We start from the raw sequence: 60,948 nt of genomic DNA, 5'->3' as shown, positions 1-60,948 counted from the left end.
GGCTTTTCCTGTTAAATATCTGTTCTGTGCTAGTGCCGCAAAAGCTAAGCACAAATTCTTTACAGTTTGAGACAGTCAAATGACCAAGAACACGGAATACTGATATAGTAAAATAATTCAAAGCGAACACTGTACAACAAAATGAAAACCAAGGCCTCGCACATCTGCGTGAAAATTTCTCTCACATTTGTTCTGAGAGTGGATTCATGCTTTTTCTAAAATCACACTCGCTCTATTTACAATGTCATGTAATAAAATGAGTAAATTTCATTGTTAAGCAGCTCATGAGGTACAAAAAAACATCCATTTGTAAAAAACGGTACAATTGTAAACGTCTGCAGTAGTTCGCCAGACAAGAGAACGGGAGATCGTATGTGAGACAGAGACTGTGAAGTCATATCTGATGTTTGACTGAAGAGGCCACGCGATACTTTAAAACAGTCTGAAACACCACCTAAAACATCAGCGCGCCCGAGGAGGAACAGCGCCGCGCATAAAGCTCCCTAACGTCACCCTACATGCTGAAGGACAGCGTGCAGAAGGGCAGCGTTTCACTCAGGCAGGCCGTGTGTGATCCTGAGAGTGACAGTGAACCGAAGAGAGGACGTACGGTTTGTGCGATGGCTCAGATCTGCGTCTGCAGCGGCTGGACGAGTGTGGACAGGGGTTTGGAGGAGCTGGAGTGGGATGAGTGCTGGGGTTTGATGCCTCGGCTCCTCATGTACTGGAGGAACTGATCCGGGATTTCTGCAAGAACGTCTTTGGCCAGACGGGCCATGCTGAGGATGTGATTCCCTCTGCGATCGATGTAGTCTCGGAAAGGAACGAACTGAGAAAGAATCAGAGAGAGGTTTAGGAGGAATATGCTTTTGACAACTTCATAAAATCAATTTGACTTGTCTTTTAGATGGTAAAAATGAGTATAAATCACATTTAAGAAGTGTGCTTAATTGCATTGTGCATTTATAGTCTAGTTCAAATATTAAAAAGTTTATTTTTAATAAACTGTCATTGCATATAATATTTGTGACCCTTGGAGAACAAAATCAGTCATAAGTAGCTCAGGTATATTTGTAGCAATAGCCAACAATACATTGTGTGGGTCAAAATGATCCATTTTTCTTTTATGCCAAAAATCATTAGGATATTTTGTACATTTCCTACTGTAAATATATCAAAATTAAATTTTTGATTATTAATATGCATTGGTAAGAGCTTCATTTGGACAGCCTTAAAGGCAATTTTCTAAATATTTAGATTTTTTTGCACCCTCAGATTCCAGATTTTCTTGAAGCTGAAAAATAAAAAAATTGTTGAAAATGTGTCCACCCTCAGGCCATCCAAGATTAGGATGAGTTTGCTTCTTCATCAGATTTGGAGAAATGTAGCATTGCATCACTTGCTCACCAACGGATGCTCTGCAGTGAATGGGTGCCGTCAGAATGAGAGTCCAAACAGCTGATAAAAACATCACAATAATCCATAAGTAATCCACACCACTCCAGTCCATCAGTTAACATCTTGAGAAGTAAAGTGTGTTTGTAATACAAAAATTAATCGAGACGTTTTAACTTCACACTATCACTTATTGCCAAAATATGAGTCCATAATCCATAATAAAGCTTCCTCCAGTGAAAAAAGTCCATCATCATCAATCTTTGTTTAGAACTGTTTTGGTTTGTTAAACGAACACACAACCTTTTGTCTTCACAAGACATTAACTGATGGACTGGAGTGGTGTGGATTATTGTGATGTTTTTATCAGCTGTTTGGACTCTCATTCTGACGGCACCCATTCACTGCAGAGCATCCATTGCTGAGACAGTGATGCAATGCTACATTTCTCCAAATCTGATGAAGAAACAAACTCATCTACATCTTGGATAGCCTGAGGTTGAGTACGTTTTCAGCAAATGTTCATTTTTGTGTGAACTATTCCTATAACAATGATGGTTATACCTTCAATAATATGATGATCAAAGCTAAACATTTATTCTCTACACTTGCCTGTTCACCCTTGCCTGTTCAGCATTTACTGTAAACAGTTTTCCCCTTTGCTTTTACCACACACACTGAGAGATGAGTCAAAAATATTGTCTGTGATCATCAATGCTACAGATGCTGTAGACATTAGGTTGGAAATCGCCTGGAATATTGCCTTAATATTTCTGTCAACATATATACAGGGCTAGAAAGCTCACCTGCACAATGTCTCTCTCCGCGAAGCGACCCCTGGATGATATCCTGACCTCATCTCCATCTAGTTCAATCATCTCTGTCAAATGGAAGAAAATGGCACAGAAAAAAAAATCATGTGGTACTCACATTTGGCTCAGACTGTCATATTTAAGTGTGCTATCATTGGATTTCATATGAGTTCAAATACACCCTTTAATGTTGCAGCTATGAAATGAGTTCAAAGAGCAAATCATGACTGCTGTGAGATAATGAGAACACAGGGAGCTGCATGTAAATGAGGTTTTATCTTCATTAAAGGGAAGGAAAATATCAACCTTTATTGCAAGCCCAGAAGAGACCAAGGTTTGCTTTTTAATGTGTAACATAAAAGCACAATTTAATGAAAAATTTGATTTTTTTGTGGTCTTGTCAAATAAAACAGAATAAAGTACTATGTTGACATAACCTATGCAGTTAAAGTTGTGAAAGTGAAAGTTAAGGTGCCTACACAATGAAAAAGCTCTATCAGTGAATTAGACAACAGTTACACACAATAGTTTTTGTTGATCTGATCACAAGCGGACATCCATTTAACCAAATGCATGTACTGAAAAAAAAAATTAAAAGCAATGTTCTCTTACCATTCCTGATTCTTGCACAAACCCACAGCGTTCAGCATAGTTTTGTAGCTATCAGAGCAGAACCAAAAGCTGCTGCTCTCTGTATTGTTTTCTGCTGTCTCCTTTCACGTTCATATGTAAACTGCATGAACTTATTTCACAATATTAGATTGAAAGAGCAGAAAAAGCCCATACATACACCCACCCATACACCCTTGCCTCAAAGAAATGAGGAAAGTGGTCAAAAGTGGACAGACGGGACTGATTAAAACACCAGGTGTGAATGGGAAGGTGTCTACCTCGTCTATTTGTGATCCGATCAACCAAATGCATCTTAATATCAGGTGTAAACAGGGCATAAATGTCAGAGATCTGATGCAAAAAAGGGTGGAAACCTTATTTTTGAAAACCCCTAACTAACTTTATAAGTGGGTTTATGAAAAAAACTTAAAATAAATTCTTTAAATTTTAGAATTTGGGTCTATAAACAAAACAACAGCCGCGTGACCATTACCCTTCAAATTGCGCAAATTGAAATTATGAATTGAAAATACGCTTAATGGAAACATCAATTTTGAAAAAACTCCCATATATTGCAAAAGAATTTATGCTCGCATGAGGTGGTTTTTCAGGCAATTAGAAAATGGAATACATCGCAAAACTGCAATGGAAACTGCAACGCGCTACGGCCACTCTAGTCAATGCTTGTGTTTATACCAGCCTTGCCATGGCATGTTTCAGAAGCGTCCCAGATGCGTCTCTCCGCACTGCTTTGCTGAAGATACACACACACATCTCCTTAGATTAAAAATAATGGCTAGTGCCCAGTGGCTGCAAAATATGTAAACTTGCCAACATCCGTCACCATGACTTATTGCACAACACTGGTTAATGGAAATCAATTTGATTCACAATAGGCTCCTCTTCAGGAACTCGAGCTGCGTCCGAAAATGCTAGGGGAACGCCTCCAGCATGAGCGGCTCTGATTATCCTGTGCAATCTATCCAATGGATGGGCGAGACGTCACGGACGGGGTGACATAATGACCAGCTGGTATAAGGAGGGTGAATGTGAGAGCGCCGAGGCTCTGCCCCCTCAGTTGCCCCAGTATGAGGAGCTGTTGGAGGTGATGAATCGTGCTATGGCCAAGTTAAAAATCGACTGGCCGGCCGAGGAGCAAGCTGAGCCGCAGACAAGCAGACTGGATGAATGCTTTCTGCAAGCAAAGCAATCACCTCCAACACGGAGCCTTGCTGTTCTTCCCTGATCTCCACACCGAGGTGTCGAGTTCGTGGGCAAGACCTTTTTCGGCCCGCATCTTCATCCCCTCTTCAGATTACTGTGGTAAAGTGGTGGGATTGAACGATTGCGGTTATAGAGCGATGCCTCGGGTGGAACAGATGCTCGTGAGCTATCTGTCCCCCGACGCTGCGACTTCTCTAAAGGCTCTGTCCTTGCCCTCCAAGCCGCTGTGTACATCTTCAGCGCTGGTAAGCTCGCTTCAGCTCGGAAACGTAGCGGAGCTGAGATGCTCGCCTCCCCTTTGGGGGTCTCTAGAGCAGCTAGTTCGGCCATCTCTCGAGAGACTGGTTCCCTTAGTAGACTATTTGGCAGCGTGGAAACTACTGCCAAATGTGTCTCGGTGGGTCCTGCATACTGTAGAGAGAGGCTACAGAATCCAGTTCGGTTCTCCTCTGCCTCAATTCAACGGGGTGGATCCCACTCTGGTGGGACCCGAGCAGGCTCTGGTAATGGAATGAGAAGTAGATACTCTCTTGAGGAAGGAAGCCATCGAGTCCGGGTTCTACAGCCGGTACTTCATAGTTCCAAAGAAGGATGGAGGGTTGCGTCACGATCGATCTAAAAAAAGACACATATTTCCATGTCTCCATCCTTCCCACTCACAGGAAGTTCCTGAGATTTGCTTTCAGGGGACGAAGCTTACCAATATCGGGTTCTTCCGGCTCAGAGAACCACCTATCCGGGCGTGGTGTGGGATTCGACCACGATGCAGGCACGTATGTCACCTGCTCGGATCGAGTCGATCCTCACTGCAGTCGCGAGAGTGAGAGAAGGCCCGTCACTGTAAAGCAGTTTCAGAGACTGCTGGGTCTGATGGCAGCTGTGTCCAACGTGATACCTCTTGGCCTGCTGTACATGAGACCCCTACAGTGATGGCTAAAGATCAGGGGGTTTTTCCTGTGTGGAAACCCGCTTCGCATGATCAAGGTCACACGGTGGTGCCTACGTGACATGTGGAGACAACCCTGGTTCTTGTCTCAGGGCCCGGTGCTGGGAGCTCCGTGTCGCCGCGTAATGCTAGTGATGTACACGTCCCTCACCGGTTGGGGTGCAGTCATGAGTGGCCACCCTGCCCGCGGTCTGTGGAGTGGTCGCCATCTCACTTGGCATATCAATTGTCTGGAGATGCTGGCCGTGTTTCGAGCTCTGAAACACTTTCTCCCGGACCTGAGAGATCACCATGTGTTGGTGCTCACCAACAACACAGCGGTGGTCTCTTATATCAACCACCAAGGAGGTCTGCGTTCTCGCCCCCTGTACAGGCTGGCGAACCAGATCCTTGTGTGGGCCCAAGGGAAGTTCCGCTCGCTGAGGGCAGTTTATATTCCTGGGCACCTCAATATGGGAGCAGACATCCTGTCGAGACAGGGGCCGAGGCCCAGGGAATGGATGCTTCACCCAGAGGTGGTGAAGCAGGTCTGGAGAGTGGTTGGCCAGGCTCAGATGGACTTCTTTGCGACTCAAGAAACAGCGCAATGTCCCCTCTGGTACTCTCTGACTTATCCGGCTCCAATGGGGCTGGATGCCATGGTACAGACATGGCCGAGGCTTTGTCTGTACGCTTTTCCCCCGATCGCTCTCCTCCCGGGAGTTCTGGCGAGAGTGCGCCGGGACGAGGTCAGTCTACTACTGGTAGCGCCGTTCTGGCCGGGCCGAGCTTGGTTCTCGGACCTGATTTCTTTCCTCGACGGCTCCCCATGGGAGATTCCCGTCAGGAGGGATCTCCTCTCACAGGCAGGGGGCACCATCTTTCACCTCCGCCCGGAGCTATGGAAGTTGTGGGTGTGGCCCCTGAGGGCCACCAAGGTTGTTGAGACTATCCTCCAATCCAGAGCTCCCTCAACGAGGAAACTGTATGCCTTGAAGTGGAAACTTTTCACTTCATGGTGCGGAAACCGCCAGCTCGACCCAGTCAACTGCCCGATTGGTACAGTTCCGGAGTTCCTGCAGGCCTGACTCTCCGCAGGGTTGACCCACTCCACCTCAAAGGTTTATGTGGTGGCGATATCGGCCAGTGGGCAGACACCCCCTGGTTACATGTTTCCTCCGCAGTGCGCTGAGGCTAAGGCCCCCAGTACGGTCTCATATTCCTCCTTGGGACCTGGCTGTGGTGCTCGAAGCTCTCTGTAGGCCTCCCTTCGAGCCTGTTGAGGAGATTTCTGATCGCCATCTCACTCTGAAGGTCACTTTCCTTCTGGCGATATCTTCTCTCAGGAGAGTTGGGGATCTTCAGGCCCTCTCAGTGGACTACTACTCACTACTCACCTACTCACTTGGACTTTGCGCCTGGCAAGGCCAAAGCCTTCCTATACCCTAGAACAGGGTATGTTCCGAAGGTCACCTCCTCGGCACCACGGCCAGTCATACTGCAGGCCTTCTGTCCTCCTCGCTTTCGGAAGCCTAACCAGCAAAAGCATAACTGTATGTGTCCAGTGCAAGCACATACATCCACAGAGCTGCCATGAGGAGAAGGGCGGACCAATTGCTAGTATGCTACGGTCCCCCTAAGAGGGGTCTGCCTGCTACAAAGCAGACCCTCAGTCTGTGGATTGTGGATGCCATTAACATTGCCTATGAGTCCTCTCAGCTCCCCGCAAATCTGTAATGGAAACCCAGCTAATGACAATGAATGACAAATTCACTTTAGTGAGAAGTACTTCAACACAATTTAAATGAATAAAATAAATAAATAAATATAAGATTTAAAACTTTTTTTCACTAAACAAATTTGCATGTTTAAATTTGTTCGACAAAGCACAAAACTGCCTCGATGCAATTGAGCCATATAATAAAGCAATTTGCTAAATAAATCTAATTTTGGTTTATTTTCCAATTATATCATCTTGTGAATAAATATTCTACCGTAAATAACCATAATATTGATAACAATATACAATTTTCTTTTGTAGATACACAGAAACTGATTTGTTAATATACATAGTGGGAGACGTTCCAAAAACATTCTCAAATGTTTACATATGTTAGCACAATTTGTCAATTGCTATGCTAATACTGCCCACAAAAAATGAGTGGTATTTACAGTAAAAGAGATGTTTGTGTAGATTTGTAAAATTGTAGTCATCATGGCAGTATTGCACCATTATCTGACTTGCACAATGCAGACATGAATGTGCACATGAACAACAGTGAGTGTAAATCATTCTCATTCACTCTGAACAAATATGCTACCAACAAACAAAATATGAAAACTACAGCAGATGAGGCAGTGATGACAGTTGAAACTAAGTAACTGGATCAGAATTTTCAGATGAAAGGAGAGGTCCAGGGTTATTTAAGAAATGAACTGATAAGCCAATGGAAATTTCAAATCTTTTACAGCACATACGCTACTAATGACGTTCTGGGAGACTGATTGGTCTCACTGGAACATGTGTGAAACAGGTTTCTCTTTTGATGTGATCTGGTTTGATGGTTCTCTGTTGGACTAGACTGATATCACATCACATCTTCAAACATCCCCAAAGACATACATATCACTCTCATCTTACCATCAAACTCAGCGGGCCCGACTCCAACGATGATAATTGACATGGGAAGACTGGAGGCCTTCAACAGAAGGGAACAGTTCATTAAAACAAGACCCACAGGAATACCCTCCTCATATAATTCAACATTTGTGACTCTCTCTGTGAAATCCAGGCTAAAGTCTCAAAATCTAACTATGAGATAACAAGCATCAAAGTTTGATTTCAACCATTAATTTCACTAATGGTTGATAAAGATATCAAGGTTACATTTTCACAGAATGTTCTTTACCTTATGAAGGATGCTTTTATGTAGAAAACAGTAAATCACAAAATATTACTTTAGCTGGGTTTTCACAGCCAGGGTCACATAACATGCGCAAAACAGACTTGTGATCGCAGTATTGCAATACAACATCTTATGTTCCGATCTATCATGGAGACACATGAGGCACTTTTCTCAAATAGGGTACAAACTGGTATTTATTTAATTTTTAAAAACAATGGCCAATTTTAAACAATTAAATGCCTGTGATCCCTGTAAAATGGTGATTTGAAAACAAATAATGAGCAAAAATGCAATATTTAGCTATGTCCCGCATTTTATGTTCAACTCTCTTACTGCATAATTTCTCCCCATTCCATTCCAGAAAGTGGCACCATTTTCTAAATTTTTGGAGAAATTATAGTGTTGAATGGATTTGTCAAGCTAAATCATTCAGCCCTGTTACTGGGTTATTTAAAATAAATAAATAAATAATACTCTTGCAAATGTTTTTTTTTTTTTTTTTAAATAATGTTTTATATTCATCAAAATCTACAAAGATATGGTCTCCTTCTGAATGAAGACTTAATTTTGTCTAAATATACAAACACTTTATGTACATGTTAATTGCAACCCTGTTACACATTCTGATGTATGCATACATTTTATGTGTACATTTATGCATTACTTTTATGTTTATTTAAAGTTTGAACTCTGTAATTGTTAAATCTGAAATATGAGGCCCATTCATTAAGCCCAGGAAACATGCCCTGCACGAGCATAGACGGCTCAGCTATCTGCACACTGACACATTATGAACGACTCCTGTCATGGTTCGAAGAGACTCTGCCCATCACAGTCTGCACAATATATCACATTTCAGCATCTCGGTTGACGTGTTTAAAGGAAAGACAAATGGACTCCATTTAAGACTTTTTTCCCCTTCTAATTATGTATTGTTCATATTGTAATAGTATCCACAATGAGGTATCAACAAACTTTGTGAGTGGGCGTAAATTCTTCTCTTTTATTGCAGCACAATGGTAGTCTAATTTTTCATCCAATAAACAGGTTTTCTAGTGATTAGAATGATAAATGCCTATTGTTTACAAAGCAAACAAACTTAGACTCTTAAAAATAAGGTTCCAGTGTGATAAAGTGATTTTTTAAAATACATTTTTTTGTATATTTTTAAACATTCTTTCAGGTAGATAATCAGGTATGATCCTCAAATGTCAGCCCTGTTACCATGATTTTGTAGTCAACGACTGTTAACTGTTTTGGAAAGATTGCAGTTTTACTGCCTTGAGCAGTAGACTTGTAATATCAAATTAAAAAGTAATCCATTTGTCTACTTCAAAATCATGGTAACAGGGCTGACATTTTAAGATAACACCTTATTGAAAACAACAATTATTCAGACAAAGAGTTGTGGAATGATGTCTTTTTATAAATTTATGGAATAGTTCATCACCTTAAAAGGGGGAAAATTTTGATGGTAACAAGAGGGGACACAATGTTGACATTATGTCAAAATCTTGCTGTTTATAAACAAAGTAATAGGCCTATCACATAGTAAAACTTGGTGTCAGCTATTTATTGCCATGTTTTATAAATATGTATATAAGGGACGCTTCTCTTTTCTATTCTTCCAAATGGTGTAAAGATTGCAGGGAACTGCGTTTTTTTAACTTACATTTACAATGGATTCTTTCGTCTGAGCCATGTCTGAGATGACCCCATCAGAGATGATGAGGAGGATGAAGTATTCAGAGCCATCCTTTACTAATGACGCATATCTGCAAAGAAATAAGCTGATCACTTCATGTGCTTGTAACGGACACAGGGGCTGAATCGCATTTCAAATCCAATCCATCCTAGTGTCACAAAGAAAAGTACATCTAAAATAGTCAAAAGTACCATGATGGTGTACTATTTCTGGTAGATTTTCCAAGTATGCCCCAACACATGCTTTTGCCTACAATTGGTTCTTGACGTACCATGATGCAAACATAACATTGTAAACATAACAAAATAAGAAACAAGATGAATGGTTTAACATTCTATTATATGCAATTTTACTGTAAAACAAAACCTGAAATATTTTTTTTTATAACTGTAAATTTTATCAGGATATTCTTAGCGCATGGCCTAAGTAACTAGTGTGAAGAATAGTCTATAAGTATGTTGAAATATAATTGGCCGCCTCACCTTGCTACATGATTAATGACAGGTGAGAAGTATGTTGGTCCATACAGACGAACAGATTTCAGACTCTGATAATACGCCTCTAGAACACCCTCTATCCCACTGCAATATGGGTTTTCTGGGTTCCCGTTCTGTAAGTACACATAAAAATGAACATATGCACATGTGATACACACGTTCACAAATACAAGCACCAGAGAGTAAGACACAAACATACTGTAAATGAATGTACTCACTTGTACTGAGCACTTGCAGTGCATGTCAAATTGTAAAATGTAAAATTACTTTATATATATATATATATAACTTTAATTTCTTATATATATATATATATATATATATATTAGGGCTGTCAATCAATTAAAATATTTAATCGTGATCATGATTGTCCTGAGTTAACTCACGATTAATCGCAACTTAATCGCACATTTTTATCTGTTCTAAATGTACCTTAAATTAATACTTTTCAAGTTTTTAATACTCTAATCCAGTGGTTTTTAAACCTGTCCTGGAAGCACCCCTGCCCTGCACATTTTGTATGTCTCCCTTATTAGACACACCCAAATCAGGTCTTGCAGTCTCTACTAATGAGCTGATGATTTGAATCAGGTGTGTTAGATGAGGGAGACATGCAAAATGTGCAGCGCAGGGGTGCCTCCAGGACAGGTTTGAACATCACTGCTCTATTCAACATGGGCATGGACAAACATGGATGTTTCATGCAATATATGTTTATTATTAGTGAAACCACAGTTAACATAGAGCATGGAGAGTAGACGTGTTTCAAAGGTCATAGATGTTTTTCAAAGAACTTGTTCATGTCTATTAGACACATGAAAAAAAGAACATAGAAATACCAGGTTCCTATTACTTCTTTCTTTGCACTGAGCAATTTACTTACACAAGCCTGTTTACATTATTTGCAGGACAGGGCAGCTCACTTCAAAATGTACATTTATTATTTATTATTACATTTGTTTGCCTCTCTGTGCCCACATACTGTATTTTGATGCAGCTAAATTCTCAATAAAACTGTTTTCACTGATATATTTTACTGTTTCTGTTGTCAGACAATAGAATGAATATGAAATAGTGACTGAAACGCAACCCATTAAGACTACATAACCAGCTCTCCCTTCCAAGATGTTAATCTGCACAAAAATCCTGATTTATAATCGAGCCATTGTCTGATAAAATCAAATAGGCTACACATAAGATAAAGACAATAGCTGTGCTGTGATTTCGGCTATACTTGCATATGAAATTAGAGAAGCAACATAATATCTGTTTTAACTGAAAGTACAGCTCCTCTCAGCCACTCACCGAACAAAGCATATTTGTTGCTATTTGTTTATTTTTTTAACGCAAATTAATCGTTTGATAAGGTTTGACCCCAACTTCTTCCCGTCATCGCAGCGTGGAAGGTTATCTATCATTGTGTGATGAGGGTACAGCGAACCAGTGTTGCCAGGGTAACAGCACAAGTGGGCTATTTTGAAAATACAGTCGCGGGAAAAAATTACAGAGCCCTGGGTTGCATTTTTTTGGGCTACTTTTATAATGTACCCCAAATTGTATATAGACAAATAAAAATAAAAATAGATCATTTTACTAATGTGTATTATACTTGGAATGTATCCCTGGCGACTTAAGAACGGAGAGGCGGTTGTAACATCACAAACAATGTGAGTTTCAGCCACAGCATACATGTTAAGGCTTTTAAACAGTATAAATAAACATGACAACAGCCACTATAGATTATATAAGATAATAAACACACGATTACGATAGGATATGTAGGATATGTATAGGGTTTGTATGTGATTTTCTTGTGATGAATGTGTAACTTACATCTGAAATGCTAATTTGTGCAGCGATATAAAAAGCTATAAATAGCATATTTTAACAACAGTAAACGACCAAATTCCACATGTGATCGCAAAAGGAAGTTATTACAAACACTTGATGGTGGTTTGAAGTGAGTTCTGAGTAAAAGTGTACTATTAATCTCATAAATTGTCTTATGAAGCATGATGCTAATATTAGCTCTAATGCACCTACAGAACAGGTCCAATTCTTCTTCATAATGCATTTTGTCATAATACTTCATGTAAGGTCGCAAGAAAATGTTTTGTTGTATTTATTTAGAAATACTTTTGATAATAGTTGGGTAAATGTATACTGGGATTGAAGTGATGTGGCTTGGTAAACGTTTTATTGCCAGTTTAAAGACTGATAATGGCTGAATTAAAACAAAAGAATAATGATAAAAGAATAATAAGAATTATGTCCCATACCTGGCGGAAGTGTGAAAGGTTCTGTTTCCTTAAACTAGTTTGTCATGCATTTCTTTTTCAACACATTTACAGGTAAATCCTAGTATTTTAAATTTGCGATTAATCATGATTAATCACAGTCCATGACTGACTTAATCAAAAAAAAATTATGCGTTAATATTTTTTAACGCAAATTAACCGTTTGATAAGGTTTGACCCCAACTTCTTCCCATCATCGCAGTGCGGAAGGTCATCTATCGTGGGCCGTTTCTCAAATGGAAGGCTGCATCCCCCGGAGGTCGCATTTGTAGGCTGCACACGTCATCAAGCCTGGTTTATTTCAGTTAACTGAGCATTACATTTGCGAGTCAAAAGCATATTACAACAATTTACACATGAATAATGGTCAAATTTATAACTATTAATATACTAAAATAAGATCTTTGTGACGTATGCAGCCTACAAATTGCGACCTCAGGAGGATGCAGCCTTCCGTTTGAGAAACGGCCATTGTGTGATGAGGGTACAGCACCAGTGTTGCCAGCGTCGCGGCACAAGTGCTATTTTGAAAATACAGTTGCGAGAAAAATTACAGAGCCGTGGGTTGCGGTTTTTGGGCTACTTTTATAATGTAATATAACAAAGCCCACTAGACAGTGACCATGTGCTGATTCTGAACGCGTCTCTCACTGACAAGGGAGTATACTTTAAAGGCTTGCGCACTCAACTGTTTGCGAAATGGAGCTTTGTGCTCGAGTATCCTACCTCTCTCATTCGGCACAAATCCAAATATTCCATAATATTTCCATATTTGCGATGTAACGTATCTGAATGTGAAACTATTATTTATTATGTAAATGATAGGCATGGTACTTCAGTCGCGTTCCAACGGTGACACAGAGGCGCGAACGCTGATGTTTGGCTCACTGTATTTTATTTTGATAAAGTACCAACTGTGCTGTCAAGTTAGCAATGCTGGAACTGATGTGTTGTGTGTGTGTGTGTGTGTGTGTGTGTGGCTCCGGCACGATCACTTCAACTGTTTCCTTGTACCAGCAGAATCAACTTTAAACACTTATTGTCTTATTAATAATGCATCACTGTATAAAGGTCTGCTTTTATTTGTGTACACTCAGAATAAAAAAAAAAGTTTAAAAAAAGAAAGAAAACAAAACAAATAGGATATTGGCTTTCTGCCATTTGAGTTTTCTTTCTGTGAACAAATTAAGCCTGTCACAAAAATGAACTGAAACTCAGCATATATAGGCTGTTACGTGTTGCACTTTAAAGTTTCACTGTGTAACGAGGGAGGCAACAATGGAGTAGGGAATCCAAATGCAGGTTTTATTCAAAGAGAGCATGGCCAAAACAGGCAGGGTCCAGAAATAGCAAACAGTAATATCCAAGGCAGAGGCAAAAGAGTAATCCACAAACAGGCAATGATCAGGCCAGCCAGCAAACAATCAAAACACAGGCAAGGCAAAACTAGGAAACTCAGAGAACAAGGAACACAAGGAAACTAGGAAATCATTCAAACATACAATCACCAGCGATGTGAGTGTGTGTGTGTGCCGTTCTTATAGTGCGAGACTGATAAGGTAATGAGAGACAGGTGGTTGCAATTGATTGGTTCTGATGAGTCCAAGCAAAGGATTATGGATTCAAAGGAGTCTAGAGTGAGTGGCATAGGTATGAGATGGAGTACCCTCTAGTGGAGCTCGTGAGCACTCCAGCTAGGGATCGTGACACACTGTAAAGTACATTTATTTTAATATATTGACTAATATACTAAAGCACATGTAAAGTAATATCATTTTAGGTCTAGTATTATTTCATATTACATTTAAAGTTCACATAATTTACTATGTTCATATGTACTACATTGCAATTTCCTCATTAAAATTTGTAATTACAAATATATTTAAATACATGACATTAAATTATATTTTAGTTTATCATAAATGCTTGTCAGCATATTGGAATGGAATTCATTATGAAAATATACATAAAGATGTACTTAACTACTACATAATTAGGTCAAAAAAGCACACTTCAGTTAATTGCATTTAATATGAATCCAAATTATAATACAATTTAAATGCAGTTACCGTACAATTAAGTGTCCAAAAACATTATATTCAGTTCGCAGTTAAGTACATTCTTTTAAAGTAGATTATTTATTTAATAGATTTTTTTTTTTTTTAAAGTTTGCATTTTCACAAGAGTAGAACTTTTTTTTTTTTTGTTAAAATACTCTTTTTTTATTATCCAACAGGATTTCATTTGATATAACACAACTTATTGATAGTAGATATTATTATGGATAGTACAACCCGACTTCCGGAAATGATTTGATTAAAATGAAAACTAAAAGACTTTCAAATCACATGAGCCAATATTTTATTAACAATAGAACATGGAGAAAATGAGAAATGTTACACTTTTATCCATTAAATGAGCTCATTTCAAATTTGATGCCTGCTACAGGTCTCAAAAAAGTTGGCATGGAGGCAACAAAGGGCTGAAAAAGCAAGAAAGTTTGAAAAGATTCAACTGGGAGAACATCTAGCAACTAATTAAGTTAATTGACATCCGGTCTGTAACATTATTAGCTATAAAAGGGATATCTTAGAGAGGCAGAGTCTCTCAGAAGTAAAGATGGACAGAGGCTCTCCAATCTGTGAAAGAGTGCATAAAAAAATTGTGGAATACTTTAAAAACAATGTTCCTCAATGTCAAATTGTAAAGGCTTTGCAAATCTCATCAACTACAGTGCATAACATTATCAAAAGATTCAGAGAAATTGGAGAAATCTCTGTGCATAAGGGACAAGGCCGAAGACCTTTGTTGGATGCTCGTGGTCTTCGGGCCCTCAGACGACACTGCATCTTTCATTGGCATGACTCTGTCATTGACATTACTAAATGGGCCCAGGAATACTTCCAGAAACCACTGTCGGAAAACACAGTCCGCCGTGCCATCTGCAGATGCCAACTAAAGGTCTATCATGCAAAAAGGAAGCCATATGTGAACATGGTCCAGAAGCGCTGTCGTTTCCTTTGGGCCAAGGCTCATTTAAAATGGACTGTTTCAAAGTGGAATAGTGTTCCATGGTCAGACGAGTACAAATCTGCCATTCTTGTTGGAAATCACGGATTCCGTGTCCTCCGGGCTAAAGAGGGGGGAGACCTTCCAGCGTGTTGTCAGCGCTAAGTTCAAAAGCCAGCATCTCTGATGGTATGGGGGTGCATAAGTGCATACAGTATGGGCAGCTTGCATGTTTTGGAAGGCACTATGAATGCTGAAAGGTATATAAAGGTTTTAGAGCAACATAGGCTCCCCTCCAGACGACGTCTATTTCAGCAGGACAATGCAAAACCACATACTGCAGCTATTACAACAGCATGGCTTTGTAGCAGAAGAGTCTGTGTGCTGAATTGGCCTGCCATTGACGCATCATTAAATGAAAAATACGTAAAAGACGACCACAAACTCTTCAGCAGCTGGAAACCTATATCAGGCAAGAATGGGACCAAATTCCAACACCAAAACTCCAGAAACTCATAACCTCAATGCCCAGACGTCATCAAACTGATTTGAAAAGAAGAGATGTTACACCATGGTAAACATGCCCCCATCTCAACTATTTTGAGACCCTTAGCAGGCATTGAATTTGAAATTAGCTCATTTTGTGCATAAAATTGTAAAATTTCACAGTTTAAACATTTGTTATGTTATCTATGTTCTATTGTGAATAAAATATTGGCTCATGTGATTTGAAATTCTTTTAGTTTTCATTTTATTCAAATTTAAAAAATGTCCCAACATTTCCGGAATTTGGGTTGTACATAATAATAAGTAGTAATCTATACTGCTACTAAATAGTAGTAGTAATTTATACTAATAGTAGATAGTATAGATAGTATAATTGTAAATGTTTACAGTGACCAATCACTGTCATAGCAAAATAACAACAACAAGAATCAGCCATCAAAAGTTTGATCTGGCCATCTGAGCTCATATCCCAGAAGCTTCCTGCAGTAAGAGACACGTTTAAAGAGCGCTATTCACCCAAGTAAAGATTTAATGCTCTGCTGAGTGCATATGGAGTCTCCCGCGTTCAGCCCTGAGGAGAAGTGTATGTGTGTGTGTGTGTGTGTGTTTGTGTGTGTGTGTGTGTGTATTTTAGCTGTGTGTGGGCAGCTGCAGCCGCAGGCAGTGCATCTGTTTGGTCCAATAAGAAGGATCTGTGTCTCACTGTATATGGGATTATGTGATAGATTCTCTGTGACGGTTTCGTGGGTGTGGAAGAGGAAAAAAAGAGAAAAAATAAAGAAAATAATTTCTGTCCTCTTTAGAAATGTGAGACAGCTGTGGGTAATCTCCATTTGCTAATGTCTATCAATCTTTTTCAGTCTCCTTTATGAACGGTCTCATCCATATTTATCAGTTAGTCACCCTGCAGAGCCCTTATTTGGTTACCAGTCGTGTAGTTGTAGTTGTGTGAAATCGAAACGGGAGCTCTTTGGCATTTAGTCCATGTTTGTTGGCTTTTGGGTCATTTATATGCTAATGCACTTCTACAAGTTAATAAAATGAACTTTTAATAGATGTACACATTCAAAATGTACAATCTCCTTCCTTAATTACAAAGGAAGAGGCTGGAATTTAAAGTAGTTTTATTGTGCTTGTCCTAAATAGCCAGGGCTAACTGCCTTTTGAATAAAAGGAAAGCACAGTTTATATATTCTAGCCAATATGAAATGCGTCAACACAGGGGAAAAAGGCTGCACTTAGACCATAAGTGTAGGCTCTAAGGGTCCTGCTGGAGGACAGGTTCAGAAGTGCGTCTGAAAGAGCTAGAGGTGGAGGAGTACAGCCATACCAGGTATCCCAGGCAGATGTGTACAGTCTATGGTTGGGGTTTGGTGGAGACTAGGATACTAGGATACCAGCATACCAACGTTAGAAACCATAGTCCACTGTTTTTCAATATACCTCCCTGAGGCACCAGGACTGAATATGAATCTATAATGAATCTCTGCATTAGACAGAACACTTGATTCAACTGACCGTTCGCAAAGAGCTTGATTGACAGGCGATCTGACCAATCATAACGCCGAATTCGCCATCTTGCCCGACAAACAAATCAGACAGGAGAGTAGATTGACTCCGGTAAACTTGAAAAATTGTGTGTATTGACATCTTTCTGTGGTTTAAATAAAATGTGTTATGTTCATTCTTGTTTATTTTGTGCTTTAAGTAAATAGGAAAAGACATTGGTTCACGTGTGCCACTTTCACTGAGGCAATACAGCAGTCTGTCACAAAACATTAAAGAGCCACAAAATGGTAGTTATTGTTTGAATTTCTTAAAAAGACAAAATTTGAAAGCTGCGACTCACACCAAAACTAACTGCTCTGTCTTGTCTGCCGGCGGTCCTGGTTTCCTCTTTCCTCCACAATGTATTTTTTACTACGTAAGTACGTGGTGTGTAGTGTAGAGTGTAGTGTAGAGAGGCATGGCTTGTCGACATAGCAACAGTAACTAAGGAGGGCGTTTTTTTGCGAATGGTCAGTTGGGTTTATTAGGTAAATGAGACACCTAAAATGTTCAGCACCTCAGGGGACCCTCAAAGAACAGACAAAATATTTATATGTGCAACAAAACACTGATAATGATTAAAACTAGCTCATTATAATGCCATTGTCGCATAGCATCATTAATTCCTCTTGCATTGCCTTGGAACAAAATTGGAACATTTTATGTTGCATTGCAAAAATCTAAAGTTTACTTATTCTGTTTCCAAAAGTGGTAAATACAAATATTGGAATACACTAAATAAGTTGAAAAGCACTGATTTACATAAAAAGAATAGCTGGGGTAATGGATAATTTCGATTGGGTTTTTCTTAAATCGTTTTCCTTACCCCTCTATAAGAATACCATTTAGGGTAATTCATTCATGACAACTCACAGGGTAGTTTAGACATTGTTAATGTATTTTGTCTTGGCAGACTAGGGGCCAGTTTTACTAACAGCTTGCGCAAGTGCAAACCGTCTTTTGCCATTAAAATAGTACTGTCAGGTTTTACTAAAGATGCACAGTGACGAATTAGCACTGAAAAGGCGTGGACACAGTTATTTTTGCACCTGACCTTACTGAATATGCATTTGTAGGAGTTTCCCTTTCAGACGCAAAATTTATGGGAGGACAGTATTCAAAAGAATCACACAACGAGATTTACTAACGTTTGCGCTTGTCAAATTACTGGCATTTGAGCCATTATTTAACACCCAAATAAAGCATGTCTTAAACTATTTTGCGTTTAAAATGGATGCAATTTGTTGTTACTAGGAGGAGGCACTGCAGAGATCAGAGAGCGTATTTCCACACGTATTAATTTATTTTGAATGCCAGAAAAAACACATTATCCGAACATATCGTTTGCAAAGCCATGTTATTTTTAATTTGATTCAGGAAATAAAAGACAATTTTGAACCCTAGGAGTCATGCAATACCAGGTCTATCAAAACTTCTTGCAACCTTTCATTTTTTTGCCTCCGGTTCTTTTCAACGTACTGTGGCTTCTTTATTTCTTTATTCTTTATTTGCGACTGCGCTAATTTGAGCTGCACTTGGTATATTGTGTTGGTCGATACGTAAATGAGAAGTTGTGTTTGTGTTCTTTAATTTGCGAGTTGTTAGTTAACCCCTCCCATCGGCACTGTTTTGGAATTGCACTCTCACGCTAATTTGCCCTGTTTAGTAAAACTGGCCCTAGATTTGCTATGCATGCTGCTGCTGCACAAAAAGGCATAAATAAGATCCTCTGTAGCAAATCTAGACATGTGGTGCTGGGGGAGGTGGTGGATTTCAGAGGAACTCTAAAAGGGCGCTGCAGGGAAATGTCTCAGGTCACGTATGTAACCATGGTTCCTCTTCAGGAACTCGAGCTGCGTCGGAGAACACTATGGGAACGCCTCCAGCGTTCTCCGACGCAGCTCGAGTTCCCGAAGAGGAAACGTCTCAGGTTACGTATGTAACCATGGTTCCTCTTCAGGAACTCGAGCTGCGTCGGAGAACGCTGGCAGAATTCCCATAGCGTTCTCTGACGCAGCTCGAGTTCCTGAAGAGGAACTTGCAAAGACTGAACCAGACTATATGAATGTTGACCAAGAAAGCTTAATGGGTGTAGCTAAATCTGCAGACTGGACCTGATATGTTGACAGGGCAAAAATCATGTAGCGTATTCCATCCTGAAATGACTTAAGCATAATCAGTTTAAGATTGTCAATGTACCACTCTCACTGATAAAAAAAAACAAAAAAAAACACGCAAGATCCTCAAAGAAAAGCATGCTGTTTGAGAACAAATTGTTTGAATATAAAAACCAAGCAACTACTTTTAGTTACTTAACAGTAAAATTTAAAAAGAAGTGTCCTCACCAGGGGGAATTCGTGAGACACGCGGCCATCAGGTGGCAGTTTTGCACCAAACCCCAGTGCAGGGAACAGCTTATCACTGTCGTAGTCCTGAATAATCTCCCCCACGGCTCTGAGGGCCAGTGCATACGCATTCAGATGATATGGGCTCATGTAGTGTAGAGAGGTAGGCTGGGAAGGGTTGCCTGCCATAAATAAAGCAGAAAATGCATGAATCAAAAAAGCATTTAAATACGAATGGAAATATTTCTTCATATTTTCTTCATATTTCTGTGAACAAACAAGATTTCATGCTGTATAGGTAACAATTCTAATGAAACTGTTTCATTTGTGTAACGTACCCATGATGAACTACTGACATTATTTCATCATTTGATGTCTTTGTTAAACCCAGTTATGCTGTGCAATTTCCCTCTTTAAAAATAATGATCAGTCTATGCATTATCTTTAAAAGAGTATTTTGACCACATGCTTACAACAAAACCCTTAAATTGGCTCTTTTTAGCTGAATAGTTAAATCCTGATATGGGGAAATAATCAATGATTATTAACAATTAATTGTAAACTATATATATATATGATTTAATTTTCACAGTTATTTAAAAATACTTTCAATTATCTTTTGGGGGAAGGAACTATTTAATTTTTAATTGAGTTGAATTTTTTTACATAGTATGTGTAAATTAAGTACAATTTCTCAGTACTTTATACACCTTGGTTAGTTACAATAAATAACAATTAGTAAATTTACATGAACACATAAAATAAGCCATTATCATAACATGTAAATGATGCTTTTTCTTTTGAAGAGCAGTGTTTCAGTGATGTAAGCTCACCGTTTGATGCAGTAAAATCAATGGCCACTGTGAAATTAATTTGAGTGCTGCAAGTAAACAGAGCAAAAACAATGATGTGAGCACATGTGAGACAGCTTATGAACATTAAATATATGATGTTTATTAAAGTATAATAAAGCTCTTCATTCAAATCCCCCAGTGAGCTGACTGTGTGAAACTGTGTCTCAGCTCAATTTAATCTGTGGGCAGAAATGAAGAAGTTATTCCCTCAGAGCAGCTCTGCGTTTATCTAATATTCTCTCTGCAGCTTCCTGGTTTTTCTGTATGTTCAACAGAATGCATATATTTAGAGAGATTTGCTAACTGTCTGTAAGAATGTGCCAAAGTAGTCTTTTTGCAGATCCTTCCAATTATTCTTCGGATATTTCCAGTGTTTGCTGGACTGTTTGAAGGCCAGGTCATGTGCCTGGGGTCTCTGTGTCTCTCAGAATAGAGTGCTCTATTTATAGCTCGGTTTATTACGGCATCATAATGCAGTGCGCTGTCTGTGAATATGTGTGTGTGTGACGTGGAGAGGAGGAGAGGGGAAGGAAGAGGGAAATATTCATGGATGGTGAGGCACAGCAATGTGTTTCCAGTCTCAATAGATGAGCTCAAATATGTTCATATGCATGGAAAACCCGGCTGACGTCACAGTTGCCAAAATATGTGAGATACTGAATTCTGGAGTTTCCAAAACGATGCATCTATTTCCAGCCTGATAACTAGATGTCATGGTTTTACAGTAATAGAAACTCTTTCACTAAAGTAATGTGACAGCATAGCCTACTAGTGTTTAAAACATTTATTATTGAGAACACCGTAGCGACCACCTAGACCACCACCCCAACAACTGCCTAGCAACCACATAGCAATGCCATAGCAACAACAGAAAACTGCCTAGGAACACCTTAGAAACTTAGCAACCACACAGAAAACTGCCTAGTGCCACAGCAAGCACCACTCTCATGTTCTTCAGAAAATGTAGAGAATGTCTAGTTTCCTTTCTGTTGGTCACTTTCGATGTTGTGTCAAAGTTCTGAAACTAGGGGTAACTTTTTGGAGCCCAAACACCTCTGACATTCAGAAAAGGCCAATGAAATTGGCAAGTGAAATTTGCATGCATGGCCACGCCCCAGATATCCGGGTATTTAAGGGGCCTACATGTTTCACTTAATAAGCTTTGTTCTTTGCAGCTGATGCAGTGTCTTTTGAAAGCAGCAGTCTCCTCTCACCCCCCACCATTGAATTCTACGACACAATCAACAGACTCTCCAAACCTCGAAATTCAGATAAGTGTAGAGAGATCCACTGGGTGTTTGACGGCAATCTATGAGAGCTAATTTCCTCTGTAAGAGCAAATTTCTCTAAAAGAGCAGACGTGGAGGATGTTTTATGTCTCCCTCAGATGGTCACAATCGCTGTCCTCAGCATTTTCAGCTGTCCTCATACTGAAACAGATGCTCGGCTGACCTCTTGTCCTTGGGCAGCTCAGTCTGAGGCCAATGCAAAAATGGCAGCCATGCTTGCTCAGGTGGCCAAGAGCATTGGGCTTTGAGTGGAATACTCCAACCTGCCCTGAGTGCTTGAGGCTTGATAATTGGTTCTTGGTGTCTGAGCATGACACATAGCCGTACCGTCTACTCCCATCCAGGGCATGTAAGTTTACTTCTTCTCTCGTGGCGAAGGCTTACAATGCCTCTGGACAAGCTGCATCAACATCATTGTCGAGGAATTAGCTCAACAGTTCTCAACAGTGAAAAAGCAGACGGAGGTTATTAAAAACATTATGTCTCAGAGCGGATGAAGGCCCACCCCTGAAGCAGCAGCCCCTGCCTGCTTGTTGCAGAGGGTAGCCCCCTGCGAAGGCTGCACAGGCCCTGCCAATACCCAGGTGCGCAATGGCTTTCTCGTGGGAAGGAGACACTGCCAACTCATCCACAGGCTACTAAGAACCCACTAAAGGCTTAGAAGCAGTCCTGAGACGGGAAACCGAGAGAAGGAGTCTGGACACTTGGTTGGCCCATAATGATGGCTTCTCAGACAGGCATAGCAGTACAAGGTCCTACCTTTCAGGTTGTCCCTGTCTCCTCGTGTCTTCTGGAAAGTTGCAGAGGCTGCCCTTGTCCCACTGAGGGAAGCAGGCATTTGCATCCTTGAAGACTGGCTAATATTAGCTGACTCACGAGAGTTGTTATGTGCACACAGGGACATGGTCTTGGAGCACCAAGCCCAATTGCGAGAGGGTCAACTTGGAGAAGAGTATACTCTCCCTTGTGCAGAGCATCTCTGTTCTCATTGTGGAGTTGGACTCAGTCACCATGACAGCATATCAACAGTCAGTGCTGAATTGCATGTATAAGTTTGAATACAAGACAGTGGTTCCTCTCAAATATTTCCAAAAGCTCCTGGGGCATTGGGCATCCTCAGTCGCTGTAACGTCAGTTGGGTTGAAGTATATGAGACCGCTTCAGCAGTGGCTTCATGATCGAATCACAAGATGGGCATGGTGCCGCAGCTCAAAACAAGTTCCCATCACGCCTTCGTGCCATCATACATTTAGCCCTTGGATGGACAACACAGGTAGAAATGTTTGCTATCACCAGCGGTGACAGACACAACAACTTAGGCTAGAGCCCTCTCTACTAAGCAGATATACAGTATGCCCTGAAGTGGCACCTCTTCATTGCTTTGTGCTCTAGGGAAGATCTAAGGAAATGTGGTATTGGATCAGTGCTTTCTTTCCACCAAGAGGGCCTGGACAGGCTATAAAGTGTCTGTATCTGCAATAGAAGCAAATGATGACATTGTGGATGGCAAATCAGTAGGAAGGCACAATATCATTTTAAGATTCCTTAGAAGTGCAAGGAGATTAAATCCTCCAACAGCGAATCTCATCCCTTCTTGGGATCTCTCGGTGGTCTTACAGGCCCTGTTGTCAGTTGAGCTTAGTGCCCTTTCTATAAAGATGGCCTTCCTGACTGTGCTCACCTTGTCAAGAAGGTGAGGGATCATCCTGCCCTCTCCGTTAATGAAATGTGCCTGGAGTTCAGGCCAGCAGATTCCCACATAGTCCTTAGACCCTGGCCCAACTATGTGCTGAAGGTTCCCACTACCCTGTTCAGGGATCAAATGGTAACCCGGCAAGCACTCCCTCCGGATGAGGGAGACCCAGCCTTGTCTTTGTTGTGCCCAGTGCATGCTTATTCACATATATCTTGATTGCACAAAGAGTTTAAGGCAATCCGAACAGTTCTTTGTCAGGCATATCAAGTCTGAGGTATTGGGAGTGAGGGCGCACTCAACCAGGTGCGTCACTGTTTCTTTGGCCTTAGTGAAAAGTGCCTCATTAGCAGACATATGTACAGCTGCAGGCTGGGCTACACCCAATACCACCAGATTTTATAATCTACACATGGCACCAGTTTCATCTACAGTTCTGCATACCAAAAATGAATCTAGATGTCTGGTAGGGTGTAGAACTTGCGTTCAGTGCCTTTTGGTTCTGGTAATGGATGCTGTTCAGGTCCAGTTTTTAGTTTACCTGGATGAGTGGTGAACACTGGGCTGCTGTTCTCCATCATTAGATGCATAGCATTCACAACAGCACATGGGACACTTATATACCCAGAAGTCTGAACGTGGCCAGGTGTGCAAATTTCACTCACTAATTTCAATGTCCTTTTTTGAATAAGTCAGAGGTTTCGGGTTCCCAAGAGCAACCCCTCAAAGTCTCTGTTCCCTCCATAGGGGAACAAGGATTACGCTAGTAGTAGAGATGTCAGTGCATACTGTTACACACACACATAAATATACATTTTAATTAGGAATAAACATGCATTTTCACTGTCAGTTATGGGTATTATTATATTTATAGCTTTCATCCAGTATAAAATTATGGAATGTAATTATGTAATAATTACATTTATCGTTATCATTGTTCAGAAGGATTGTAAAAGTGCACACACACACAAATACTGACCCTCCTTTGATGTAGTCCAGGAACGTAACCTCGACATCAATGAAGCAGGACAGCAGAGTGACCTGTCAACATGAAAGTTTGGTAACACTTCCTATGTAGAGTCCTAAAGGGCATCATCACACTTTCAATAAGCAATGCATACTTTAATCATAAATGTCATATCAATATTCATGCTCAGGGTGATGATGTAACTCTCTAGAGTCATGGCATCAGGGCAGACCAATGATGAGCTACATCAAAATATATGAATATTTATATGCACAGCTTATGAAGGCATTGTGCATTGCTTATGAAGATATAATGTAGGACCTTCTATAAGAAGTCTTACCAATAAGGATGTTTGTTTGTTAGAACAAACATGTATTGTTTTCATTTGCTCTTCTTTGGAACATTTTTTTTTTCATTAATTAAACTGGAGGATCTAGTTAAAAATTCACTCACGGTTCCTGAGTTTAGATATTTCTTCTTCTTTTTCTTTTTCTTGGGGTTCAGCACCTGCAGAAATACAGCAACGTCAGACACAGGATGTTGCAGAAATGTTGCTTAATCTCAGTTAATTTAATTTATTTTTTTTAAGTTTTGTCATTTCATTTCATTCTATTTCTTTTCTTTTATAGCTCTAACTATATTTTGCCATGATAGGTGAACATGGTGAATAAACTAAGAATGTGTGAATTTTGTGGCAAGAAATTCAACCACACTGAAGAAGATATTGATTGTGTCAAAAAACTAGATCATCAGAAGCTCTTGGTGGAGATGAACATTTGACTGCATTTCCTAGACCTCTCGCTGTTATCTAAGGTTCTTGTGCCGAGGCCAGTTTTGATAAGTGTTCTTGTCCCTTATGGGTTTGATTTATGCTTCAGTGATGTGGAGGTCATACAAAAGATGAAAAAAGATGAGATTTCACAGGATTGGGGGACAAAATGTCACAGAAAGGCCAGAAACATAATTTACACGAGACTGTCAACGCAGACACAGTTCCCAAAGAGTTATTGAATATGAGCTACATTTAATATCATATTAAATAGGATATTCATTTAGCTTAAACCTAATTAGGGAAACCCTTTTTTTTGCTTCATTGAACTGTTTGACAAATCAGATTTTCCAATGCTACATATAAAATAATAAGTAGCTTCAATACTTTTAGTTACTTCCCAGCTAGCCCTGTTCCTCAGGCCTCAACTACACACTCATGATGTAATGTAAATATCTGCATTAAAAGCTAGGATATTCCTAAAAGACATTTATGATATTTCAGGCAAGACTTGTGTGAAAAATACATGAGGAAAATGAGAGTGGCTCACCTCCCACACAGTAAACTGAGAGTGGCCTTTAGAGAGCTCCCTGTAGCTGGTGCTGAACTCACCGATGTAGTCATGACTGAAAACACACACACACACACAGTCTCATGCCTTATCTTGATGCATCTTATCTTCAGTATTACAGAAGGATTGGCTCTTTCTTACCCTCCATCTCTGTCCCAGTCATACACCTCGATTTTTATTGCTCTGCAAAAAAAGAAAAGAAAGTTTATTAATGGAATGCATGTAGTACTATATAGGTTAGTCAATTTTGATGTTATTTAAGTCAATTTCTTTAAAGATTAAGTAAATGTATAAATATTTTAAAGGGGTCATCGGATGCAAAATTCACTTTTAAATGTTGTTTGAACATAAATGTGTGTTGGCAGTGTGTGTACACATGATTGTCTCCTAAGCGATTGAGGTGTTTTGTTGTTGGATGTAATAATGAACACAGCAGTCGTCATTTACTCCAGACATCTGAGCCCCTGAAGATGCAGAGGAATACGTTTAATCTTGAAGGGAATGCTCCCACGATCTACCTAAATACCGTTCATGTTCGTGTTGTGGTCCTACTCGCCCCGCTCTGAGCGAAATTCGAACTCAATTTGGATTTGAGGGGCGGGGTCAGCAGAGCTCATTAGCATTTAAAGGGACATGCAACGAAATGGGTCGCTGTGAACAGAGCTGTTTTTGACAAGGTAAAAATGGTGTTGTTTTACACTACCACTGATACATTTTAACCAAAGTATGTTATAGACTTTTCATTAAGACTCTAAAGAATCATTTCAACTTGTGGAAAATAGGCATCCGATGACCCTTTTCAACATTCTATCAGACAAAGAATGTCTTCAAGTGTTGATGAATTACGCCATCTCAAGCTGAATTAATATATTTTGTATGCGTGTGTGCTTTCAGATTGGAAACAGGGTTGACAATTTTACAATTAAATTAGACATTTTAAGCTTGGTGGTCAAGGTAACGACACTACAAACTGTTTATTATTAGCAGAAACTTTATTTTTCTATTATGAATCGTTTAATAAACAAAATCTTTGTAACAGGGTTGACATTTTAAGATAATTGCCAACTGGCAAACATAAAAACAATACAGTAAAGTAATGAAAAAGATGCTGAATTCATCGGAAATTAAGTCATTCTGACTTTTTTTTTTCCAGTAGAGTAGTTTATTATTATTATTATTTTAATAAGAGGTAGTTATTATTGTAACAGGGTCGACACAAAAACATATACACTACTGCTCTGAAGTTTGGGGTCAGCAGGAGTTTTTTTAAATCACTTGTTAGTTTTTTTAATCATCTTAGTGCAACGAAGCAAATGATCTAACAAATTAAGAGATTGATGAGGAATCGGTATTTAAAAATATGTATATTTCAAAAAATGCTGTTCTTTTTCATTTTAGAATGAAATCAGTATATTAGAATGATTTCTGAAAGATCTAGAAGACTAGAGCAATGATGCTGAAAATTCAGCTTTGCAACACAGGAATAAAGTACATTTTAAGATATATTAAAATAGAAAACAGTTAATTTAAATTGTAATATGTCATAATATTACTGTTTTAGTGTATTTTTGCTTTAATAAATTCTAAGTTAAAACTCTAAGTTTCTTTAAAAAAACAAAACAATTATACTAAACAAACTAAAAATGAATGCTAATACACTTACCAAGTCAATATCCTGTTCAGTGTCTTTGAAGCACAGAGGTCTAAATTTGACCCACCTGTCATAGTCCCCGTTACACAGTGCTCTGACTGGGATCTTGAAGGCCTGCCATACAGGGTCCAGCGTGTTTTTCACCACCTCTGTCTTATGACAGATGGTAAATCTGAGAAACAGGACATGTCAAAGAGGAGGAACCACAACATGGGAGGTGAGAATCAGTCAGTGTGAAAGGGGTCTTAAATAGGTCACATCACACATGCTTCATTTACTGCGAGTCAAAGAGTGTCATAGGATACAAGACCAGGCTTGAAGACAAGACATTAAATGAGACATCCAATTTCAATCTCAAACATGACCACATTAGTTAAAACGTTCAATGCAACATTCAAAATATAAGAACTGATATAAAGAAAAAGAAATTGCACATCTCTCATACTAGAAGAAAAAAAAAACTTACGTTCCATCTTCATTGCTACGGTAAAAGACCAGGAAAGGGTCTGACTTTCCGAAGAAATCTTTTTTGTCCAGTTTGTTGCCACAAAACTGCATCAATACTGACTCCTGATTAAAACACACACATAAGCACCGATTGTATGATGATGTTCAGTAAAAAGTTACAAAGAGAAAAGAGGAGAAGAGCAGAGACAAAAAGAGATAAGACGACAAGAAGAGAATAAACTAGAGAAGAAGAAATAAGAAAGAGAGACAAGAAATGAAACAAGAAGAGACTAGATTAAATAAGAGATGAGACAAGGAAGAAGAAAAAAGAAAATACACTAACAAACAAGAATAAACAGATTATAAAAAAGAGACTTGATGAGAAGAAATGAGACATGAAAAGAAGACATGAAGGGAAGAGAATAAATGAAACTAGAGGAGACAAGACAAATGAGACCAGAAAAGAGGACAAGAAAGAAATACTAGATGAGAAGAAACAAGACATGAAGAGAATAAATAAGACAAGAAGATACAAAACAAATGAGACAATTAATGAAATAAAAAATAGATGAGAGGAAATGAGACAGGAACACTATACATGAGACAACACAAAACGTGAAGAGAATAAATGAGACAAGACAAACGAGAAAAGAAAAAGCAATAGATCATACAACAAGAGACAAAACAACATTATACATGAAGAGGAGAGGAGAGGGGAGAACAGATGAGATAAAAAGAGACAAGAAGAGGTAAGATGAGACTAGGAGAGAAGAAAAGATAAGTCAAAGTACCCTGCAATTTCCCAGTTCTTCAGCTTTCACAATAATAGTCCCACAGCTCTTCCCAGGAATGCCTCTAAAGTCAGATGGAACATTGTGTTTTACTAAAGACGCGCAGACAATATTGTTCTTGACAACTAGCACTTGAGGAACACACAACAGAACAATTCCAGAAAGGACATCCTTGACACTTAACCTTACCCTACTCCAGGAGGACTGATCCTGTTTTAAGTGAACTAAACAACAGAACCTTTGCTTTGGAGAAAAGCGCTTGTTAAAGGAGTAATTAGTAAATATGCTGACCGTGTTAAGCAAATGCATATGTTGTGAATGAGTGAACATTAATAAGCGATTGTCCCCTTTCGACAGTTATGAATGCATGTATCTGTGCTGCATAAATAAATGAGTGTTTGTAGAAGCAGACAGGCGAATGCATGAGTGTTTGCTGTGCTCTTATATAAGACTACACTCAAGAAGCCCAAGCCGGAATTGAATTTAAATTGTATGGACCCAACACTTCAGCATCCTGCACAAGTGCCTGACAAAGATGAACGATGAAAGATTTTGAAGATGATTTGATGAGAGAACAAACTTCTGCCTTACTTATGCGCTGCCTTGAGTGCTTGTTTCAATTCCACTAAGTAGTTGTGGGTTATGTTATAGAGGTTAGAGAAGCAGATCTCTGCTAACTGAAGACATGTCTTTAATCTGCTCTGGATCTACAGATGTGCTCTGAGGCACTCTTCTAAATTAACCTGAAATGTTCAGCCGTCTACCAGGAATTACTTACAATAAAAAATAAAGAGAGAGAGAGAGAGAGAGAGAGTATCAGTGTAGCTCAAAGCTACTTAAGCTAATCATATTTAAAAGCAGTTCAATCTTCAATCAAGCCACTCTTTTAATTAACCTGATATCACATGTGTGGCATCAATACATTCCATGTCAGGAACATAACAAAATTATAGCATTATATCACTTTTATATATGTCTAAGTTTGTTAACTTGTATAAGCACTGAAAATTGTAAATGCACAAATATCAAAAGGTTCTACTTCGTTCCTCCTGGAACTGGACTATGTTACTTATTTACCTAAGTATTCATACAATCTACACACACACACACTTGCATATGTAGGTTACAGGGATTCACGATAGGCAAAATGTTTTTTATATTGTACGCACACACAAAATGCTTACCAGATGATGTGCTTGTTTACAAATTTCACTCATATTTATGCATAGGCTACATTTTCTGGGTTGCTATATGCTGCAAGCTAACATAATTACATTGAATGCATTGAAAGTATTTAAGGGGAAATTTCTAAATTTAAATTACATTGAAACAACCTATGGAGACATAAATCTTTATTATTTGAATACGAATAATTAAGCGATAAAAAAACGTTTGAAACATTATAAGTGTTGCAATTCAAGTGGGTCTTAAATAACACACCTTTAAGTTGCTGTTTGAAGTTATTTTATGCAACTTTAAGTAGCTATATTAATTGACCCTATGCAGGGAGTTTGATTGACAGGTGATCTGGCCAATCATAATGCTGAATCTGCCATTTTTGTCTGACAAACAAACCAGACAGGAGAGCATGTAGACCAGTGGTTCTCAACCTTTTTTTCCACCGGGCCGCACTATGGTCCAAGTGCAAGTCTCACGGGCCGCACACGTCATTTACATATTAGGTCATCAATACAAACAAACCAGATTTATAATATGATTTATAGCCTAAATATTATGATATCTAAACGATTACATTTATTGAAATAAATAAATAAATAATTCTACTCACCACTGATAAAACACCTGATGCTGTCGGGAGCTGACCAATTTTGTGAAATTCTGCTCGAAAGGAGTAACAGCACAATGAAGTTGCGATTGTAAGTTGCAGTCTGTAAGACGCGCACGGAAGCGTGACTTGACACGCGGCATTGCAGAAATGTAGCCTTGATCCAAATATGGAAAGCACTTTCGAATTTAATTAATCTGAGGTTCTCTCGAGAGATGTTTTGCCACATTTCTGTAATTAAGGATCATTACTGCGTAGTAGCTTATGGGTGTTTCTTTTTGCAATCCGTGATCGCGTACAGTTGCTAATGTGTGCAATCGCTTTCTTATGTGCACTGTTTTATCGAAATCGATCAAGTTCAGCACAGCCCGCGAATGCCCCCCCCTTGCGCTGTTTTATCGGTTTCACTTTCGCTTTCGAAATCAATCACGTTCGGCCCGCGAATGCCCCACCTTGGAGCCGGCCCTGATTCAGCATGGTGGGCCGCATTTGGATTCGTGGCCATGAGTTGATAACCACTGATGTAGACTAATGTCAGTTTTTATATTAATCATATTTACTTAACGCATGAAATAAACATGAATGAGCATCAGAAGGTGTTTTATTCCAACTGCGTCAACACACAATTTTTAATTTAAGTCCAGCTAAATTAATCTACTCTCCTGTCCGATTTGTTTGTCAGACAAAATGGCGGATTCGGTGTTATGATTGGTCAGATCGCCTGTCAATCAAGCACCCCTGCGAAGGGTCATTAAAGAGATAGTACATCCATAAACTAAAAGGTTTGTCATCATTGTTGTTCCAAATCTATAAGATGTTGGTTAATCTTCAAAACACAAATGAGCTTCTGCACATTTGAAGCGCTCTTCATGGTTTGTGAATAAAAGGCTAAATTAAATCTGTTCATCATGTAAAGTGATTGTGTTTATTCAGAAGTCTTTAAGGATTACTTTTACCATGTCTTTTACTCGATAAATAGAAATCCCTCAGGAATCATTAAAAATATCTTCACTTGTGTTGCAAAGATGGATTTGGAATGATATGAGGCTGAGTAAATGAGTAAATGATTCAATTTTGGGGTGAGCTAACCCTTTAACTGCTTGGAATGGACACAGAGATGTGCCACTGTAAATGTGGCTGTCAGAAATGGACACATGCTATAAAATGAAATTAATTCATATGAATTTCCATGAGCGATTCAGTGTAGCACTTACACTGTAAATGCGTCTAAATGTATTTCTGTCATCACAACTCACGGAGGGATTGGCATGGTAATGTACATGAGTGTTAATGTATTTGGTCTTGGCGTAATAGATCTGCTACGCTGCTGCTGAAATACATCCACAACATGCTGCTGTGAGCATGTAAGAAATACTGCTGCTGCAAATATAACATACATGAAATAACCCCCATATAGCATACATGAATCACCTCGTAGCAGATCTATACAGGTGGAGCTGGGGAAGGTGGAGGGTTTCTGAAGCATGCTACAAACTGCTACAGCAAGCACTAGTCATATATTTGAATGTTGAGCAGCGAGCTCATTTGCAACCGATACAGGAGAGAACCAATCAGCTGTGCCATGTGATAATGATGTCATTAGGTCAGATTGAGTTAGACCTATCAGACTGTGCCATCTAGAGTTTCATGCCAGAACTCTGTATTTATTTGCTGCAGTACATGACTAAATGAATGTTCAGAGAGGTCTGAGTGAATGAATGAGTGCAGGCAGCTCTGGTTATATAACACTCATCATTCCATATTACCACCCAATGCGTCACCAACAGCACACACACAAACATCCATACACACATCATATACCGGGAAATATGTATATACTGTATAATACATAAATGTCTTGTGATGTGACAAATTACTATAAGTCAAATATTCCATTCAGTCTCTCACTTAACGGCCCATGAAAAAAGCATAATTATAATACAATTTGAAATATGCCGTTTTGATTTTGATACTATTCAGCTATTTCAACACAGTCAGTTCCACTAAAGCTTATTTAATGCTCATTAAACCTGAAATCTCTATTTTCCGGGGGCGTCACACTGTAAGACTGATTAAACGAACATGAAAGTAGTTTCAACTAGAGCTCTCCCTTCTCATAACATACAAGTCTGAATTCCGACTAATTTTTAAGGATCCCCTAAAAGAGATTGCTTAATTGGTTTGCTGCACCACAAATGTTGTCATTTAGAAAAATGAGTTGTACATTTAATAAATTAATTTGATTCTAGAATGGGGCTCTGTTCTAAAAAACATATTTCTCACATAATTAGATTGGCCTTTTTTTTTTTTTTTCAGTTTAGCCAAATGACACAATGCAGTATATATGCAGAAAAATTATTATCAATATGTCCTTCTTTGAGTACAGTAAAATTGAACTCAACTGCCCATATAAACAAAGATAAATCCAAAATGAAAACATTAGGTGAGAATTGAAATCATATTTCAACACAGTGTTTCAGAGAAGAATGACGCTCAAACGCAGCACTTACACAAGCGATCTTTCCATACGACTACCCTGAGAGCCCACCAACTCTCCGAGAGTACAGTACATCTGGCCGAGGAAATCCTGTAAACACACACAGACAGCAGGAATGGAAGCATTATTCACATTTTATGATTTTGAGGCATTTGAGTTCAAGATAAGTTGCTTGTTATCTCAGTATACATTCAAGTCAACATGAAATCAAAATGGGTACCTATTTATCATGAAATATATAGTATGTTAGTGGTTAATATTATATTTATAATATTAGAAATGCTTAGTTACATTAGCAGAAAAGTTGTTTTGGTGCAGAATTTTGAAGAAACACACTTCTTGTTTGTAATAATGTACATAAATTATTAATTCACAATACGATCAGGAATATGTATTAAATTCCAACAGATAAAATCAAGTCACAATCAAGCTCTGCTCAGAAATATGTCACATTATGGAAGTTAAACAGGTTGTGAATGTTTCCTGGCTTTGAAATAATATTTGTTCTCCAATGGGAACGTTTTGCTTGTTCAAATGAACACTTAAACGCACATTTCATTTTCAATGTAAAGTTCATGTTTGATGTTTATGTTCAATCTTCCATGTCAATACATTTTTTAGATGTCAGCCTTTAAGATGTCATGTAGACCATGCAAATCTGTAATAATTAATGAATTTGTGGTGCATATTTAGATTTTTTTTTTTTTTTTCAATTCTAAAATTATGCATTTTGGTTAATAACATTCTGTGGTGGACATCAAGCATGCTCCGCACACTGTCTTAAACAAACAAACACATAAATAAATACATTTTTATTTTTATTGTATATATTGAAATGGTTTGCTTTACTTCATATTAGATTTTCAAGAGCCTGTGATAATTTGATTCTAGAATGCATTTTAAAAGTGAATGTTGGAAGGTGTACAAAAAAACTGTTAACTGTTTTAATATGACTTATGTGGGGAAATAAAGAAAAAAAAAATGAAATCTGAATAAAAAATGAAATGAAATTGCCTGAAAAACATGGATGAGAACAAGACCTTATTTTAGATCAGATCTTGATAGGCTGTGTGAGGGCAAAATGTGTGGCAAAAAGGTTTTGCAGATGGAAAGGCAGGACTGAAAAACGCAGACATTCTCCTGAGAGCGTTGATCAGAATGACTGTGTCCAGCATCTCTGAACATCAATGCCACAGGTGCATTCTGAGATATAGAGTGACCCATGGTTCTGACCCCACAAAATGCTAGGATAAATCATGATAAAACCCTCAGTGATGAGGGTCAAACAAGGTGTCTGTAGGGCCACAAACACACAAGTAAAACTTGTGACTAAGAAGTCTTCTAATTCTACCCCCCCCCCCCACACACACACACACACAGTGTCCATCACCTTTACATTTACAGGAAAACACTTACATGTTTGGACAGGTTTTCACTCTTTGAGTCGAGGTCATACCTAGAAATAAAAGGAAAATTCTGTGAATGACACTGAGTGAAATGCTTGTAGAAATGATGTGTAATTTCTGTGGCTCAAAATAAAGTGCTGCAGGAATGAGTCCTTAAATCTGGAAACATGTTAGTATTTTTGCACTTCCAGTTTCATTATTTTTTGAATGGGTTTTTGGTTAAATGCCTGAAATAAGGTCTGAAATAAGCTCAAGATATTTTCAAGTTTTTTTTTTTTAAATATATATAATATAATATAATATCTTAATTTTCTAAGGCATAATAATAACCCACTCATGTTAAAGCCTTTACTTGTCTTGAAAAAGGCAGTTGCTAGCAAACGGCTAAATGGGACTATAGAGGCCATCATCACACCAAACAGAAAAACTCATCAAATTACTAGCCTGTTTACACTTCTCAGTTATATTTATACTCACACTCTAACAAATTATTCTAACTCATATTTTCCAACTTGAACATTTCGAATAAGGATTAAGAGTTGGCACAAACTTAGTGATTATGATGACCAAAATTCTTTCTAATAGACTAAAAATATTATGTTGGCATTACTGGAATTGCATTAGCATGGTTCATATAGTGACCACCATCTATTCGTAGCAGCCAGTGGCGGTTTTAGGCATGGGCGAACGGGGCATTTTTTCATGACACGTGGGGGGCGGCACAAGCACTTGAAAAAAAATAAATCATCTGCGCCGCTAAGCGGTTTTCTATTATCTATCATATTATCTATCATATAACTGTGCGGGGAATTGGCGCCCCTGCTTGTTGAGAAGGTACCGAGCACAGAAGCTGTGTGAGAAGTGGAAAGGGGAGGGGGGTGCGGCCGCGGGGGACAGTTCACCTCTCCCAAATTAGTGGGACAAGTGGGCTAAAGTCAGTCACACCCAGGGGCGCGGGAAGTGGGGGTGCTGAGGGTGCTGTAGCACCCCCTTTTTTTTTTTTTTTTGTGGGCAACTGTTTAATTGTTGGGAATATAAAAAAAAAAAAATCGGAGTGTCTATTTAAGTGCAAATAGCTATGTTGCTGGCAGAGGCTATTTACATTAACTCCACCCACAAATGTATGATTGGGATAGTCAAATATGCAAAAGACGGTTACTAGTTGTCAGATTCAGTGGTGCAGATGGTAAAGTTTGCAATACACTTCTTTTGACACGATCGACCAGGGTTCGAATCTGCCTTTTGGCGAACTTTTTTTCTCGCTTTTTAAATTTCAAATCACATCAGAAAAGCATTTATTTTTTAATAAAAATGAAGGAAATAATCAAAGAGTTGAACATAAAGTATCGGGTAGGGTTAGGGTAGGTGTAGAGAGGGCTTTTGTCCCAATAAGGTGGCATCCATTTAATAATTAGAAATAAAATTAAAAAATTACACTCAATAAGTTATTGCATACTATTTTATACTGTATTACAATGCAGAAGTGCAGATAATTACCACTATTTTTGCAATAAGTAATGTTTTTCTCTAATAATGTTTTTCGCCATGTTTTTATTTTATTTTAACATAGAATAAATAGAATCTAAAGCTATCTGCACTGTGTAAATAACATATCACTAAAGAATACTGCTATTTTCACTTTGTGGTTTAGTCTTGACTTCTGGTCGTGAGTGACAGTGTTGGGGGATGGGAAATCTGTTGATTGTCGAGTGCCAAATAAACACAGTGTTTATTATGTATATAGAGTATATTCTGATAACTTATACTGTTTTGTGCAGAATTGTGTTTTTCATGTTGAAGGATTTGTGCAATTGAGAAATATAAGCTTGTCTTACAGTTATATTGTTATAGTAAAACTGTTTGTGCAAAATTTTTTAGCCAAAAAACCTACTATTTTTTTTCTTGGATGGGGGGGGGCGCTCAGAGGGGGTCTCGCCCGGGGAGTAATTCAATGTAGAACCGCCACTGGTAGCAGCGAATGAAGAGGTATCATATCGATCACAAGTGCAGTATGGAGTACCACAAGGTTCAGTATTAGGACCATTGCTTTTCACCCTGTACATGTTACCCTTGGGAGATATCATCAGGAAACATGGAGTTAGTGTTTACTGTTACACACTCTCATGGCAATCTGTAACTATTTTACATGTTGGCATATTGTCATAACTGTTTTACATTTCCATAAAATCTCGTCATACATTTTCATACAATCCACTTACACCCTACTGAGGGTTAGTTTCAGGGATGGTGTTAGGGTGGACCTTTATGCTCTTTTTCTTAAAATTGTGCATTTTTGTATAGGTGAATATTGTATTTTGAATAGGTGTATTCAAGTCATTACATGTAGAAAGTGTTTCATGTATGTTTGAATAACTATATAGGACAAACGAATGACATAATTCACCAGTTAGCAAGCACCGGTAATGACTGTTTCCCAGACAGTCCCACTGTATTCAATTGTTATAGCTGGCTTTGTGAAATAGGACAGAAGAAAGTATTTCACCACTTTAAAAAAATGCAGGCACACTTTACCTTTAAGTCATGTTATTACTTCTTGTTTTCTGTGCAGCTTTCACTCTAGGAGCTAAAATATGTCAGTGATTCTGTTTTCTTGTGACATTCTGAATGAACACGAGCCTGTTGTTCACCGGCAGCTTAAATGAAACCTCAGTGGGTGGCAACAACCTACATGTTTGAGGAAAAATCTGTCATGTTGGGATACATGTTATTTTCCTCTCAGCATGAATCTACACTCTTGGCTGTCTCTCTCTTTGTCTGTGTGTCTATTTCTTCCTCCTGCTGTGCAAAATGAGCAGCGTCAGCACATGTGCAGATATTTCCAGCCACCGCAGGGGAGACCGCTAAGATCAAGACACGCTTTTACCTGACCGAACATTCATGTTCAAATCTCCTCGGCAATAAGAGCATGTCAGTATACTACATGTTTTACTTTGGTTGTGCTGCAGTGTTGTATGTGTGTAACTCTAAGCCAATAATCTACCACTAAACACAATCTGAGGGGTTTGGTTTTGGCTTGTGCTGGCTCTTGCCATGGATTATTTATGTTCAGTACATTGAAAAATTTGTGTGTCACCAACAAATTTATAAATTGTGGTTACATACTGTATGTGTCAATTATTATTAAATGATGTCATTGTAGGTAGGTTACTGTATGTGGTTGCTACGGTATTCTGAGGGGGTTGGTGTTTTGCAGCGGTGTTGCTGGTAACATTTAGGTTCTAAAAACATTGTGGGAACATTGATTTTAAATGTTTCTAAACAGTTGAAATGCCCAGTTTTCTTGTTGTGTTTAGAATGTTATTTAAAGGTTAAAAAAAAAACATTTTTGGGATGTTCAAGTACAAATAACAAATAAAAACGTTCCAAGAATTGTGTTCTAAGAACGTCTAAGAACAACACTGGACGGTTGTTAGATTGTTCTGGGTTGTTGCTAAACAGTTGCTAGATGGCTGCTAGTATGCTGCAGGTCGTGAGCTGTAGTTCCAACCACACAAGTTTGCGTTACTGTTCGCGAATGTTTGTTGGAGCTACCATCAGCACTTGCGATCAGAGTTGGCACACAATGCTTTGGGAAACGGACTTCACGTTGGTCGTTAGGGTGTTCTGGGTGGTTGCTAGGATGTCGCAAAGGTGTTCTAGATGGTTGCTATTGTGTTCTGTGTAGCGGCTGTTTGCTTATACCACCCAGGTCTTCATAATATGGTTTGACTTGATCTGAAAAATTTCTAATCGAAATCTCCATGGTTACTAAACAGATGATTCTAAAGTTAGAATTTATATACAGCTCCAGATCTCACAAAAAGAGACACAAAAGAGCAATCTGGGTAAGAAGGGACCAGGTGTAAAACTGACAGGTGTACACACACACACTCATAAATGGATGTGACATATCCATCAAAATGTCATATCCTGAATACGATAATATCAGGACAGGGAGATGATGACATGAGCGACCAACACACACACATACACACGTCACTGATGTTCTATTCAGCCCGTGTTAATAAACACTCATGCGTAATGTGCATCATGTGCCTCTAGATGATTTGTAGTGGTATGTATGGAGCGGGCCGCTCTAGTGGAGGATCGGCAGTGTGTGTTTGACCGTGTGCGTGTGTGTGTGTGATGTAGGTGAATAATGCATAAATGTAATTTCTGGGATACTGCTGTATAAAATGTGCTTCACTGAGCGGAAGCAAGCCAAAACCCTGCAGGCTGTGTGTGTGTGTGTGAGACAGAGTATGTGTGAAATCATACAAAACTGCATTAAAAGGTCTCCCATGTTCCTTGGGAAAACAGCACTTCTGTATGTGTTGTCTCTGTATGTCAAATTGTTTACAGTCAACACAGAGATCGTTAAATATGAAAATCTGTGTTCTCATGTTTTCAATTATTGACACACGAGTGAATGATGTGATACTCAGATTTTTGTCTCTGAAGCGTTTTTTTTTTCTTTTTTCAAAACAAACAAACAAAAAGACAATGAACTAATACACCTCTGCTATGATGGACACATTTGCAATTGCTGATTTAAAATAAATTTTGATCATTTTTGTGGGGTGTAGATGTGTAGAGTTGTTTAAGTGTCATGTGATTTTATTAATTCTTAAAAAGAAAGATGACGTAAAAATACTATTATTATTATTATTATTATTTGAAAAAGTTTAAAAATAAAAGTCAGCATTGTCTAACCAACATTCAGAAGATGATTGGCCTGTGGTCCTGTGTCATTTTTATTTTTTATGGCAAGATGAGATGCAAGATTCATTCAGGTTGTTAAATGTTTGTTATTATATTTAGAAAAAAAACCTTCACCTTTTACATTGAAAAAATAATATGTGTACATTGACATGTATTCAACACTGTAAAAATGATCCAAATACCATTTCAGCCATTCTACTTCAAAATTTCAGGTTCAAATCAATGTTATTTTTTACCATTTCTTTGTAATTATTTGTGAAATTTACTAGACATTTATGAGGGAAAATTGCAAAGCAAATCATACACCTTTTTCAGTAAAGATGTAGGCTATGTTACTGCATTTTAGTTAGACGTTACACCACTTGACATTTAGAGACATTGAATTACTTTTGCATGCTGATTGTACTTACAGGTCAAAGCGCAAATTTTGTCTCTCTTCAAAGAAGTAATCGAGGATGAATTTGTGCACAAAGTCTGGATTCAGCGTGTTATCGATGACTTCTGTCCTGCCAAACTAAACAATAAAGGGCATAAAAGGCACATTACCAGCATGAACAAACACAATATAAATTAAAAATACAGATCTGAAAATACAAATTCAGAAAACACTATACCTCTCTCCACTCTCTGTTTGCCACAGTCTGAGTGTACAGCACACAAACTACACAGACACAAATATAAAAGATGCATGAAAACTGCCTTGAGACATAAAATGCCACCTTGCTGGAAAGAAGAGTGAAAATATAGCAGCCCTGGTTTGTTAATTCAGCAAATTAAGAAATCAAATATGCACAAAAAGCAAAGAAAGATGTGTGGAGCTCTTGAGAATACAATTATTGGCTCATTTGTCTCGCATGCAGTGAGAGGAGTGTGTCATTAACACACACACAGACACGCGCTCAGAAGTCTCGCCAATTCATATCGCAAGCGACGGCAGGCGGCTGAAATAATTCCGTTTCTGAACATCTGTTTGGCTGCCCGGGGGCCTTCCTCTAAACAAGAGCCAATACCTGCCATCAGACCGTGTCTAAAAATATGCCTAATTAAAAAAAGACCATCATCGTCCGCCGAGCGTGCTTAATCTCCACCTTTATATCGGGTTCGGACCCCAGAGCCTCGTAGAGTTTACAGTGTGTGACTTTATGACCACCTGTACTCATATCTGTCCTGGGAGACGAGTGTGTGTGTGTATGTGTGTGAGAGAGAGAGAGATAAATCTGCCTCAGCTGTCTGCATGCACTGAGAAACTCTTCTAGCTTTCATTCTGTCAGCTGGGTGTGTAGACGCATATGGTGACCTGGACACTTTCCAAAAATACACCTACACAATAATATGCAGTCAAATTTGCATACAGTACACGACTACATACTGCCATAGAAAAGCTATTGTTTGTTGTCATAGAAATTAGGAGTGGGGCTCAACCAGTCTAGGACCAAGCAAACTCAGCCACAACGCCATTCGAGAATGCTATTTCACAACAATGCAGAGCGCTGTGAAAAAGTATTTGCCCCCGTTCTGATACTAAATAATTCATACTAAATAGATCTTCAAATGAAATACAACATAAAAAACAAAGGCAAACTGAGTAAACGCTTACAGTTTTATGTCTATATTGAAAAAATAAAAATAAATAGCTTATTGCTCCCCTTAAATAAGCCCATTTCCGCCACTGAATAAAAAATAAAAAAGGTAATTGCGAATTCTGACTTTTTTCTTAGAATTGTGTGATATAAAGACAATTGAGAGCTTAAAAGTCATAACTGCATGATAGAAACCTGAAATTCTGAGAAATAAAGTCGCAATTGCGATATATAAACTCCAATTCTGACTTTTTTCTCAGAATTGTGATATAAACTCACTTTTACTACAACCCGAATTCCTGAAATGTTGGGACATTTTTTAAATTTGAATAAAATGAAAACTAAAAGAATTTCAAATCACATGAGCCAATATTTCATTCACAATAGAACATAAGATAACAACAAATATTTAAACAGAAATTTTACAGTTTTATGCACAAAATGAGCTCATTTCAAATTTGATGCCTGCTACAGGTCTCAAAATAGTTGAGACGGGGGCATGTTTACCATTGTGTAGTATCTCCTCTTATTTTCAAAACAGTTTGAAGATGTCTGGGCATCGAGGTTATGAGTTTCTGGAGGTTTGGTGTTGGAATTTGGTCCCATTCTTGCCTCATAATAGGTTTCCAGCTGCTGAAGAGTCTGTGGTCGTCTATGATGTATTTTTCATTTAATGATGCACCAAATGTTCTCTATAGGTGAAAGATCTGGACTTCAGGCACTCTTCTACTACAAAGCCATGCTGTTGTAATAGCTGAAGTATGTGGTTTTGCATTGTCCTGCTGAAATACAGCCTTGCCTGAAATAGACGTTGTCTGGAGGGGAGCATATGTTGCTCTAAAATCTTTATATACCTTTCAGCATTCATAGTGACTTCCAAAAAATGCAAGCTGCCCATACCGTATGCACTTATGCACCCCATACCATCAGAGATGCTGGCTTTTGAACTGAACGCTGATAACACGCTGGAAGGTCTCCATCCTCTTTAGCACCGGAGGACACAGCGTCCGTGATTTCCAACAAGAATGTCAAATTTGGACTCGTCTGACCATAGAACACTTTTCCACTTTGAAACACTTTAGCTTTAGTTGTCATCTGCAGATGGCACGACGGATTGTGTTTACTGACAGTGGTTTCTGGAAGTATTCCTGGGTCAATTTAGTAATGTCAATGACAGAATCATGCCGATGAGTGATGCACTGCCGTCTGAGGGCCCGAAGTTCTTAGGCCTTGACCCTTAAGCACAGAGATTTCTCCAGTTTCTCTGAATCTTTTGATGATGTTATGCACTGTAGATGATGAGATTTGCAAAGCCTTTGCAATTTGACGTTGAGGAACGTTGTTTTTAAAGTATTCCAATCTTTTTACGCACTCTTTCACAGATTGGAGAGGCTCTGCCCATCTTCTGAGAGACTCTGCCTCTCTAAGACATCGCTTTTATAGCTAATCATGTTACAGACCTGATGTCAATTAACGTAATTAGTTGCTAAATGTTCTCCCAGCTGAATCTTTTCAAAATGTCTTGCTTTTTCAGCCCTTTGTTGCCCCCATGCCAACTTTTTTGAGACCTGTAGTAGGCATCAAATTTGAAATGAGCTCATTTAGTGGATAAAAAACATTTGCTATGTTCTCTATGTTCTATTGTGAATAAAATATTGGCTCATGTGATTTGAAAGACTTTTAGTTTTCATTTTATTCAAATTAAAAAAAACATCCCAACATTTCCGGAATTCGGGTTGTAGTTACAAAGTCATAATTGTAAGAATAGGATAGGATATGGTTTGTATGTGATTTTCTTGAGAGAATGTGTACATCTGAAATGCTAATTTGTGCAGCGATATAAAAGGCTATAAATAGCATATTTTAACAAGTAAACGACCAAATTCCACATGTGATCACAAAATGAAGTTATTACAAACACTCGATGGTGGTTTGAAGTGAGTTCTGAGTAAAAGTGTACTATTAATCTCATAAATTGTCATGATTAACGTGATTAAATTTTGTAATCGATTGACAGCACTAATATATATATATATATATATATATATACATACATTTTTAGCATAATTCAGTTTTGGCATAATTCAGATGAGTCGTCTGGGTTTTCCATTGTTGCCATTTTTTGCTGGTAGCTTTCGGATAGTGGAGTCATGAACAGTGATTGGTATGGATCCATCAGCGTTGTCCTTGGGTCTTGTGTGACATCCTGGATGAGTTGGCGCTGTGCTCTTGGAGGAATTTTGGGAAGGTTCACTTCTGTTCAGAGTTTTTTAATTTATTTATTTATTTAAATTTGGAGATAATGGCTCTAACCATGGATCATTGGAGTCCAAGAATTTCTTTTAGTTTTGGTATAGTGTGTTATTGGGTGAGACCTTTTAACCAGCTTCATGCTGTTGAAAAAGTTCTATTTAAGCACTGATTTCATTGAACAGGTCTGCCAGTAATCAGGCCTGGTCTATTTCATCTGAACCCCATTATTAATACAGTTCCATAAATTTGGGAAGTAACTACAGGGTCAAAAACATTTGCACATAGGCCTATATATTACTGTAGATAACTTAAAAACCACTTATTGGTAGTGTACATTAAGTCAAAATTTCATTGTTCGTTTTAATTTGACAGGTTTGTACAGAATGAAGAACATGTTCAGAGTTGTTGTAGATTTTTCAAGAAACAATGATTTTCAATGAATGAATGATTTCACACAAACACAAACAATCCCTAGCCCTTCATAAGATTCCAGGGCCTTCATCATCAATTTCATCCTCATCATCATGAGCAGTGCTGCAGGAGAGTCTTCTTATATGGAGCGGCACATGTGCTGAGTCTGAGCTGTGCTGACGTGATGGGGCCAGTCACGCAGTGCTACAACTCCTCCCTACATTCACCGGCCAAAAGACGCTGGAATCAGGGACTCCAGACGGCTAAATATAGACTCATCGCTCACTGCCTGTGTGCCGCGGCCACAGCGCTTGATGTCGTATTATAGGCTCTATATTTGGTGTTTAGGGGAAGAATAATTTCTCGTTGCACCGACATACTAATTAAAGCCTATATGTATCATCTGCATTTCATAATAATAAATAAGTCTCATTTACAGTTCAATTGAGATCTATTTAATATCTCAGTTAACTCTTCAATGGTGTGTAATGTGTATGTAACTACTAAGCATTAATGACAAAAGTAAAGTATACCTTGGTTTCGGAATTCAAAATGCTTGAAAACTTGTCCTGGGGAGTGACACTAAACGGTTAATGCTCTATCGTGTTTGAAAATAACTTACTTTGGGACTCATGCTGTACCAGGTGAGCTACCGAGCAAGTTTACTACAAAAGTAAAGCTGGTTATGTGATGCAAACGTCAAAATATATTAATTTACAACAGCACTATGGTAAAAGTGTTTTGAGGTGATAACATAGTATTGTCCAAGAAACTGTGTGAAAATACATATCCCTGTAATAGTTCCCAGTAATCGTAATTTGTGTGAAAAGGAATACAAGTTTCTGCTCTATTTTTAGTTTCAGCTGTAAAAAAAACAGACTTCAGTCTTTTGTTAAAAGTGACCCATATCCAATATTTGCATTTAGACTACACACATGGCGAAACAGCCCAATTGCTAATCAAAAATAGCCCAATCACATTTTTTTCTGTTGTGTTCCCCTCCATCAGGGGTCCACTCCATCCAAATCACACTCCAGGGGAGGTGGGGGGATCACTTTAACCCACGGCAATAGTGTAAAAACCGCAGACTTGGCAACACTCCCCACCTGAGTTGACATCATTCGCCACTGTTGTTTTTCAATGACGATACGACTTGCATTGATAGGGGAATATGTGCTTTTTTCTTTTGTGGGTCATATCCGAATTGGTGCCTCATGGGATTAGGTCACTTGAACTTCATTCAAAGCATGTCATAATTACCTAGATGACAACACGTGACGTACTCTGAGCTGTCCAAGCCTTTCATACTCGGAGGTAAATGGGGTTCTGAACTCTGGCCCTCGAGGTCAACTTTCCTGCAGAGTTTAGCTCCAATCAAACACACCTGAACAAATCAAGGTCCTCAGTTGGCTAAACTCTACAGTAAAGTGGACCTCGAGGGCCAGGGATGAGAACCCCTGGCTGCGGTCAGGTGGTACAGCATGGTCCAAGTCGTAGCTCTCAGAAAATTCCGAGCTTACAAGTTGTAATTATCGTATCATTGTAATGCAAGCACGTGAATGCTTTGGCGTTGATAGTGTCAGCATGAAGCTTTTGAAAGCTTTCGGAAGTCAGCATGATTATGACATCACAACTATGAGCAAATTACCATAAAAGCACCCACTTTTACATACCGACACTTACTGTTGATGATCGTGAACTACAGCAGTACACAGAGCTTAGCCAATCAGCACAGAGCTCATTTGCATTAGAATTCTTAAAGGCACAGAAACAAAATGTTTGTTTAATTCAAAGGGTGAGAAGAGAGAATAGAAAATGGTAATTAGGAAAAAAAAACTAAATTAAAGGGATAGTTGTCATTAATTACTCTCCGTCATGTCGTTCCAAACTCGTAAGACTTTCGTTCAACTTCAGAAAACAAATTAAGATATTTTTGATGAAATCTGAGAGCTTTCTGATCCTGCATAGACAGCAAGGATCCTAACACGATCAAGGCTCAGAAACGTAGCAAGGACATCGTTAAAATAGTCCATGTGAAATCAATGGTTCAACCTTATTTTACGAAGCTACGAGGATACTTTTTGTGCGCAAAAGAAAACAGAAGATGAAGTGTTAACGGGTTTGGAACAACACGAGGGTGAGTAATTAATGACAGAATTTTCATTTTTGGGTAAACTATCCCTTTAAATCTGATAGTAGTATAAAAAAAACTTACATTATAAGTTGACTTCAGGGGGGGAAATGTAATATTATAAAGGTGTAGAATATGACCCCTTTAAACGAAGGCAGAAACATATATACTTTCCAAACAATACAACTGGCCCAGTTTTAAGAGGAAAATAGAATTTTTTTAACAGAAAAATAATCAAAACAAAATCTTTTAGAGCATATAATGTGTCTCTGTGTGTGCGTGTCAGAAACAGTCAGTGTAATCAGCCATACAGCAGAATGAACAATGCAGGGCCTGCAGTCAAACGCATCTGTATGTTCATTAAAGCTGTGAATGTTAGCCGAACACAACATCTGGATTACACAATGCAATCTCAACCCACGTGAACACACAACACGTGAAGATGCAAACAAGAAATGCAAATGCAAATATTTTACTCTCCTGCATATGAGAGAATATGCACATACAGCAGGGTTTCATGCAAAATCAAGCTTTCTAATAAAACAACATAATAATTAAGGCAGGCAGGTAAGATATTGCACACTAATGACGCTCCCTACGGCGATGGGTGCTCTGCTGATGAGCAGTAACTGCATCATGATTTCAGCCCAGACTGCTCTAAGCAATGTGATTTCAGATGTGCTAGTGTTGTCAGATAAACCGATCTTTGTGCCTACGTCTCAATGCGTGACAGAGTAAACAAATAAGCTTTTATAATGTGATATGGTATAACACCAAAAGCTTACTTGGATCAGATTTTGAGAAGGTGTCTCTGTCCAAGAGGTTTCTGTAGATAAAGAAAGAAATGAAGAAATAGACGTTAATAAAGACACCTTCAAAAAGCTGTCTGAATCAGGAGAGAAATCTGCACAGATCAAGCACCGTTTACAAGCCAAAACAGCGCTAAACAAATATGAGACAAATAAAACAAATAAACTAAATTTAAAGTTTATGGCTTAATGGTGGATTTGTATTTTTACAAACACACAGCTTTTGGTGGGAATATCTCAGTGGTTTTAATTCTACATCTATTAAATGGTGTCAGCCATTCTGAACATTCAGGTAAGGCAGGGTATATTGTCAACTATCCCAAGATGCAATATACATCATTGTGATTCAATGCATCGCAGTGCCGTAATTGATTCGTGATTGAAACTGCACCAAGCGCATGAGAGAGACTAAGTGTCTCACGAGAGAGAGTGAATCTGTGCTATCATTTTCAATCTCTCTTGCAGGGATCACTTTGTACCGTGTCTCACAGAAGCACTGACTGAGAAATTTCGTTTTCACAGATTGGTCTTATTTAGATTTAGTTCTTTATTAATGGAACTGCAGGAAATTATATGAATGAACAAAAATGAATACAATGAATGCAATAAATAAATATAAATAGCAACAGAGTGCCTGAAGAATCAGTGTAACATTGTGAGAAAAAGAAATGTAATATTGCTCTGTCGGTAAATCACTGAAGGAAATCTCCGGCTCACACACACTGAGCTCTTCTGATTGTGCAAAGGGAAGTGGATCATTATATCAATAACAGTAAAACCTTAGTATGCCCCTGCAATGGCAAAAACAAATGACACACTCTAAACTTTCATATACCATATTTCAAAACTTATGAAAACATAATTCTTTAATTATGATTCCACTTGCTGGTATATGGACACAACCAACGTTCTTCATAACATGATTAGGTGAAGTCACCAATTAAAATATATTACATAAGAACATATAGCCTACAGTATATATTCATATATAGGCAAACTGAATACATAACCAGTAACATGTAGCCCTAAATAAGCACATACTTCATAATCTTAACTTAATATATGTAACACATAACACCAACTGAATATATATATATATATATATTATAACAAATAACCCATAAACCCAACTTAATGAACACCCCATAAATATAACTGAATATGCAACACATAACCTGCAAACATTAATTATTAACCCATATGAATGCATAACCAATTAGCCATAGGCCCAGCTGAACATATAATTATGTATTTATATAATAGTAATAATTAGCCCAAATTAATGTATTTTTAATGTAATGTACCCAGAGGCACATTACATTACAATAATATATAACCAATTAGCCACAGGCTCAACTAAATATTTCATACAACCAAACTCACTATACAACCAATAACCAAAGAGACCAACTCAATATAACCCATAATACATAAATTAAAAGTTTAAATAAATACAGTATAACCAATAACACAAAATATATGAATATGTTACCATGCATCCCATAACTCAATATTCCAAACATAAATAAGCAAAAAACAATGACCATAAATCATAACCAATAAAATATAACTCCAATGGATATATGTCACGTGTGTGTTCCTGTTTGCCCTTATTTGGTTTTTCCTGTTTCCTGTCCTCGTTTAGTTTGATTTGATTCCAGGTATGTCCCTTTAGTCCCCTCATTATGTTTATTATAAAAGCCTTGGTTTTCCCCATGTCTCCATGTTCCCCTGTGTTTGTGCTTCATTAAAAGAAGGTTTGATTGTGCTCCTCGACTCCTGCGTTCTCCTTGCTCCAGCGTAGATGTGACAATATATAACCAGCTCTTGATATACAGTATAATGGATATATAACTCTACCTGGATATATAACCCATAACATATTGGCCAAAATGCATACATATCCAAATAACCTATGCCCCCAAATTAATATATAACCAATAATAACTGCAAATAAAAACATAAGACAATAGTTATAATTAGGGGTGTCAACGTTAACGCGTTAACGCATGCGATTAATCAAAAAAATGTAATGCGTTAATATTTTTTTAGCACAAATTAATCGTTTGATAAGGTTTGACCCCAACTTCTTCTAGTCATCGCAGCGCGGAAGGTTATCTATCATTGTGTGATGAGGGTACAGCACCAGTGTTACCAGGGTAACGGCACACGTGGGCTATTTTGAAAATACAGTCGCGGGAAAAATTACAGAGCCGTGAGTTGCGTTTTTTTGGGCTACTTTTATAATGTACTGTGGCCACCCAAAGTGTATATAGACAAATAAGAATTAAAATAGATCCTTTTACTAATGTGTATTATACTTGGAATGTATCCCTGGTAACTTAAGAACGGAGAAGCGGTTGTAAAAAGGAACTTTTTTGTAAGCCGAACCTCTTTCACCTAATATATTTATTTTAAGTATATTTACTGTACAAAAAGTAGTCAGATTATATTAACCAAAAACGTGTAAAGTAATGGATTACATTACTAACTACAGTATGCTGGCACAGATATATGGATATTACATATATATACTTTTTTTTTTTTTTTGTTTGTTTGTTTGTTTGTTTGTTTTGTTTATATCGACGGGTGAGAACCAGAAATGCGTAAGTGACTTTTTTGGTGAAATGGAGATATATATATATATATATATATATTATATATATATCTTAATGAGCTCTTTCTACTGGCAAAAGTAGCCTACTATCATCCATGAGTGTACAAATTTTTATTATAAACAACTGAAATCAGTACACAAAGTCAGATCAAACTATGGTAAAATTTTTGTTTTGGCTCTCCTGTAAAGTTGGTGAAATGTCACTTACGCCTTTCTCGTTCTCACCCCTCGATATGTACTATATGATACAGTGTGCTCTATGCATCTTCCAGGTTATACTCGAGGACTAAACACGAATTTCTCCTCCCTATGCCGTAGATCAGTGTGCCACCTGAAAAAGTCAGAGCCATTACAGCGCAGAGGTAGCTAGAGTACAGGAAACGCTCCAGAATGAGAATCCTCATTAAACATTTACACGGCCGTTCCCCACGAAACAGCACATTCCCATTAGAAATCCCAGCACAGCGGAACCCTCCGCCCACATCCACAAACAAGCCCACCGACACTCCCTGTCCTCTTCTGATTTTAATTCATCTTTATCCCTGCTCCTCTTCCAAACTCTTTCCGTATTCATATTTAGATCATGCTGCTGAAACACAGAGGAATAATTCATGAGGAATGTAATTAAAGCATGAAGTGTGATAAAGTTTAGTGGCACTAATGAGGACGTGTCCTCCGGGGGGCTTAAATACGGAAAGTCCGAGTCAAAACTCTCAAAACTGTCTGAAGATCACAGCAAATAGTGCCATCAAGACCGACATTATAACAGTACTGAAAAAAGATGAAATCAATATTGATTCTAAATTGCACATTTCATCATATCTGCTAAGGAGGACTGAAGAAAGCGGTGGCTTTTAAATATGTTTAATAAAGTAAACACTCGATATATGATATGATATCATTCTGTGTTTGCAGGGTAAAAAGGATTTCAGAGATGTGTTGCGTTAGGGCAGCAAAAAAGTTAGATTAAAAAAAAATACAGAAAAATAACGAATCATAAGAAATATTATGTAAATGGGATTTTTTTTTTCTCTCTTCACAAAATTAATAAACCATAAAAAATACAGTAAGTATGTTTTAGGCATTAGAGGATGGGATTTTTCTGCCTCCTTTTTAACAGAAAAAAACAATTTAAACTACTTTTTTACTAATTGTTTTATTATTATTTTTTACTTTTAAGTATGTAGTGTATGTATATTGATTTTCAAAAAATTATAAAGCAAACAAAATGTACTACTTTTTAAAAAAAAATTCCACGTGTTTCTTCTTGTTACCAGGTTTTTACAGTAGCATTTATCTACTATTTAACATTTTTCATGTTTATTTATTGAGTTTGAATTAGACACACAGTATTCATATCCTGCCTAATTCATTCTTAATGAAATGAAATGTTTTCAACTCTAAAATGGTTTACAGCTGATTGCATTTATGATTTTGACTGACAGATGAAGTCAACCTGTCGTTTTTAAAGACCAGAGAAAGCATTCTTCTTCTGCGGTGTGTATTGACACGACCTCCGACACGGAGGGTCCCGCTTCAATATGCTCAGACGAAACGGTCAATCAGTCGATACAAGTGCTCTCTGCCGCTGGACTGTCAAAAGCTTCACGGCAGAATCCAGAAATAGCTTTTTTTTTCAGCTTATTAAGGCCTAACTCAGCTGTTAGTATTTTATGCACATCTGGATGCTGAAACTGCATTGTTTATTCCAATTTAAAGATTAATAATAAAAATAGCTTTCAGGTAATTGAGTGTGGTAAATTGTTCTAGGATGTAAAACATCACATTTCATGTTGTTGGTCATTTCAAAACAAGAAAGTAAAAATGCGACAGTAAAAACTGTTTAATGTAAGTAAAAACAATACATTTTGTATGTACTGTACTGAAATTAATTTTATTGTTAAAATGATGGTCTTAATAAGAATTTATTAAGAATAATAAAACAATTCTGTACAGTGCTGTAAAAAACTGGCATCCTATAACAAATAAATTATGAATTACCCTAATATGTATGGCAAAATAATACAAATGGTCCACAAAATGGTCATATTGAAATGCAAATAAATAAATGGTGTTTTTCTGGAAAGTGCAGCATGTTTTAACAGTAAATTTTAGCACCGATTGCATTATTATTTTGTTTCAATATAAATTATGATATGCCTTATACTTTCTGTTGAAAATATATAATTTAACAATACATATCTTTTCATTGAAAAAAAAAAAGTTCAAATATGTTTTAATAAGTAGCTATAAAAAGTATAATGTCTGAAATATCACTACTGTATTTTACAGGAAATCTGTCAAACACAGCTGGGCAACCTTTAAAGAGATGTATTTAAAAATTCAAGAAATGTAAGCAAATCAGCACTTGATAAAAGTCATGCATGACTAATAATAAATCTTTAGGAGCAGAAATAGAGTTCTGAGTGTGATTTTTATGCAGCAGACGAACCTGTCCCCTCTGAAAATAACACACATGATCAGCTCATATATTCTCTCTCAGCACTCATCTCAGGTGTGAATAGAGATGCCTTTTAATAATGAACAATGAATAGACTGAATTACTCTAGGAGTTTTTACATATCAATGCGTGTCCATTGTGAGCGTTGAACAAAGCATCTGATTTAAATTCTGAGGTCAAAAGGAAGTTAAAGAGATACACTCCAGGACTCTCAAGACATCAGTGCTTCATGGATGCAACTATTATGCAATACTGAAGAACTGTCTGACGGAATGCATCATAAATCTACTATGCATTCTATAACATATGGATGGAATCCTTTTTGTAGACTATTATGCATTCAAAATCCGTACAATACACCTTGGCCAGCTGCATGTTATTGTAGCTAAATAATAACCACGTCGTAACTAGTCAAAAATACACTGTAATGCAGAAAAAGATGCATAATATATGAATAACTCCCGATTTCGAGTGTCCTCTGTTTTCATGTATTTTGATGCAGCATACACTCATATGAATACAATCATAATGAAAAATCAGAAGTTCTAACCTTTATAGTGCATTATATGCTATATGTATACAGGCTTAGTGAAACGTGATAACATTTCTGAACGATTAATCTATAGCCTATTATAAATCACTCAAAGGATGACTGACGCATATAAGATTCCTATTCATATCAGCACGAGATGATTATTTTGCAATCAAACGCTGCAAAATGTATAAATCAAACACTAATAATGCACTTTAGAAACGCAGAGCCTTGCAAGAAACACAAGCAAGAACGGGCATAAAAAGTAATTCAAAACGCAATGCATTATGAAAAATGCTGATACAGCCCTCAGATTATCATTGCGTTTGAACCTGCACGCGCTGAGTGTTTGGCATCATCACAGAAGAGCGTCACTCACCTGCACGACACGGTGATCTCAACTTTCGTGGCGGGAATCACCGCCGCGAGCGGCTCGAAATCCGCGAGACTCGCCATGTTCACCAAGCCGCTCATCACTGTGGACATGCTGCCGCCGTCGGAGGAGCGCTGCCGCGGACAGACACCGCGAGCATCCCTCGCTCCGTGGATCTGGAGCTGTGTGTGTGTGTGTGTGTGTGTGTAAGGGAGTCACAACGCTTCACGCACGACGTCACAGGCGCGCGAGCAATCCAGAATTCCTGCGCGTCAGTGAGCGCCGAGGTGCGTGACAGCAAGACGCGTGAACCCTCCATACAAGCGTGTTTGCATGTACTTACTATTATAATAAACACCTTAATCCTCCTAACCCTAACCATATAGTAAGTATATAGTTAATTAATATTACTCAGTACTTAAATGCAGTGTTGGGCTAGTTACTCAAAGAATGTAATATATTACTCATTACTAGTTACTCCTTTCAAAAGTAATATTGTTACTTTACTTATTACTTTCTGGCAACAGTAATTAGTTACACTACTAGTTACATTACTTTTCCTTCACGCCCCGAAGTTGTAACTGTGTAGCCTATCTTCCAGATAAAATTCTTCTAGAATGTTACTAACAACATATTTCTGTCTCATCATTTGACCAAAATCCACATCGGATCGCAGTCACAAGTTCTCACAAACACTCAATATTGATTGATAGTGACATTCAAGTAGAAGTGTTGCATTCATCTCATTAATTGTCATGTGTAGCTTGAAGTAATTTTTCCGTTACCCATATGCCATTAAATTTCGTTATGCATTTTATCAAATCACATGAGTTTGTAAAAAACTGTTAAATTTTCCAAAATTATTTTTAATTATATTAATATAATGTACCACATGCTGATCAGAGGGATGCAACGCCAGAGTAAAGTAAAGTCACAACTTACACAACAGATCTTTTTTCCTGACAAAATCAATATAATGCAATATTTCTATCTGCTGAATGTAAGCTTTTCCATATTCCAAGCTCGCTTGCTGCACCGGAGACATCACATGCATGTGCGCGTCGTGCAAATTATGAAAATAAATCTAGGAATTAGATGATTGTTAGATTTGAAATCAGCGGGGTTGAGGCATAAAAAGTAACTATGTAACTAAGCTGTTTTACGGAAAGCAACTGTAATATTATTACTGAAATCTTATTAATAATTAGTTACACTACTAGTTACTGCAAAAAGTAATATTATTACAGTAACTAAATTACTAGTAACTAGTTACTGCCCAACGCTGCTTAAATGTAGCTAGTTATAATTACACTGTAAAAAGGACACCTCAAAATAAAGTATAACCCGTGTTTGTATTGTACAACCCGAGTTCCGGAAATGTTGGGACGTTTTTTTAAAAAACTAATAAACAATAGAACATAGAGAACATAGCAAATGTTTAAACAGAGAAACTTTAAACTTTCATACACTAAATGAGCTAATTTCAAATTTGATGCCTGCTACAGGTCTCAAAAAAGTTGGCATGGGGGCAACAAAGGGCTGAAAAAGTAATACATTTTGAAAAGATTCAGCTGGAAGAACATCTAGCAACTAATTAAGTTAATTGGCATCAGGTCTGTAACATGATTAACTATAAAAGGGATATCTTAGAGAGGCAGAGTCTCTCCAGAAGTAAAGATGGGCAGAGGCTCTCCAATATGTGAAAAAGTGCATAAAAAGATTGTGAAATACTTTAAAAACAACACTCCTCAATGTCAAATTGCAAAGGATTTGCAAATCTCATCATCTACAGTGCATAACATCATCAAAAGATTCAGAGAAACTGGAGAAATCTCTGCATAAGGGACAAGGCCGAAGACCTTTGTTGGATGCCTGTGGTCTTCAGGCCCTCAGACGACACTGCATTACTCATCGGCATAATTCTGTCATTGATATTACTAAATGGGCCCAGGAATACTTCCAGAAAAAGGAAGCCATATGTGAACATGGTCCAGAAGCGCCGTCGTGTCCTGTGGGCCAAGGCTCATTTAAAATGGACTGTTTCAAAGTGGAAAAGTGTTCTATGGTCAGACGAGTCCAAATTTTACATTCTTGTTGGAAATCACAGACGCCGTGTCCTCCTGGCTAAAGAGGAGGGAGACCTTCCAGCATGTTATCAGTGTTCAATTCAAAAGCCAGCATCTCTGATGGTATGGGGGTGCATAAGTGCATACGGTATGGGCAGCTTGCATTTTTTGGAAGGCACCATGAATGCTGAAAGGTATATAAAGGTTTTAGAGCAACATATGCTCCCTTCCAGACGACGTGTATTTCAGCAGGACAATGCAAAACCACATACTGCAGCTATTACAACAGCATGGCTTCGTAGTAGAAGCAGTCCAGATCTTTCACCTATAGAGAACATTTGGCGCATCATTAAATGAAAAATACGTCAAAGACGACCACAAACTCTTCAGCAGATGGAAACCTACAGTGGGTACGGAAAGTATTCAGACCCCCTTAAATTTTTCACTCTTTGTTATATTGCAGCCATTTGCTAAAATCATTTAAGTTCTTTTTTTTCCCTCATTAATGTACACACAGCACCCCATATTGACAGAAAAACACAGAATTGTTGACATTTTTGCAGATTTATTAAAAAAGAAAAACTGAAATATCACATGGTCCTAAGTATTCAGACCCTTTGCTCAGTATTTAGTAGAAGCACTCTTTTGGTCTAATACAGCCATGAGTCTTTTTGGGAAAGATGCAACAAGTTTTCACACCTGGATTTGGGGATCCTCTGCCATTCCTCCTTGCAGATCCTCTCCAGTTCTGTCAGGTTGGATGGTAAACGTTGGTGGACAGCCATTTTTAGGTCTCTCCAGAGATGCTCAATTGGGTTTAAGTCAGGGCTCTGGCTGGGCCATTCAAGAACAGTCACGGAGTTGTTGTGAAGCCACTCCTTCATTATTTTAGCTGTGTGCTTAGGGTCATTGTCTTGTTGGAAGGTAAACCTTCAGCCCAGTCTGAGGTCCTGAGCGCTCTGGAGAAGGTTTTCGTCCAGGATATCCCTGTACTTGGCCGCATTCATCTTTCCCTCGATTGCAACCAGTCGTCCTGTCCCTGCAGCTGAAAAACACCCCCACAGCATGATGCTGCCACCACCATGCTTCACTGTTGGGACTGTATTGGACAGGTGATGAGCAGTGCCTGGTTTTCTCCACACATACCGCTTAGAATTAAGGCCAAAAAGTTCTATCTTGGTCTCATCAGACCAGAGAATCTTATTCAGGTGTTTTTTTAGCAAACTCCATGCGGGCTTTCATGTGTCTCAAGGATGATCAGAAGAAATGGACAGCACCTGAGTTAAATATATGAGTGTCACAATACTTAGGACCATGTGATATTTCAGTTTTTCTTTTTTAATAAATCTGCAAAAATGTCAATATGGGGTTCTGTGTGTACATTAATGAGGGAAAAAAATGAACTTAAATGATTTTAGCAAATGGCTGCAATATAACAAAGAGTGAAAAATTTAAGGGGGTCTGAATACCTTCCGTACCCACTGTATATCAGGCAATAATGGGATCAAATTCCAACACCAAAACTCCAGAAACTCATAACCTCAATGCCCAGACGTCTTCAAACTGTTTTGAAAAGAAGAGGAGATGCTACACCATGGTAAACATGCCCCCGGCACAACTATTTTGAGACCTGTAGCAGGCATCAAATTTGAAATGAGCTCATTTTGTGCATAAAATTGGCTCATGTGATTTGAAATTCTTTTAGTTTTCATTTTATTAAAATTTAAAAAAACGTCCCAACATTTCTGGAATTTGGGCTGTAAGTGTGAACTCACAGAATGCTTAGAACGTTGTGTGCTGTGTTCACACAAATCTTCATATATCAGTTTCTTTTATGTTATGTATCTGTGTTATGTATCTATATTGGGCTAAATATAATCTATATCCAGAACTGTATGAGTACGTTGGTCATGTCTACTTTAATAATGTTAAAAATATCTTAACACATTATTACTAGTTTGACACATTTAATTTGTTCACTAACACTGTCCAGCAGAGTCATATTCCTGCATCAAAGAGGATTCAGTTCAGGTCTGTTCTGTGATAAAATTCTCATCACAGTGTCATTTCCACCAAATGTCAGATTCTGTATTGTGTTTGATAGCCTATCATTTTGTGATGGAAATGAAGGCAATGGAAAAGACATTTTAAAACAGCATACTGCTTTGTATTGTTTAGCTAGAATGATATTGTAATTAACGTTTGAAAACACTGATATGAATCACATTACATTTGACATAATAAATATAAAAATGGTTCATGCTGCATTCCTCGTTTATGATAGTTTTAAACATTTAGGCCTATATAATTCATATTTTAATGACATTTCATAGTTTTAGAAACAGCCTTTTAAGTGTCACACCATTCAAGCTTCAATTTTGACAAATGATGCAAAAGGTTTGGTTACACTTTATTTTAAGGTGTCCTTGTTACAGTGTAATTATACATTTAAGTGCTGAGTAATATTAATTGACTACATGTTAGGATAAGGGTTCAGTTTAGGGTTACTTGCATGTATTTATGCATCATTTATTGTTATTATAATAGTCAAGTCAAGTCAAGTCACCTTTATTTATATAGCGCTTTTAACAATACAGATTGTGTCAAAGCAACTTTCCAATATCAGAATAGGAAAATAGTGTCAATAATTTAAAATGACAAGATTAAACACTCAATTTTCAGTTAAAGGCATTTCATTATTGAATTCAGTGATGTCATTGCCCAGCTCAGTTCAGTTTAAATAGTATCTGTGCAATCATGTAGACGATATCGCTGGAAAATAAGCGTCCACAACTGAGCAAGCCAGAGGCGACAGCGGCAAGGAACCAAAACTCCATCGGTGACAGAATGGAGAAAAAAACCTTGGGAGAAACCAGGCTCAGTCGGGGGTCAGTTCTCCTCTGACCAGACGAAACAGCAGTTCAATTCCAACTGCAGCAAAGTCAGATTTAATAGATAGTCAGATATAATAGTACGTACATGTAACGTGTAACAAGGACACCTTAAAATAAAATGATGACGTGTTGCCAAAAGTTTTACTGTATGGAAAAGAGCAGTTTGGACTGCTAAACATCTTTTTTTTTCTTCCTTCTTTCTTTCTTTTTTTCACATTTCACAGAAGAAATGAAGTGTGAGTGAGTAGCCACTGTTGTACTTTTTTTTTTTTTTTACAAAGTTTTATTTTAAAGTACATTTATATTATTATGTTTCAATTTTAATTATTTGATATTGAATTTAGAGTTAATATATTTTAAATACCAAACTGCATCTTTATCATTAAAAATGTGTAATTACAATATATTTAAATACATGGCATACAGGTTTCAATAGAAAATACATAATAGTATATTTTAGTTTACTGTAAATGCTTGTCAATACATTAAGCAGTAACACACACACATATATATATATATATATATATTATTTTAAACGTGTTTCTTCACCCACCAGTACCTTTTAAAGAATCCCCCATAAATCTATATCTGTTTTTTTTCCAGAAACAGAAAAATATGCCATACAGCTGGTGCATACGTGTAAAACAAGCATGCGAAGAGTCCGAGAAACCTCATATATCACTTCACTCATCACTATCATATCGCTAACTCCTTTGAAGTAACGGTGCTTCACATAACATTATCTAGAGAAACAAGTGTTAAATCCGCTGTGATGTTTGTACTGGCTACTGTATACAGGTGTTGTGTCTTGTGTGTTGTTCCCCACATGCCCATATTTAGTCCTTCCTGTTTCCTGTCCTCGTTTTGTTTGATTATCAGTTGATTAGTTTCCAGGTGTGTCTTGTCATCCCCTCATTATGTTCAGTATTTATAGAGTGTTCTGCCCTGTGTATCCTGGCCGGTATTGAATTGTCTTTACCCCGCTCTACATGTGTGTTCCTGGCTTTCTTGTCAAATAAAGACTGTGAATGTGAATATCCCACATCTCAGCGCTCCTTCGTCTCCTCGTTCACGCACTGTAGCAGCCGAACCATGACAGAATATCGGACCTTAACCGAAAGTGAGCGGCTCCTTTTTTCCCCCATTTTGTTTCCATTTGTTTTTGAAAGTTACACCCTAGCCAGTCAAGCCTGCCGGCAGCGGCTCTCTCCAGCCCGCCGGCCACTCCAAAGTCTAGTTCGCAGGCCGCCGCTCACTCAAGCCCACCATCCGCGGGGAAGCCAAGCCCACCTGTCTATGAAGTCAAGTCTATCAGCCGCCGTCCGCAGGGAAATCCAGGCTGCCATTCGCGGCTCATTCAAGCCCGCCGTCCACAGGGAAATCAAAGCCGCCATACAGATTTTATTAAAGAATTATCTGATTTTCTATCAGAGTTAGTGCTGGCTGCAGATAAAGTCTTAATTGTTGATGATTTTAATATCCACATTGATAATAAAAAAGATGCATTAAGATCAGTATTCAGAGACATTCTGAACTCTATTGGGGTTAGACAACACGTGTCAGGACCTACTCATTGTCGAAATCATACTCTAGATTTAATACTGTCACATGGAATTGATGTTATTGGTGTTGAAATTCTGCAGCAAAGTGATATCTCAGATCATTATCTAGTCTTGTATAAACTCTATATAGCTAAAACTATAAATTCTACTCCTTGTTACAAGTATGGTAGAACCATCACTTCTACCACAAAAGACTGCTTCGTAAGTAATCTTCCTGATTTCTCAATTCTTCAGCATATCCAACAGCGCAGAAAAACTTGATGATGTAACAGAAACTATGGACTCTCTCTTTTCTAGCACCTTAGATATGGTTGCTCCTTTATGCGTAAGGAAGATTAAGGAAAACAGTCCAACACCGTGGTATAATGAGCACACTCGCGCCCTAAAGAGAGCAGCCCGGAAAATGGAGTCCAGCTGGAGGAAAACAAAACTAGAGGTATTTGGTATTGCTTGGCGGGAAAGTACCCTATCCTACAGAAAAGCATTAAAAACTGCTAGATCTGATTACTTTCCGTGTCTTTTAGAAGAAAACAAACATAACCCCAGGTATTTATTCAATACAGTGGCTAAATTAACAAGAAATAAAGCATCAGCAGGTTTTGACATTTCCCAACAGCACAGCAGTTATGACTTTATGAACTATTTTACTTCCAAGATCGATACTATAGATACACATCAGATGCACTATAGATCCCCTGAGGAACAATTCCACTCATTCTCTACTGTGGGAGAGGAAGAATTGTATAAACTTGTTAAATCATCTAAACCAACAACATGTATGTTAGACCCTATTCCATCTAAACTACTAAAAGAGGTGCTTCCAGAAGTCATATATCGTCTTTTGGCTATTATTAATTCGTCATTGTCATCAGGATATGTCCCCAAAACCTTCAAATTGGCTGTTATTAAGCCTCTCATTAAAAAAACACAACTTGACCCCTGTTACGGTGCACACAGCAGGGAGTAACGAGGAACACGGAGACGAGGATAAACTTCAAAATAACAGTCTTTAATGAGGACATCAGGACAGGGCAGGACAAGGCAAGGCTGAGACAGACAGGAACACCGGGGAATAACGAGTAGACCAGACAAACACTAACTAAACAGGCAGGAACTAAATACACATGACAATCACTGATAATTACTGAAACACGGCTGGACAAGACTTAACTAATAATCACACACGTAACAAGGACAGGAACAAGACCAAATATGGAAACAAGAGGCGGGAACACATGACAGACACGACAGAGCATGTAACAGTACTCCCCCCTCCCAAAAGGCGCGACCCGCGACGTAACAGTTCCACCAGGGAGGGGGGAGGGGGGGTGGGCACTCTGGAGGCCCCTCAGGACAAACATGGACAGGACACCAGGACGGGGACCTCCAGAGCGGAACAGACAGACGGAGACCATGGCAGGGCTGGGAGCTCAGGCGGCCGTGGCAGATGGTCTGCGTGGCCGTGGCCTCGGTCCCCTCAGCCCGGCCACTCCACACAGAACTCTACTACCCCCCCCCCCCCCCAAAATTTCCTTGGGGAATCCAGGGGGTATCAGGAGCCCTCCAGGGCTTAACAGACAGGACACTGGCCAGACACACAGACAGGACAGGATAACCCTCCAGGGCTAGACAGACAGGAACAGGACAGGGACAGGACGGGCCAGACACACAGACAGGACAGCCCACAGGAACAGGAAGCCCTCCTGGGCTAGCTCGGAAGCTGAGGCTTCTTCTGGGCATGACAGGGAGTCAGGGGCCCTCACAAGGTCCCTCAGCAACCGCCTCCACTTCCACGACAGGTCGACGAGTCTCCATGGACTAGACAAGACAAGGTAATTAAAATGTTCCGGTGGGCACGACAAGACGGCACTCCTGGCCATCACAGGTGGACTTGCTCCACTGGGACCCGGGTCTGGACTGGAGTCAGCGGCGTCCGGCGGGCTTGAGTCAGCGGCATCCGGCGGGCTTGTACTCCAGGCGGGCTTGCCATATGCGCTTCCAGGCGGGCTAGGGTGAGCCGCGGGCGGCGGCGTG

At 38.4% G+C, this 60,948-nt stretch overlaps 1 protein-coding gene across 11 annotated transcripts; it reads right to left on the bottom strand.

Annotated features, from left to right (window-relative positions):
- Window positions 1-611: 611 nt before the first annotated feature.
- cpne8 (copine VIII) lies at window positions 612-52,591 on the bottom strand. 11 transcript variants are annotated; one of them, XM_058767124.1, is made up of 20 exons: window positions 52,399-52,591; window positions 46,386-46,426; window positions 39,840-39,886; window positions 39,636-39,739; window positions 34,514-34,553; window positions 33,111-33,187; window positions 28,815-28,878; window positions 28,043-28,146; window positions 27,644-27,748; window positions 26,067-26,108; window positions 25,905-25,980; window positions 25,039-25,092; window positions 24,907-24,920; window positions 24,598-24,659; window positions 19,783-19,964; window positions 10,062-10,189; window positions 9,547-9,649; window positions 7,610-7,667; window positions 2,202-2,275; window positions 612-829 (listed from the first exon to the last, which is right to left on the bottom strand). In XM_058767124.1, exons 1-20 carry the CDS (start codon window positions 52,503-52,505, stop codon window positions 626-628), a joined length of 1,686 nt encoding a protein of 561 aa, XP_058623107.1. In that variant the 5' UTR covers window positions 52,506-52,591; the 3' UTR covers window positions 612-625. The 11 variants fall into 11 exon arrangements, 7 of the variants coding, with proteins under 7 accessions (XP_058623107.1, XP_058623106.1, XP_058623108.1 ...); XM_058767123.1 differs by lacking the exon at window positions 24,907-24,920 and adding an exon at window positions 20,616-20,662; XR_009269333.1 differs by lacking the exon at window positions 24,907-24,920 and adding an exon at window positions 20,616-20,662 and having other exon boundaries at window positions 767-829; window positions 7,610-7,659.
- Between the last annotated feature and the right edge of the window lie 8,357 nt (window positions 52,592-60,948).

Source organism: Onychostoma macrolepis, chromosome 25 (assembly GCF_012432095.1).
Source record: "Onychostoma macrolepis isolate SWU-2019 chromosome 25, ASM1243209v1, whole genome shotgun sequence".
In the NCBI taxonomy this organism is placed as follows: Eukaryota; Metazoa; Chordata; class Actinopteri; order Cypriniformes; family Cyprinidae; genus Onychostoma; species Onychostoma macrolepis.
This window is presented reverse-complemented; position numbering and strand designations above follow the sequence as displayed.

Excerpts from the sequence above, each read along its gene's own strand:
- cpne8 (XM_058767123.1), bottom strand. The coding sequence starts at position 52,505 with ATGTCCACAGTGATGAGCGGCTTGGTGAACATGGCGAGTCTCGCGGAT. Across the intron at positions 39,740-39,839 it reads CAAACAGAGAGTGGAGAGAG|TTTGGCAGGACAGAAGTCAT; the intron begins GTATAGTGTTTT and ends TTTATTGTTTAG. Across the intron at positions 28,879-33,110 it reads CGTATGGAAAGATCGCTTGT|AGGCATTCCTGGGAAGAGCT; the intron begins GTAAGTGCTGCG and ends ATCTGACTTTAG.